Source organism: Oncorhynchus masou, chromosome 28, assembly GCF_036934945.1.
Source record: "Oncorhynchus masou masou isolate Uvic2021 chromosome 28, UVic_Omas_1.1, whole genome shotgun sequence".
Classification (NCBI taxonomy): domain Eukaryota; kingdom Metazoa; phylum Chordata; class Actinopteri; order Salmoniformes; family Salmonidae; genus Oncorhynchus; species Oncorhynchus masou.
The window spans coordinates 29,901,144-29,973,232 of record NC_088239.1 but is presented as its reverse complement, the minus strand read 5'-3'; the positions used below and the strand labels follow the sequence as shown (position 1 = coordinate 29,973,232).

General features: G+C 42.0%; 1 protein-coding gene across 2 annotated transcripts; it reads right to left on the bottom strand.

The window, feature by feature from the left end:
- Positions 1 to 20,584: 20,584 nt before the first annotated feature.
- Positions 20,585 to 34,609, bottom strand: LOC135517503 (uncharacterized). 2 transcript variants are annotated; one of them, XM_064941879.1, is made up of 8 exons: positions 34,412 to 34,609; positions 33,916 to 34,030; positions 33,685 to 33,829; positions 32,993 to 33,106; positions 22,820 to 22,982; positions 22,482 to 22,630; positions 22,007 to 22,140; positions 20,585 to 21,698 (listed from the first exon to the last, which is right to left on the bottom strand). In XM_064941879.1, exons 2-8 carry the CDS (start codon positions 34,019 to 34,021, stop codon positions 21,553 to 21,555), a joined length of 957 nt encoding a protein of 318 aa, XP_064797951.1. In that variant the 5' UTR covers positions 34,022 to 34,030; positions 34,412 to 34,609; the 3' UTR covers positions 20,585 to 21,552. The 2 variants fall into 2 exon arrangements, with proteins under 2 accessions (XP_064797951.1, XP_064797952.1); XM_064941880.1 differs by having other exon boundaries at positions 22,820 to 22,964.
- Between the last annotated feature and the right edge of the window lie 37,480 nt (positions 34,610 to 72,089).

Here is a 72,089-nt window from a genome sequence, read left to right as displayed (position 1 = left end):
GTTTCTGGTGGCCCACTCGGGAACGTGACGCGCGTCGATTTGTCGCCGCTTGTTCGGTCTGCGCGCAGACTAAATCTGGGAACTCTCCTCCTGCCGGCCGTCTCAGACCGCTTCCCATTCCCTCTCGACCGTGGTCTCACATCGCTTTAGATTTTATCACCGGACTGCCTTCATCAGCGGGGAAGACAGTTATTCTTACGGTTGTCGATAGATTCTCTAAGGCGGCTCATTTCATTCCTCTCGATAAGCTCCCTTCTGCTAAGGAGACGGCTCAGATCATTATCGAGAATGTTTTCCGAATTCATGGCCTTCCGTCTGACGTCGTTTCCGACAGAGGCCCGCAGTTCACGTCTCAATTTTGGAGGGAGTTTTGCCGTTTGATTGGGGCTTCCGTCAGTCTCTCGTCCGGCTTTCATCCCCAGTCTAACGGTCAAGCCGAACGGGCCAATCAGACTGTTGGTCGCATTTTACGCAGTCTTTCTTTTCGTAACCCTGCGTCTTGGTCAGAACAGCTCCCCTGGGCAGAGTACGCCCACAACTCGCTTCCCTCGTCTGCTACCGGTCTATCCCCTTTTCAGTGTAGCCTCGGGTACCAGCCTCCGCTGTTCTCATCTCAGCTCGCCGAGTCCTGCGTCCCCTCCGCTCAGGCTTTTGTCCAGCGTTGCCGCACCTGGAAGGGGGTCAGGTCGGCACTTTGCCGTAATAGGGCGCAGACTGTGAGGGCCGCTTTAGGACCAAGAGTCCTAGATATTGTTGCGGTCAGAGAGTATGGCTCTCCACTCAGAACCTTCCCTTAAGACAGCTTCTCGCAAGTTGGCCCCGCGGTTCATTGGTCCGTTCCGTATTTCTCAGGTCATTAATCCTGTCGCAGTGCGACTTCTTCTCCCGCGCTATCTTCGTCGCGTTCACCCGGTCTTCCATGTCTCCTGTGTTAAGCCCGTTCTTCGCACCCCCGCTCGTGCCCCCCCCCCCCATCCTTGTCGAGGGCGCACCCATCTACAGGGTTCGTAAGATTTTGGACATGCGCCCTCGGGGCCGTGGTCATCAGTACCTAGTGGATTGGGAGGGGTACGGTCCTGAGGAGAGGAGTTGGGTTCCCTCTCGGGACGTGCTGGACCGTTCGCTGATCGATGATTTCCTCCGTTGCCGCCAGGTTTCCTCCTCGAGTGCGCCAGGAGGCGCTCGGTGAGTGGGGGGGGGTACTGTCATGTCTTGTTATGTCTGTTCCTGTCCTTTCTCTTCACTCTGTCTCTCTCTGCTGGTCTTTTTAGGTTACCTTCTCTGTCTCTCATTCTTCAGCTGTTCTACATCTCCTCTAACTAGCTCATTCACTCTTTCACACCTGTTCTCTCTTCCCCTCTGATTAGGTCTCTATTTCTCTCTCTGTTCCTGCTACTTTCAGTGTCTGATTCTTGTTTGTGTTTTTTGATGCCAGAAGCAAGCTGTCGTCCCGTTTGCTTCCACCTTGTCCTATCCTGTCGGAGTCTGCCTGGCAGGTGCATCCTGCATTATACTACGTTCTTTTGTTCCATTGACTACGTTGGAAGAGGATTTATGCCATTCCTGTTTTTTCATTAAAGAACTCTGTTTTCTGTTAAAACCGCTTTTGGGTCTTCACTCAAGTACATAACACCAACCTATGTCCCCGATATCTCTTTCTCTTCTTGATGTGAATGACAGGGATTTGGGGCTTGTCAGGTGTCTGAACTAAATCGTTCGCATCAGACTCGTTAAAGAAAAAATCTTTGTCCAGTGCGAGGTGAGTAATCGCTGTCCTGATATCCAGAAGCTCTTTTCGGTCATAAGAGACGGTGACAGAAACATTATGTTTCTTCCGGTGCCATTCTTTTTTTCTTTCTTTTTACATAAATAGTCGCATTTGTGGTCACTTTTGATAATAGTGTTTTCCCAAGAATGGAACATTCACGTTTATAGCCTACTGTCATGTGAAGAAATAGCCTAATTATCACATGTGCTCCCACTCCGGCCTCTAGGTGACCAGGCTGCTCGTTATGGCACACAGCTGTCACCATCGTTACTTGCACCTGCGCATCATCAGACTCACCTGAACTATATCACCTCCTTGATTACCTGCCCTATATATGTCACTCCCTTTGGTTCCTTCAGAGCTGTCATTGTTTTTGTTTCATGTCTGTGTGCTGTTAGTTTTACTTGTTTTGCATTATGTTCTGTTTATTTTATTAAAACACTCACTTCCTGAACTTGCTTGCAACTATCAGCGCACATCGTTACACTAATAGTTCATTAACATTTTAAGCTAAACGTTCTGATCTGTTGCTTCACCCTCATTGCGTAAAAATGTTTTTTTTTTAATGCTAGTGGTTGTATTAATTTGGGATCTATCGCATCCCACAACTGTCCCAGACTATGTTTGGAATATTTACTTCTCACACAGAATAGGTCAACTTTTGTACTATGGGTGATAGTAAATTGGCTAGTGCTTTTGCTGTTCGTTAGGCCTACTCATCCTGTTGGCTGACAAAGTAAATGTGGACAGTTCTTCAAATATCTTCAATAGGCACCTCGGAATTGAATAGGGACGCGCGCAGTTTCGTCCCCAATGTGTCTGTCTTCACTTGTAACCTGTGAGAAATCAAGTGACAAAGAACCGTGTGAGTGAGATGAGATGTGCTTCGCAGCAGGCCGCACTCAGGGAGAAGGGCTGCAAAAGGCATGGATTCTTTTAGGGTGCATTATAGCCACCCGAAGGGGATGCCACTAGGAAATTCGAGCCATTATCAAGTGCTTGTCAAATTGTGAATGAGAGCCTGATGAAGTGTGTACAGCCAACACAAAAAAAGCAGAGCTCATGCCTTTGAAGCGATTTTTCCCAAATCATCATTAGTCACATCCTGCAGCCTTACAATGTATTAAAACTCTAAATTAAGCATACAGGAGTACCTATTTCTGCATGTGCGCACTCCCTCAAATCATTTGAAGAAAATATCCTTTCCATTTTATTCAGCTTTGTTCAATTGAATTCCTCATACTATAAAATAATTCCACGGAATTCTAAGCAAACCTTGTCTGCTAAATTAACTAGTGTAGCCCACAGCCATATGGCATAGCCAGATCAAGACCTAACATAAGGACAACTCAGAGTATTCCATTCTGTTCTTCTGAAATAGACAACATTTTCTTCATATCATGTTTCTTTAGACCGGTCTAAAATAAATTATGGATTTATTGTGAAGGTGTATGCTATATTACATGGATTTATTAGCATTTTCTAAATGTAGATGTTCCAAAGGTCTGCATCAGTGGTTCCTGGAAGCCAGGAGATGCTAAATGTGTTTATGTTAATTAATGGTCAATTACCATGAGACCGACTGTTATTTGCTTGACAATCACCAGCTAACAACATTTCGTGACCACCACAGCCCTAGCTGAGACCCCTGTCACCATTTGATACACCTAAAATGAGGCATGACCAAGAATTACCTTATATTATCATTATATTCTCCAAGAATAGAATCAATGGTTCAAAAATGTAAATGATAATTATTCCCAGACTGTAGCTTTAAGCTTAAACTGCTGAATCTACTGTCGGTCTACCCATCAATTCAAGATGAAACTTTGTATCATTCACTGAATATACTGCAAAATTCACATGAGCTCTGTAGACTGGTCTTCCCTCTCACCTTCTGATCCTGCTAAGATATGACGAGCATATGACGAGCATACAGTGTTGTGCACTGACTTCACTAGAGGGTTGCATTGCCACGGGATGCCTGCAGGACCTGCGTGTACCAGGCAGTGATCATTGCAGCATCTGCAGGCAGGAGTGTTCGGTCAGGCACACTACTTTGGGGTGAAAATATTTTTGTTGTCCCACAGATTATTTTGAAATGGTTCCCTTTGTAATTTGTATGCATTAGCCTACCTATTGTATTAGCCTACCTATTGTATTATTTTTCTCGCATTATTCACACACTCAGAATGTTCCTCTTCTCCTTCAGTAGTCTATCTCTCCTAGTTGGGTGGGAGAGTTCAAGTGCGCGCAGTATCTATGCTCTCATTGACATAGTGTAGACTGCCTACATGGGCGGAGAATCACGTGGCAGTTAACTTGAATATGAAGTTAACTTAAACGTGATTATACTGTAGTATACTACAGTGTCTGTAAATAAATAATGACAATGAACAGAAGTGGAGGGTGCTCAACCAACGTGAGTTGAAGTGCAATCAAAACATACAGTCATCATTGAAAAGGAAAAGGCACAATGTGAACATAAAAGGTAGGCTGTGGTGAGAGAGCATTGCTCCTTTTCATTTTCAATAAGTTTGCCTCTGCCTGCATATCGCCCTCCTACAATGCAGGCATTGTCCTATACGACTACTCAAAACGTAACAAGTGTCACAGCCGTCATTCTTGCGGCTTCCAGTTCGATAGCCATAACTGCATGAACAGGTGTGCGTGTGGTTTCAATATAGAGTAGGTGGGGAAGCACGGTACAGTTATCTTTCCGAGGAAATGTACCTCCTAAATAGGCTTATGGTTAAGCTATAGCTTACTAAGTTGCATAGAAATATGCATAACTATTTATTGATCACCCGTGTTTCTCCAATCTTCAACTCCTAAAAGGTAGGTTATACAATAGCTCACGAGAAAGTGCAAGTCTCTCCAACTCTGCTCTCTTCGAATTACATCTAGAATATTGGCTGATAATAGCCCAGTAATACAATGTAAGGTCGATGTAAGAATCTCTGGTAATTTAACCTATTTCTAAAGTTATTTTTGCGCATTTGATATTGACAATAGGGCGCAAAATTGCTGGGACCATGGCTGGCAAGTGAGCTGATTCACATAAGCCTAAAATGACATTCCGGTACTGCGGTTGAGTTTGGGACCAGTTCTTGCGGTAGTGGGTTGGAGTCAGACAGAAAGGAGTGGGATGAAGAAATCATTCCCATGACAGCGAAGGCTAGAAGTGATTATTACGGTGTCAGTGTGAAAAGTAGGGAATTAGCTAGGGAAACTGACAGATCAATAACATTACATTGCCATACTGAATAATACAACTCACATTGCACTGAAAAAACGTCAGAATTCAGGTCAAGTTAGATTGAGGCAAAAATAATCGCTAATGTAGGCCAACTTTTGGCCAGCTCTCTCTAACAGTACATCAAAATGGCGAAGGCTTGCCAAGTTCATGAAATTCTGAAACGGGACAAAACGAAGGCCACAAAACATTTTCATACAAACAACTGTTGTTAGATAGCGATATGATGTGGCCATTATTACTATCTGACATTTAACTAGAGGCTAGAGCAGTGGCAACTACTCACTATGCTCAACTCTCTCTCTGGTCCAGCCAGCCTTCCAGAAGCTTTGCCTTCACACAGCCTGACAGCCCGCTCTGTGGTGTCCATGCAGTCATAAATCCAGTCGGGTAAACACATACCAAACAGCCTACCCGACCTCTCAGAGGCATCCACATGGTCCTAAAGCACATATTTTCCTCTTTTGCATGTAATTCCAATGATAAAACTGTGTGGGATACAAATGCAATTTCTGAATGCGTGGGAGGGTACTTGGTATCACATCCACTGGTCAGACTTTAACAAGGCTGGAGAAATGACAGTGTACAAGGGTGATGTTTATGAGCGGAATAAAGCAGATCACATTAACTGGGATGACGTTCCCTCTCATGGGAGACCAAAAAGAGCTAGCTGAAAGCCATGCTAGCCTCAAATGAGCCATGCCTTTAATATTCTGAGGAGCTGCTGCTGCTTCAGCATGATGCCAATTAGTAAGTAATGTTGTATGTTGTAAACCGAAATGTCAGTGGAGGCACAATAGGTTACTGGCATGTATTTGCTAGTGGCAGCCTGTATGTTAATTTTACAATAACTGGGAGCCATTTGTCAGCAAGTTAAGAAAATACAAATTTACAGCACTTTCTAGCAACAAGTTGCAGCTACATTTACAAGTAATTGCACACAATAACCTCTTCACATTGCAGCTTATTAGAGACACGTGCTCTTGCAAAGTCCGCTTAACAGACAGTGTCGGAGGCGGCGCTCAACTTGCATAACCATCAAACACTTTGAGAGTGTGTTAACACGCATTCCAAGAAATGAGTATGAACCTGGTGGCACCACAGAAACATTGATGCACTAAACCAAGAGGTTCCAAGTGCAAATCCCTAAAGCATTCTTTTATATTCTGTCAAGTGTCCTTGAGCACTGCACGTTTTACATTGATGTAACGTCGGTGGTGGTAATTGGACAAATATTTACCTTATTATAGGCATCTTTTAGCAAAGTGCAGGAATGTGTCCTTGTCACTAAGTCTGTAGCCATGTCTGTTTTAGGCTCACATACTTGGTGGTGTAGTAGGACCTTTCAGGTTACTATCAACCAAGAGGTGTTAATGCTCAGTCCCACTGTGGCCACAGTACACAATATATGTTTTACGTAGTGTCAGAAATAACATCTTCAAGTTGTTGTATAAACTAAATGCAAAGTGCAAAAATGTATTCTTGGCAATATACAGTATGTATAGTTAATCTCTGTCATCTCCACAGACCTGGCGGCACAGCAGGAACTTCAGATACCTATGTAGCAACCAAGAGGTTTTGAGTTCAAATCCCAGGAGAGCTTTATGACCAAGTAATCCAGGGGACCATGACACAATGTAAAACAAATCCTTCTTGGGGATGTCCTTGGAAATAGACAAAACCTGCAGGGGACCATAATTGAAGTAATTGGCAATTATGCTTATACTATATTCTCTGTGACAATTGACACATGGGTTTTCTCGTGTGCTCAAATGTTGTCACATATATTTTCATGGTATTACATGTTTAAACTTTGCATCCCCATGTTGTCACATTTTATTTTCTACTGCAAGGTTAGTGGAATCTGTGTGGGTAGCTGGACAGGTAGGATGACTGACAGTGAAGGTGAACAGGTGGTCACGGGTCAGGTGACAGAGGAATGGATGAGACTGAGGCAGGAATTACTTTAACCATAAAGTGGTATATTTACTGGGTAGTTTGTGGTGGATTCATGGACACACAGAATGTCTGGATTAGACGGCGTTAAGGAAGAGAAAGCAGCGAGGTCGGGCGATGGCGATTTCCTTCTTTTAATGAGTTAAGATCTGTCGGACATTTCCACCTGACCTAATTAAAGCGCCCCTGGCCCAGCTGAGCAAGTGTCCATGAATTAAAGGATTCTTCCACCAACTCCATGGGCCTTTTCAACAAAGTCAAATATTCTCAGTGATATTTGACACATGGGTTTTCTCATGTGCTCAAATGTTGTCACGGATATTTTCATGGTATTGCATGTTTACATTTTTCATCCCCATGTTGTCACATTTATTTCACAAGAGATCGCATGATGAATTAATGTGCTTTTTCCGTAAGTGACCAGGCTGTGGGACAGAAACTAATTTCCTGTTATTGATCAAGCAATCAAAAGTGTATGCTTTTGTGCGCTGCTGTCTGTTCAGCACCACAATGGGATGGCTTTGTTAAATTATACCATGGACAGCGACCACCCAGCCTTATTCTTAACAAGTGTCCAATTTATGGGGATTCTGCAATCCACCTGGCAGCATGCAATCAATCACGTGCTAACACACGATGGTTGACATCGTTGTCCACTCTTAGGCCAACCTCTGAAATCCGTGCTCCCTGTTACCACCTTCACTCTCTAAATTCTACCCTACAGTATTGCATTAAACGCCTGGGCTGCTTGTATGTGTTTGTCAGACCAATAATCAGAGCCATTGCTTTTCTGAATGCAGATGTGGCAGTATTACAGTGTCCATATCAGGACAGCCTCGGCCTCAGCCTCGGCCTCAGCCCTGGTCTCAGCCCTGGTCTCAGCCCTGGTCTCAGCCTCGGTCTCAGCAGTGCTAGCAGGATCCAAACTTCTGTGGCTGTAGGTTAGGGCCAATGCCTCCATGGTGATGGTTTTTCATGAGATGGCAATCTTGTTGTGTCATTATCCCGCATAATCCTCACAGAAATAATCCCATTTGATTTGAATTATGAATCATGAAATTAAAATAAAGAGCTGAGAACTGCATCAATACAAGAACACGGGTTGGATTGAATTGAATTCAGAGTGTGGTAGTAGGTACTGTATCTATCTATTGACTCTCCGGTTAGAAAGTCAATCGTTTCAAATGACCTGTGAAAATCTTAGAAATTTCAGTGTCATGTAAGATGGTCTCATTATAATTACATACTTTGGAGTTTACGTTATACAGTGTGCATGTGCAACCTCCTGGAAGACCCAGATGTCTCCCCCTAGGAGGGCTAAAATCAGAAGATTACAGCTCGATTAAGCACCGAAGCTGGCCTTGGCAATTGAATGTTTGAAGATTCCCACATTTGTGGAAGAAAACTAAGCTATAGCCTCCAGTATCCAATTAATATTTAAAGGTGTTTGTTTTGTCAATGATGTGCCTCGTTTTTTTGTTTTTACTCCTCTCAGTGTTTTTATTCCTATGGCTTACATCTTTTGTTTAAACAACAAGTTCCTTCTTGGTTTCCGGAGGTCCTGGAAGATTATCTGTGTCAACGTTCCAAGTGTGCTAAGCATCAGGACAAGTTCTTCTAATGAATTAACCCTAACTGTAAAAATAAAATATTTATATTTTTAATTACCCTGCTGTATTCCCTCGCTCTCTCTCTATTGGCGTTGGTCCCCACATCACATCTGGACTGTTGGTTTGTAATCAATACAGTGGAATCCCAGGATTCTGGGCTAATTACTGAAGTGGTGCCATGGGATTAATTCATTCTTCTATTTGCATATGTGCTAATTGTTTTATTAAGCTAATTGGTGGGGACTAATCAAACTAGAACTGTGATGTTTGAATGTCAATGGTTTTCCCTTTGCAACACCAACGATACTGCAGGAGCCACTCAACAAATATTGACATATATTGACACCGCTATGAGGACACCCTTATCGTGATGATTTGAGCTAACTGGATGTTTCCAAGAACTAATGGTCACAGGTGTCCCTGTGCTGTTGAACAGCTTTGCTTCCTTCCTCATGACCTCACACTGGTATTCGATATTGGATCACATGTTCCCACTCTCTTGACAACACCCAGCTGAGCCACTGAAAGTCTAGCGATTCGATGGCCCAGGTGGTGGTAAATCAAGACGGCGAGTTAGTTTAACCAATTCAACTACTAACGGTGAGGACATGGGGAAAGGGTCAGGAGGCAGCATTGCTGAACAGCCACTAACCTAGAACGTCAAATTAAAGAGGAAGAGAAAGAGGAAGAGAGGAAGCACAAAATAGGAGATAAGGTTAGAAGGGATGACGTGGGAAACTGCTATTGCTACACTTCTTCACAGGCTAGCGAAATACAGAACAGGAATGCGGCAATTCGCCAGTGACCTATGTTCCTCTTGGAGCACAAAAGGCTTTTGAATAGAAAGCTCAGCTGCTGGATAAATATGATGGCTATCTTTGGAATAAGATCTATTTTTGGTATAGTGTAGTATTGATAGTGTCGGTGGGTGGTGGTGGAATAATTTGTCCTGTGAGGAAAGCCTACAGGGATGAATGGCTTTCGCTGATGTAATGATGTTCTACATCAGATACATCAACAGTAATATATAGACATATGTATCTGAGTGATTTTCATACCCCAATTAAACAGATACAATTCCAGGCTCAAGATTCATGGGGGAGCTTTGCCCTGTCTCCATGGTTTCCAGGAGATGTTTTTGATTCCTGCTACTGTTTGATCTGTTTTTCATGTTCTCTCATCACTCCTATATGTGGTATGTACCCTAGGCCTGATCCCAAAAGGATTATACCGTGTGATTTAGTTGGTGGAGCGTGGCGCTTGCAACTCCAGGGTTGTGGGTTCAATCCCCACAGGGGACCAGTAAGAAAATGTATGTACTCACTACTGTAAGTTGCTCTGGATAAGAGCATCTGCTAAATGTAAATACCTCTTTTGGCGCTCTAGAAAAAAAAAACAGTCAAGAGACTATAGATTACGCCAAGGTTGTCAATATTAGGACAGCCCGATATAAGGCTGTCCTAATATGGACACCATCCACCCCATATACAGTACCGTTCAAAGGTTTGGGGTCACTTAGAAATGTCCTTGATTTTGAAAGAAAAGCAATTGTTTTTGTCCATTAAAATAACATAAAATTGATCAGAAATGCAATGTAGACATCACTCCTGTGTTCCAATGGCATGTTGTGTTAGCTAATCCTAGTTTATCATTTTAAAAGGCTAATTGATCATTAGAAAACCCCTTTTCAATTATGTTAGCACAGATGAAAACTGTTGTTCTGATTAAGGAAGCAATACAACTCCTTCTTTAGTCTAGTTGAGTAACTGGAGCACCAGCATTTGTGGGTTCGATTACAGGCTTAAAATGGCTAGAAACAAAGAACTTTATTCTGAAACTCGCTAGTCTATTCTTGCTCTGAGAAATGAAGGCTATTCCATGTGAGAAATTGCCAAGAAACTGAAGATCTCATACAACGCTGTGTACTACTCCCTTCACAGAACAGCGCAAACGGGCCCTAACCAGAATAGAAAGAGGAGTTGGAGGCCCTGGTGCACAACTGAGCAAGAGGGCAAGTACATTAGAGTGTCTAGTTTGAGAAACAGACACCTCACAAGTCCTCAACTGGCAGCTTCATTAAATCGTACCCGCAAAACCAGTCTTAACATCAAATGTGAAGAGGCGACTCCAGGATGTTGGCCTTCAAGGCAGAGTTGCAAAGAAAAAGCCATATCTCAGACTGACGAATAAAAATAAAAGATTAAGATGGGCAAAAGAACACAGACACTGGAAAAGTGTCTGTATGCCTATGTAGGTATTCCATAAAAAAATCTGCAGTTTCCAGCTACAATAGTAATTTACAATTTACAACACTGTATTTCTGATCAATGGGACAAAAAATAGCTTTTCTTTAAAAAACAAGGAAATGTGACCCAAAACTTTTGAACGGTAGTGTACAAGTTTCCCTTAGATGCTGTCTATTCCTGGTAAATGTCATAGAAATGATGGCAGAAAGAAATTATGATTCAATCTACACACAAACTATTGGCCGTCATACCCAAACTTCTGTAAAAAAAAAGTTTTTTCCTTAGTCTCTTCTTCAAGAGTTCAACAGTTCCAACGCATCATGGCAAAACGAGTTTTATTTACTCAGCTCTGTCGTCTTGGAATTCTCTCCGGACCCGTTTGAAAGTTCAGGATCTTGTTTCTTTGGGGGAGTTTAAAAGGTTGGTTGACTAACATGTTACTAAGGAATAGGATTGTTATTAGGATTTCATGTGGTGGTACATATGATTGATTTGTATCTTTCTGTATGTAATTGAATGTATGTGTGTCTATAATTTGTTTATAGTACGTCTACGGTATGTCTGTAAATTGTTATGTCAGAGATTTGTCTGAAATTGTGTCCACCCCTGCTGCTGTCAATGAGACGAAAAACCAAAATTGTTCTCAAATCGATTACCAGCAAGGGCAAAACCCATTTATTCCTATTGTCATTTTTCTTTTGTGAATCTTCTGCTGAATCTTCTGGTTCAATACACCATTGTATCCCTGGGTAACCATCTTCTTGACTTTTGTATTATACTCCGTTTGTTTTGTGCTATATCAAATCCCATTTTCTCCTTGGTGAATGAGTGTAGCCTACTACATCTGTGGTAAACAGTTGAATGAAAAGGCGAGATTGAGGAAATAAATTCAAACCTTTTTACAAATAATTCAGTTAACCTTTTCTTTATAGGCTTCCAAAGATACAGAAAAGTGTCTTGTCTGATTTCCCAGAACTCAAACCTACTTTAGTTTGTTGTGGTGAGAATATCTTACTCTGGGGAAAGTATGTTCTTGGCTGTGGGTTGAGGTATAGGATGGCAGTCATATTTTATTTGTCAATGTTAGACAGACCACAATAATGAAAATAATGTTTGTTGCTATGAGAAACAGACCTTTATACTGTAGATATGAAAACACCCAGCACCATCTGAACAAGTATGTACATTCATTTCGAATCAAATCTGTTGTCGGCGCCTAGTTCTTGGAACATGCCCCAATTAAACGTTCATGTTTTAGTCAACGTTGAAGACTATTCATTAAAATGTTACAAGTGAAATAACTGACAGCCATCTTCAATGTTTATTCAAGCCTGCTGTCACCGCAGTCATGTACATCCAACAAGCTAATTTAGCTGTACTCTCAAGAGTAGGAGTACAGGAGTGGGAGGACAACTTGGCATTGTGTTCAACTTTTTAACTTCCAAATCTCTTTTCTCTGTATAGTTATTTTAATTACTTTAATTGAGAATGCAAATCCACATATATGCCTTCATTTCTCTCAGGTAGAAGTCTTGGGAGAATAAAAACAATCACAAGGCCTTTAGTCCGTAAAATGCTTCCATTTCTTCTTTCAATTGGTCCATATTCCCTAGTGTTTCCCATCAGATGGGATTTGGCTGTGCCAGTACAGTAGCCAGACAGATGAGTGAACAGCCATGTGCATGAGGTGCACACTTCCAATAAGATTAAGAGACCATTTAGGATGCTCTATCCCCCAGCAATAAAACACTTCATATCAACTGACATTTATCAATTGGCCAAGCACTGTGGTTGTTTTACAATAAAGTGGTTGGTAAATGGATTTTATAACCGTCGGTGTTTAACGTGAATCACAATCAAAGCAATTGAAAATAAGAGCCAGAGTCGATACAGTCAATAAATGTTTCATTTTCTACATGGTGGGCTCAACTGTGGCAGCATATGGACAGATAGAGGAGCTTTTCAAGGAGAATAGGGGAGAAAACATGGGCATATGCTCATGACCTTGCATGTAGTAATGTTGAGGTACACTATTGAATGAACTTGCAATCTCATTGTGCAGCACATACTGTATGCTATAGGCCTACAAATTACGTGATAACATTGATAGCAATCTGTCAAACCCATAGAGATAAAAACGTGTTGTCTCTATATTGACAGACCACAGTATTGAAATACATTAAGGTCACAATATTTCAACACAATTATGTTATTGTAGTGTATAAATCCATTCCAGAGAGACAGAAAGCTTATTGTAAATGTTCATATTTATTCAGTGCACGTTCCGCATAAGGTCATATTTCCACAAACAAAATACAACTGCTGACCAAAAATATTAAAATGAATGACAAAGCAAGAGAAAGTGGATTTCATTCATGTTCAACCCATTGACCAAAGCAGTAAAATATGTATCAAACATACATTGAATGGATGTGAATTGCTACAGGAGGTCACCTGTCTAGTTCTGGTGAGTAAGGTTTAAGGACAATTTAATTGTCTCTTATCTATTTATGTGTTCTCTCTACTTCAATGGGCCCCTGACGACGCATTGGCGTTTGATCGGACTCGTCTTTGGGGACATCGTGTATTGGAACTGTTAAGCGTGACGGACTAATGCTTTGGCGATGTCCTTCACCACATTATTATGCCGCAGAAGGGAGAGTGCATCGAATGACAGAGGACCTCTACGGGAGAGTGGAACAACTGAACGCTTAGCATCATAATGAGTTCACTACTCCCCCTTCTGGAGAAGCAGACTACTACTTCACCCTTTATTTTAGAGCTGAACAATATCATGGAGATGCTGGTCTCTGTTGGTGAGGACTATGAGGTGCATCATACATGTATGATCCTCGGGATGTAGCTTAAGACATCAGATTGTGATGGTATCCCGGGTCTGAAACAAAGCAATACAATTGTTTAGAAAGTTTCCTCTCAACCTGAGAGCCTGAAAAATAGAACCTGTTTTTGCTAACGTTCCACTCCAATTAATTAACAGGAACAGATTGGTACCCAGAATAAATCTGGTGTGTCTTTGGCATAACAATTTGTGTAATTGTATAACATGATACCACCGCAATATTTGAAAATACAAAGGATTTCACTCTGTGTGGTTTTGTATTGAATTTGACCCAAACCTGTAGCTTTTAATTCAGGCCAAAAAGGGACTTTTTTCTGTGTTGTCTACGTAAAGGATTTTTTTTTAAACACATGCTTTCTTCTTTTCACTTTGCCATACAGGCCAGTAAGTTGGAGTGAAGCAATGTTGTTAATTATCGATATTTTCAAGTATGTGGTGGCAGCATCAGGTATAGTTGTCACTGTCAGAATCAAAATAAATACATGAAAGGAGCAAAGCCCAGGTAAAAAGTCAGAGGAAACCCTGCATTCTTCTGAATACCTAACCCTGGGATAGAGTTGTATTGGACAATTACACACATTTTAATGCCACCGACACCAGAATGGCATTCCAAATGGTGTTGAGTGTTCAGTCTCAGTTTCAGATCAAAGACAAGGTTTGAAAATTGCTGTCCATCAATGATTCTCAACCAAATGTAGGCCTAATAAGGATGCAATGTTACATTTTAAAAAATTTGCAAAATGCAATTTGGATGGGTTGTTAATGACTACACTCTTAGAAAAAAAATGGTTCTGGGTAGAACCATATAGGGTTCTTCAGTTTGCCCCCATAGGGGAAACCTTTTTGGTGCAGGTAGAACCCTTTGCAGAGGTTTCTCCCTAGAACCCTTTATGAATGGTTCTTCATAGAACCTCCTGTATATGGTTCTACTTAGAACCCTCTATGAAGAGTTCTACCGAGAACCCGTTCATCTTTGGATGGTTCTTCCTAGTACCCTCTGAATGGTTCCACCAGCCTTATTATCCTTTAAAATCAAATAATTTATGACATATAAGGCCTTTCTTTGAGTGCCTAGTTATGCCCTAACACAGTGCTGTAAGGAAACACTTGGTTTAAAGGTCACATCAGGCCTGCAAGCCACATTGTGCTGAATTGCAAAGTGATGTTTAATTCCTATTGGAATCCAGCCAGAAATAAGATATCCAACAAGTTTTATATTTAATCAACTGCAACCTGCATTCAGAATGACTGCCAGGGTAGGGAAGATTGAATACTGAGACTAACGGGTGCAGTAAGTCCGAATACTAAGTGATTGGATTACTTTAGAAAAATGTGTATCTTTGTGTAGCATACAATTCAACCAATGTACATGCAAAAACACAGATATTAAACAGAATTCTGAAAATCACTCGGCAATAGAGCATCCTGGGAAAGAACATATATGGTTCTATATAGAACACTTCTTGCCTTCCTAATAATCATCAATGAACCCTTGTCTTCCAAAAGGTGTTCTTCAGATCAAAACGGTTCTCTGGTAGAACCCTATTCCCTCTCAAAGTACCCTTTTGCAAACCTTTCTTCTAAGAGTGTAGGATTGTGCCTTCCCACTAGGCACACACTGGTTGAGTCAACGTTGTTTCCACGTCTTTTCAATGAAATGATGTTGAACCACCGTGGAATAGCCTAAACATTGAATGGACAACAGCAGAGAAATACATGCCTCATAATATGAAGTAAAACATCCAGGTTTCAAACAATTAAGTACATGTTTTCACTGTGTTGGTTTTCACTCATATTTAAATTGTTCAAGATCTCCATCTACTGAATGGTTTGCAGTTTTATGGTGTACTCATCCATGTGATCATTTAACGATTTGCAGAGTAGCATATTGGACACTCTTTTCAGCATTTAAAAGACATCGTGAACCACCTCGCCACTGGCATTCTAGGCTAAGCTAAAAGTAACTTTGTGGCTGTGATTGGGCAGCATTTGAATGCCGTACCAGATACAGTGCCTTCAGAAAATATTAACACAGCCTGAATTTATGATGGTTTAAATGTATACGTTTTTGTCACTGGCCTACACACAATACCCCAAAATGTCAAAGTGGAATTATGATTTAATTAATTAATTTTAAAAATGAATTGTCTCATTTAGGCGTGTCATGGCAAGCCTAAATAATTTTAGGAGTAAAACGTTGCTTAACAATTCACATAATAAATTGCATGGACCCATTCTGTGTGTAATAGTGTTTAACATGATTTTTGAATGACTACCTCATCTCTGTACCCCACAAATACAATTATCTGTAAGGTCCCTCAGTCGAGCAGTGAATTTCAAACCCAGATTCTATCACACAGACGAGAAATGTTTTCCAATGCCTCACAAAGAAGGGCACCTATTGGTAGATTGGTAAAAAAGAAAGAAAAACAGACATAGAATCTCCCTTGGAGCATGGTGAAGTTCTTAATTACAGCCAGTCACTACAAAGATACAAGCGTCCTTCCTAACTCAGTTGCCGGAGAGAAAGGAAACCGCTCAAGGATTTCACTGAGGCCAATAGGGACTTTAAAACACTTACAGAGTTCAATGGCTGTGATAGGATGGACAAACATTGTAGTTACTCCACAATACTAACCTAATTGCCAGAGTGAAAAGAAGGAAGCCTGTATAAAATAAAAAATATTCCAAAACATAGATCCTGTTTGCAACAAGGCACTTAAGCAATACTGCAAGAAATGTGGCAAAGCAATCACTTTTTGTCCTGAATACAAAGTGCTATGTTTGGGGAGAATCCAATACAACACATTACTGAATACCACTCTCCATATTTTCAAGCATATTTTCAAGCATAGTCATGGCTAAATCATGTTATGGGTATGCTTGTAATTTCAGGATAAAAAAATAAATGGAATAGAGCTAAGTACAAGCAAAGTCCTAGGGGAAAACCTGGTTTGGTGTGCTTTCCACCAGACACTGGGAGATTAATTCACTTTTCAGCAGGACAATAACCTAAAGCACAAGGCCAAATCTACACTGCAGTTGCTTACCAAGGAGACTGTTAATGTTCCTGAGTCGCCGTGTTACAGTTTTGACTTAAATCTGCTTGAAAATCTATGGCAAGACTTATATTTTTTACTAGGATTAAATGTCAAGAATTGTGAAAAACTGAGTTGAAATGTAGTTGGCGAAGGTGTATGTAAACTTCCGACTTCAACTGTATGTGACCAATGTCTCAGATTTTTTTGTCACTGAGCAAATTTCAGGTCTGCGTGGTCCCATGGTGTTTATACTTGCGTACTATTGTTTGTACAGATGAATGTGGTACCTTCAGGCATTTGGAAATTGCTCCCAAGGATGAACCAGACTTGTGGAGGTCTACAATTTTTGTTCTGAGGTCTTGGCTGATTTCTTCGGATTTTCCCATGATGTCAAGCAAAGAGGCACTGAGCTTGAAGGTAGGCCTTGAAATACATCCACAGGTACACCTCCAATTGACTCAAATGATGTCAATTAGCCTATCAGAAGCTTCTAAAGCCATGACATAATTTTCTGGAATGTTCCAAGCTGTTTAAAGGCACAGTCAACTTAGTGTATGTAAACTTCTGACCCACTGGAATTGAGATATAGTGAATGATGAGTGAAATAATCTGTCTGTAATTGTAACAATTGTTGGAAAAATGACTTGTGTCATGCACAAAGTAGATGTCCTAACTGACTTGCCAAAACTAGTTTTTGTTAACAAGAAATGTGTGGAGTGGTTGAAAAAAATAGTTTTAATGACTCCAACCTAAGTGTATGTAAATTTACAACTTCAATTGTAGATTATATCTTGAATTCACTAGATAGCAGGTCCACCAGGGTTCTTTAGGGTTGTTGATGGCCAGCATGGTGCTGTGGCAGTGCAGGTTTCGAAAGAAGACATACAACATTTGGAATCTGTGAACTGGCATATCCCATTTAAAAAGCAGGGATGGTAGAAGGTCAAGGTTAAAACAAAAAGGATGATCCATCATATTTATATTGGCTTACTTGGTTTTGCACAAAAGCCCTCCGCATTTCTTTCGTCATATTTTTAAATCCCAAAACGTGTATCTTGAAGGGGTAGATTAATATTTGAAAACGATGTTAGATGGTTCCTCAATCTGAAAGTTCTCTATTTTGCCAACAGAAACTATAATCCACGGTTCGGTTTTCTTTAAACAGCAACTATCAAAGCTGGCTGAAGTTTGATTTGTCTGTTTAAATAACACTGAACCATGGATTTGAGTTTCTCCTGGCCCACAGACTACGTTCAGGATGAGGAACCATCAAACATTACGTTTTACAATACTGAACTTCCCATTTAAATGTAAAAAAAACACCAAATCACTTACTGCCTGTCTGAGAGAAACAGCCAAGTGATCTTTGCTATGTTGATCAGCGTCCAGATCAGATAGAATGACAGATGTTGCATTTCAGGGTTGGAGGAGACTGGACCAATCACATTCCTTCATGCGGAGACAACATCAATCACAACTGAGCGATATAAATCACACATCATGTACAGTCTCATCATTTCATTTTCATCACTTAGGCATTCATGTGTGCAGGGCTGCATGAGTAACCAAACATATTTGGCATTTCTATTATTCCCCCTCCTCTCCACATACTAAAACTGTGACAGATGGGAATTGCCCCTGAAGATAGATAGATGGATGTGTTAGACTACATCTGGAAAACAGTTTAGAGTGTGTGTGTGTGAGAGAGAGAGAGAGAGAGAGAGAGAGAGAGAGAGAGAGAGAGAGAGAGAGAGAGAGAGAGAGAGAGAGAGAGAGAGAGAGAGAGAGAGAGAGAGAGAGAGAGAGAGAGATACCTCTAGAACACAGTAAAGAGAGAGTGCATGAGCCAGTGTTCCACATCCGGAGCATGGTACAGGTGTGGTCTGCCCAGCAGTACATGGTCACCTTCAGAGGAAAGGACTCATTTACCCAACATAAGACATTACCCAACGTGGTCCTTAACAGATCTCGGGAGTATAATCCACATACTACAGTGTCCACATTAGCACAGCCACCTGCTGACACTGAGATTGTACTAACATGGACACCGTAGTATAATGTTCATATTAGGACAGCCTCAGACCGAAACAACTCCTAAAGTTGTCCTAATTTGGACACTGTATATCAGTAAGATGGGAAATACATCAGTATGAGCATTAACATCACTTCCAGTTTTCAAAGTTTCTGGAAAGTGCTTTTATCAACTCATCTGCTTATTTAATGTAGTTGGTGATATGCAGATAAGGAGATCAAAATACAATCATTGGTGTTCTATCCAGAGCTGGGCTGATAACATACGGCATTTGAAACGAGTGGTAGAGGTCAAAGGTCTATCATTGCATAAAGCCATACCACAATTCTTGATACACACGGTAAAACTGTTGAGAGTGAAAAACCGAGCAGCGTTTCAATTCTTGACACACTCAAAGCCTGGCACCTAATACCATACCCCGTTCAAAGGCACCATAAATCTTTTGTCTTGCCTATTCACCCACTGAATGGCACACATAAACAATCCATGTCTTAATTGAAAAATAATAATTGAACCTGTCTCCTCCCTTTCATCTACACCGATTGAAGGGGATTTAACAGGTGACATCAATCAATAAGTGTTCATAGCCTTCACCTGCTTTCAGCTGGTCAGTCTATGTCTTGGAAAGATCAGGTATTCCTAATGTTTTGTACACCCGGTGTAAAACAAGTTGTTACACTTGGTGTATAACAAGTTGTTAGAAAAACTTCTCATCAAAGGGATCCTTTTAGTGACATACTGTACAGTATGTATTTAAAACGTCCCCGTAGGAGACATCATTTACCAGTAAGGTCATATTGGGTAAAATAGTCATTAGTGTAATGATATGATTAAACTGTCATCTGGCGAAACAGGAAGGTGATGGTTAAGAATAATAAAGATGGCTGAATGGATGCACACGCTTGATTATTGTGGAACATCTCTTGGGCGCATGGTTACTAGCAAATACCCCTCACAGATGAATCATGACACCTCACCACCTTCAACACACCATTCAGAAGGTACAGATATCTTTCCTTTTCATTTGGAATAAACAGGGGCCGAGAGGTTTTCCACAAGTATCAGGCGTGTGTGTCTAGTCAGCCATCTTTATTACTTTGAACCATCAACTTCCTGTTCCACCAGGTGGCAGTATAATCATATCATTACATCCAGTAGCCATACCATTACCGAACCATACTGTACTTGTTTATCCAGATCGCCTGCTAACTGGCATACATAGACACACGGGACCGGTAGATGCTCACTGTCAAGCCATCAGCTATAACTCCCCTTATACAGCACACTCTTTTATAACCGCACACACACACACACACACACACACACACACACACACACACACACACACACACACACACACACACACACACACACACACACACACACACACACACACACACACACACACACACACACACACACAAAATCTGGGATCTGATGCTTTGGACTTTTGATAATGGCACTGTTTGTCAGATTATCATGGTTTACTGCAGTATAATAGGTTTATTGTGTGCGTGTACCCTCGGATGCCTTTACTGAAACTGAGTAGAAAGCCTGTGACAGACACACACACACACTCCTATTCCATCCATAATGAGCTCAGCCTATCCAAGAGCCAACTGGCAGCCTCACAGATCACCGCTATAGAATTGCCAGAGCAATATGACACTCGCTAGGGCACTACTATATGTGGGTGTGTGGCTGCAATTTCCCAAAAGTGTCTAACCACTAAGTTACACTACTATTGCACAGTGGTAAACTGTTGTTTTTGGCATCATTAAATCACAATACTATTTACAGATGAGTTCATTAATAATAAGTATAAAAAAAACTTTATTTGTTTATGCCCATACACAAGCTCAGTCCAACGTGCTTTACAATATAGCACAGCTTTGATTCCAACGGTCACCCCAGCGTGATTTAGTGCTTCCAACCCCTCTTAAATATTGTGTGTGTTTGAGCTACAGACTTCTGGAGTTTTGCATTGGATTTGTCTATTTCTTCTGCATCGGTGACACCAACCATTAGCCTGATTGACGGGGTTGAACTAAAGCAGTGTTTGTGAGACAAGGGCGGATCCAGAAAATGACCCTTCTCACAAAAATGTCTGTAAAGTCCGAATGAGCTACAATCTATTAAGACCCCACTATAACGCGCATATCCGTTTTGCTCTATGCCACTTACAAGCTACACAAGAGTCGTTAGAAGGTAAGGGATTAGTCTACATAGAGGATCATAGGAAATCCCAGGACATAGTGCCTGCGATACTGCAATAAGCTCACATAGTTATTCCAAACTCCACACAGTTGTCACTGACTAGTTGGATATTCATTTCCCACTGAGCAAACCATTTCTGTTGAAGGAATGTAGTGAATTTCAGCTTTTTCACTGTGGGAATCCCTAGGACCATAGAAGTTCAAAGAGAAGGTAGAAACACAAAAGGTAGACAAGAATAGGGTATAAAAACAATGTGGTGGTACTAAAAGATGGACAAAACAATAAAAACATGATCATATTAATGTTGCTTTAGTGTTGACAGCATGAGAGCATTTCTGTTCATTGTTTTGACACACAGTAATTGATATGATTTCATTAGTTGAGAAAGACATTGGCATTGGCTGGTGCAGAGGCCCCACCCATCACGTGGAAAGCCAGTAACGAAGTACCAAATCTCCATTGACATGTGCTGTGGACATAGGGAGGATTTGGTCACATCGGTCTCAGCCATTAAATGTTAAGGAAAACAACAGGGGCATACATATATCCACAGCAGCTGTCTCCCCTCACATGAAGATGAGCTTCTGTGTCCTGGCAATGTCCACCGGTGACCTGAGCTCCTCTTCTCCGTAAAGTGGTTGATGCTTGTGCTTCCATAACACCATGATGATGCGTACAATAAATATGACACTGGTTATGGCCAAGATGACGGCTGGAAAAGAGATGATGCGTCAGGTATGGTAGACATAAGAATCATGGAAAAGTCACCTCAGTGACTGCCGATAGTGATACACACATAACAGTGACACTGGTGAAGATAGTGTAAACATTGCCAATAGCATAGACTATAACCCATTCTCATTATACTTACACATAGTAAATATAACAGCTTCTCAGTTGCAGTTAAGGATGATGTGTTTGTACAAGACCCATGGGAATCTACTAATAGTATAAACGCCCTACAGGTGTTCTCTTCCCTGTAGGTGTAATTTTAGGAGTCATTCAGGACATAGGGCCTACCAGACATGATGTCTATGTGGGTACCGGGCGTGGCTGGATTGGCCACACTCGCTGCCAACACCAGGATCACCACAGGGTACACTGTGAGGATGTAGCGCACGTGCTTATCCAGGTACCAGTTCTCTATGACAAACCTGAGAGAGTTATAAGGAGGAAGAAAATCTTCTTTTTTTTTAAGTCTCATGCTTACAACAAGTGGATAGAAGGAAAGGGTTCTGGTGATTGTACGGTGTCCCTAAGTGGCAAATTAGCTTTTAAATTTGCCCCTTAGGGCCATTGTATCATTGTCATGCCAATGTCATAGTTTATATACGTTGTATATATATATATATATCAAGCAAATGTACTGTTCGTCAATTTGCAACGGAAATATTACTGGCAAAGCAGAAATGATTTATTAAGCCATGTGGTTTATTGATTCAATACCACTTTGGTGAATTGAGAGGTTAGATACAAGTTAGGAACAAACTCTCACCATCCTATGAGTCCCAATTGGAGCAGCACTAGTACCATTATGGCAGCATCTGTCTTGGGTATTGGGGTTTGATGGTCTAAAACAACGGTCAAGTGTAAAAAGGTAGCCACAGCCCACCATGTTGCATACAAAGCCACTCCGTTTTGCACCTGTAATAGAGTTAACAGATATGGTGTCCGTATTAGGACAGCTTCAGTCCTTCTGAAACTGAGGTTGTCCTAATATGGACACCATAAACTAATGGCACATGTCTGTAACAAAAAGCACACTTGTGGAAGGTTTCTGTAAGCAATGCAATGGTCTTGGAGAATCATAGAAAAAAGTTGAAATGATTGTACCAATATTCGAATGAGCCAGAGATCATTGTTGTGATATTTGTGGAGCCACGCTCCATAGACGACCAGTCCGCAGCAGGAGAACATGATAATCACGCAATTTGAGATGGCCTGTAATGCTGTGATCAGCAGCGTTGGCACCATCTTTCTATGACACACACAGAAGCTAGAAAACGTAATTTGTCTTGAAGTATATAAGTTAGTTCCTTATATTCAATGTAGAAACTCAAAACATCAAAACCTAAGGTTACTTACGTAACCCTGGTTCTATGAGAATATGAGATATACGGGATATGCCTGGGCGTGTCCAAAAGCTCAAACAAAAAACGCACAGCGTCTGTTGGAGACAGACAGGTCAAGTAGCAAATGAGGTGAGCCCCTCTCCTCCATAAAGGAACCAACTCGTCCGCCAATTGGTCATTCTCAAGCAAGCAGGGAAAATTGGTGAGACATCTCCCTCATATTCTCACAGAACCGAGGTTACGCAAGTAACCTTAAGTTCTATTTCAAATGCTTGTTTGGGTGTCTCACTTTGGGATTTGGCCAACTCCAGTCACGCAGACATGCTCTCCAAAGCCAGGGTAGTGCTAACATGACCCCTCAGAGGCTCCGACACTGAAGAAAGTATGCACCAATGAAGGTGCAGTGACGTCCAGTCGGCTAAAAACCTCATACAAATATGAAGGGTGGCCCAACATTCCACCGAGCAAATCTCTTTTAAAGAGATGCATTTGAACAGTGCCCAAGAGGTAGCCAAGCCTCTGGTGGAATGACCGCTCAGGCCATCAAGGGGCTGTTAACCCTTACTATTATATGTTAATATACGGTGCCCTTCTTCTGTGGAATTGAAGGGTGCTGGGTGGAAAGTCATAAGCTCCAAGGCGAGACAATTGTAATTGCCACTGACCTTAGGCATGAAGTCGGGGTTACCTTGGAAAACCTTTGGGTCAATCTGTAGGCACAAAGGATGGACTGACATCATGACGACATCGAGCTTGCTACTCTTCAAATTGGTTGTTTGTTTTGGTTGTGTTTCAGATTATTTTGTGCCCAATATAAACGGTAAATAATGTATTGTGTCATTTTAGAGTCACTTTTATTGTAAATAAGAATATAATATGTTTTGAAACACTTCTACATTAAAGTGGATGCTACCATGAGTACAGATCATCCTGAATGAATCGTGAATAATGATGAGTGAGAAGGTTACAGACGCACACATATCATACCCTGCCAGAAAAGCTAACCTCCCCTGTTATTGTAATGGTGAGAGGTTAGCATGTCTTGGGGGTATGATATTTGCTCTAGTTGATAGACTGTTTTTTGGTTTGGGGACAGTGCTCGGTAGTGACTGACAAGTTGACTTCCTGCCTCGGTTGCTTGTGAGAGCGCGGAGGGGAGAGCAGTGGCACGGGGGGGGGGACTCGCCTTCCCTGTAAGCGGATGCATAGAAAGGAGCAGCTGCATGAGAGGTATGGTTCTAGGAGCACAGATGGGCCTCTCCCCCATTTTTATGGGGGGTAAAGTCTGTACTCCACCGAGAAGAGGCAGGGCAGGACACGGAGTGAATTGTTGGCTGCCCATCCTGGGGAGTCATGTTGGCGGGACCTGTCAGGGACCTATCTGGGACCTGTCCTAACTGTCTGCCTCAGTTAGGAGAGCCGAACTGTGGGTTTGCAGCCAGCTGCATTGCTGGGGGCTTTGCGTTACGAAAAACCCTGGTGACAGCAAGTTGCCTTCTCATTCACATGAATGTACGATGGTGCGAAAAGTACAAATCAATCACAGAATAACAGCCAAGGACTTTGTGAAGATGCTGGAGGAAACGGGTACAAAAGTATCTATATCCACAGTAAAACGAGTCCTATATCGCATAACCTGAAACTGCACATAGGGACAAAGATCGTACAGTACTTTTTGGAGAAATATCCTCTGGTCTGATGAAACAAAAATATAACTGTTTGGCCATAATGACCATCGTTATGTTTGGAGGAAAAACAGGGATGCTTGCAAGCTGAAGAACACCATCCCAACCGTGAAGCACGGGGGTGGCATCATCATGTTGTGGGGGTGGCATCATCATGTTGTGGGGGTGCTTTGCTGCAGGAGGGATTGGTGCACTTCACAAAATAGATGGCATGATGAGGTAAGAAAATGATGTGTATATATTGAAGCAACATCTCAAGACATCAGTCACGAAGTTAAAATGGGTCTTCCAAATGGACAAGGACCCCAAGCATACTTCCAAAGTTGTGGCAAAATGGCTTAAGGACAACAAAGTCCAGGTATTGGAGTGGCCATCACAAAGCCCTGACCTCAATCCTATAGAAAATTTGTGGGCAGAACTGAAAAAGCTTGTGCGATCAAGGAGGCCTACAACCTGACTCGGTTACACCAGCCCTGTCAGGGGGAATCTGTGGGAAGCTTGTGGAAGGCTACCCAAAACGTTTGACCCAAGTTAAACAATTTAAAGACAATGCTACCAAATACTAATTGAATGTACTGTATGTAAACTTCTGACCCACTGGGAATGTGATGACAGAAATAAAAGCTGAAATAAATCATTCTCTCTACAATTATTCTGACATTTCACATTCTTAAAATAAAGTGGTGATCCTAACTGACCTAAGACAGGGAAATTGTACTAGGATTAAATGTCAGGAATTGTAAAAAACTGATTTAAATGTATTTGACGACAGTGTATGTAATCTTCCAACTTCAACTGTATATTATATATAAAAATATACACACAGTGCATTAGTAAAGTATTTAGACCCCTGGACTTTTCCCATATTTTTGTTAAGTTACAGCCTTATTCTAAAATGGTTTAAATTGTTTTAAGTAAAAACAGGTTTTTCGAAATGTTTTCAAATGTATTAAAAAAACTACTGAAATATCACATTTACAAAAGTATTCAAACCCTTTACTCAGTGCTTTGTTGAAGTACTATTGGCAGCAATTACCGGCTTGAGTCTTCTTGGGTGTGATGCTCCAAGATCGGGAACACCTGTATTTGGTGAGTTTCTTCCAAGCTTCTCTGCAGATCCTCTCAAGCTCAGTCAGGTTGGATGGGTAGCGTTGCAGCACAGGGTTCAAGTCCTGGCTGTGGCTGGGCCACTCAAGGACATTCAGAAACTTATCCCGGAGCCACTGTCTTTGCTGTGTGCTCAGGGTTGTTGTCCTGTCGGAAGGTAAACCTTAGCCCCATTCTGATGTCCTGAGCGCTCTGGAGCAGGTTTTCATCAAGGATCTCTCTGTACTTTGCTCTGTTTATCTTTCCCTCGATCCTGACTAGTCTCCCAGTCCCTTGCTGCTGAAAAACATCCCCACAGCATGATATTTCCAACACCATGCTTCACTGTAGGGATGGTGCCAGGTTTCCTCCAGACGTGACGCTTGGCATTCAGTCCAAAGAGTTCAATCTTGGTTTAACCACAGAGAATCTTCTTTCTCATGGTTTGAGAGTCTTTAGGTGCCTTTTGGCTAACACCAAGTGAGCTGTCATGTGCCTTTTACTGAGGAGTGGCTTCCGTCTGGCCACTCTACCATAAAGGCTACATTGGTTGAGTGCTGCAGAGATGGTTGTCCTTCTGGAAGGTTCTCTTCCTCTGGAGTTCTGTCTGAGTGAATTTAAGGTTCTTGGTCACCACCCTGACCAGGACCCTTCTCCCCCGATTGCTCAGTTTGGTCGGGCTGCCAGCTCTAGGAAGTGTCTTGGTGGTTCCAAATTTATCCCATTCAAGAATGGAGACAACTGTGTTCTTGGGGACCTTCAATGCTGCAGACAATTTTTGGTACCCTTCCCCAGATCTGTGCCTCAACACAATCCTGTCTCGCAGCTCTACAGACAATTCCTTCGAACTCATGACTTGGTCTTTGCTTTGACATGCACTGTCAACTGTGGGGCCTGCTATAGACAGGTGTGTGACTTTCCAAATCATGTCCAATCAATTGAACTTACCACAGGTGGACTTCAATCAAGTTGTTGAAACATCTCAAGGATTATCAATGGAAACAATGGACAATCTGAGCTCAATTTCTAGTAGCAAAGGGTCATAGCAAAGGGTCTGAATACATACAGTGCCTTGCGAAAGTATTCGGCCCCCTTGAACTTTGCGACCTTTTGCCACATTTCAGGCTTCAAACATAAAGATATAAAACTGTGTTTTTTTGTGAAGAATCAACAAAAGTGGGACACAATCATGAAGTGGAACGACATTTATTGGATATTTCAAACTTTTTAACAAGTCAAAAACTGAAAAACTGGGCGTGCAAAATTATTCAGCCCCTTTACTTTCAGTGCAGCAAACTCTCTCCAGAAGTTCAGTGAGGATCTCTGAATGATCCAATGTTGACCTAAATGACTAATGATGATAAATACAGTCCACCTGTGTGTAATCAAGTCTCCGTATAAATGCACCTGCACTGTGATAGTCTCAGAGGTCCGTTAAAAGCGCAGAGAGCATCATGAAAAACAAGGAACACACCAGGCAGGTCCGAGATACTGTTGTGAAGAAGATTAAAGCCGGATTTGGATAGAAAAAGATTTCCCAAGCTTTAAACATCCCAAGGAGCACTGTGCAAGCGATAATATTGAAATGGAAGGAGTATCAGACCACTGCAAATCTACCATGACCTTTTGTCCCTCTAAACTTTCAGGTCATACAAGGAGAAGACTGATCAGAGATGCAGCCAAGAGGCCCATGATCACTCTGGATGAACTGCAGAGATCTACAGCTGAGGTGGGAGACTCTGTCCATAGGACAACAATCAGTCGTATATTGCACAAATCTGGCCTTTATGGAAGAGTGGCAAGAAGAAAGCCATTTCTTAAAGATATCCATAAAAAGTGTTGTTTAAAGTTTGCCACAAGCCACCTGGGAGACACACCAAACATGCGGAAGAAGGTGCTCTGGTCAGATGAAACCAAAATTGAACTTTTTGGCAACAATGCAAAACGTTATGTTTGGCGTAAAAGCAACACAGCTCATCACCCTGACCACACCATACCCACTGTCAAACATGGTGGTGGCAGCATCATGGTTTGGGCCTGCTTTTCTTCAGCAGGGACAGGGAAGATGGTTAAAATTGATGGGAAGATGGATGGAGCCAAATACAGGACCATTCTGGAAGAAAACCTGATGGAGTCTGCAAAAGACCTGAGACTGGGACGGAGATTTGTCTTCCAACAAGACAATGATCCAAAACATAAAGCAAAATCTACAATGGAATGGTTCAAAAATAAACATATCCAGGTGTTAGAATGGCCAAGTCAAAGTCCAGACCTGAATCCAATCGAGAATCTGTGGAAAGAACTGAAAACTGCTGTTCACAAATGCTCTCCATCCAACCTCACTGAGCTCGAGCTGTTTTGCAAGGAGGAATGGGAAAACATTTCAGTCTCTCGATGTGCAAAACTGATAGAGACATACCCCAAGCGACTTACAGCTGTAATCGCAGCAAAAGGTGGCGCTACAAAGTATTAACTTAAGGGGGCTGAATAATTTTGCACGCCCAATTTTTCAGTTTTTGATTTGTTAAAAAAGTTTGAAATATCCAATAAATGTCGTTCCACTTCATGATTGTGTCCCACTTGTTGTTGATTCTTCACAAAAAATACAGTTTTATATCTTTATGTTTGAAGCCTGAAATGTGGCAAAAGTTCGCAAAGTTCAAGGGGGCCGAATACTTTCGCAAGGCACTGTATATACACACACAAAATATACACGAAATACCCCATAATGACAAAGTGAAAACAGGTTATTAGAAATGTTTGATGTGTGTGTGTGTGTGTATGAGAGAGGCCTGTAATTTTCATCATAGGTACACTTCAACTATGACAGACAAAATGAGAAAAAATATCCAGAAAATCACATTGTAGGATTTTTAATGAATTTATTTGCAAATTATGGTGGAAAATAAGTATTTGGTCACCTACAAACAAGCAAGATTTCTGGCTCTCACAGACCTGTAACAACTTCTTTAAGAGGCTCCTCTGTCCTCCACTCGTTATCTGTATTAATGGCACCTGTTTGAACTTGTTGTCAGTATAAAAGACACCTGTCCACAACCTCAAACAGTCACACTCCAAACTCCACTATGGCCAAGACCAAAGAGCTGTCAAAGGACACCAGAAACAAAATTGTAGACCTGCACCAGGCTGGGAAGACTGAATCTGCAACAGGTAAGCAGCTTGGTTTGAAGAAATCAACTGTGGGAGCAATTATTAGGAAATGGAAGACATACAAGACCACTGATAATCTCCCTCGATCTGGGGCTCCACGCAAGATCTCACCCCGTGGGGTCAAAATGATCACAAGAACGGTGAGCAAAAATACCAGAACCACATGGGGGGACCTAGTGAATGACCTGCAGAGAGCTGGGACCAAAGTAACAAAGCCTACCATCAGTAACACACTATGCCGCCAGGGACTCAAATCCTGCAGTGCCAGACGTGTCCCCCTGCTTAAGCCAGTACATGTCCAGGCCCGTCTGAAGTTTGCTAGAGAGCATTTGGATGATCCAGAAGGAGATTGGGAGAATGTCATATGGTCAGATGAAACCAAAATAGACATTTTTGGTAAAAACTCAACTCGTCCTGTTTGGAGGACAAAGAATGCTGAGTTGCATCCAAAGAACACCATACCTACTGTGAAGCATGGGGGTGAAAACATCATGCTTTGGGGCTGTTCTTCTGCAAAGGGACCAGGACGACTGATCCGTGTAAAGGAAAGAATGAATGGGGCCATGTATCGTGAGATTTTGAGTGAAAACCTCCTTCCATCAGCAAGGGCATTGAAGATGAAACGTGGCTGGGTCTTTCAGCATGACAATGATCCCAAACACACCGCCCGGGCAACGAAGGAGTGGCTTCGTAAGAAGCATTTCAAGGTCCTGGAGTGGCCTAGCCAGTCTCCAGATTTCGACCCCATAGAAAATCTTTGGAGGGAGTCGAAAGTCCGTGTTGCCCAGCAACAGCCCCAAAACATCATTGCTCTAGAGGAGATCTGCATGGAGGAATTGGCCAAAATACCAGCAACAGTGTGTGAAAACCTTGTGAAGACTTACAGAAAACGTTTGACCTCTGTCATTGCCAACAAAGGGTATATAACAAAGTATTGAGTTAAACTTTTGTTATTGACCAAATACTTATTGTCCACCATAATTTGCAAATAAATTCATTAAAAATCATACAATGTGATTTTCTGGATATTTTTTTCTCATTTTGTCTGTCATAGTTGAAGTGTACCTATGATGAAAATTACAGGCCTCTCTCATCTTTTTAAGTGGGAGAACTTGCACAATTGGTGGCTGACTAAATACTTTCTTGCCCCACTGTATATTTATATAGAGTACCAGTCAAAAGTTTAAACAACTACTCATTCAAGGGTTTACCTTTATTTTTACTATTTTCTAGGTTGTAGAATAATAGTGAAGACATCAAAACTATGAATTAACATATATGGAATCATGTAGTAACCAAAAAAAGTGTTAAACAAATCAAAAAATATTTCATATTTGAGATTTTCCAAAGTAGCTACCCTTTGCCTTGATGACAGCTTTGCACACTCTTGGCATTCTCTCAACCAGCTTCATGAGGTAGTCACCTGGAATGCATTTCAATTAACAGTGTGCTTTGTTAAGAGTTAATTCATGGAATGTATTTCATTCTTAATGTGTTTCAGCCAATCAGTTGTGACAAGGTAGGGGTGGTATACAGAAGATAGTCATATTTGGTAAAATACCAAGTCCATATGATGGCAAGAACAGCTCAAATAAGCAAAGAGAAACGACAGTCCATCATTACTTTAAGACATGAAGGTCAGTCAATCTGGAGAATTTCAAGAACTTTGAGTTTCTTCAAGTGCAGTCGCAAAAACCCTATGATGCAGTTGCACTATGATGAAACTGGCTCTCACGAGGACAGCCACAGGAAAGGAAGACATAGAGTTAGCTCTGCTGCAGAGGATATGTTCATTCGATTTACCAGCTTCAGAAATTGCAGCCCAAATAAATGCTGCAAAGAAACCATTACTAAAGGACACCAATTAGAAGAGACTTGCTTGGGCCAAGAAACACGAGCAATCTCTGCATGTGTGGTTCCCACCATGAAGCATGGAGGAGGAGGTGTGATGGTGCTTTGCTGGTGACACCGTCAGTGATTCATTTAGAATTCAAGGCACACTTAACCTATCACTGCTCAGGAGAAGACCCAATTCCTGACATTTAATCCTAGTAAAAAATCCCTGTTTTAGGTCAGTTAGAATCACCACTTTATTTTAAGAATGTGAAATGTCAGAATAAGAGTAGAGAGAATGATTTATTTCAGCTTTTATTTCTTTCATCACATTCCCAGTGGGTCAAAAGTTTACATACACTCAATTAGTATTAATGGTAGCATTAATACAATGGTAGCATTGTCTTCAAATTGTTTAACTTGGGTCAAACATTTTGGGTAGCCTTCCACAAGCTTCACACAATACGTTGGGTGAATTTAGGCCCATTCCTCCTGACAGAGCTGGTGTAACTGAGTCAGGTTTGTAGGCCTCCTTGCTCGCACATGCTGTTTCAGTTCTGCCCACACATTTTCTATAGTATTGAGGTCAGGGCTTTGTGATGGCCACTCTAATACCTTGACTTTGTTGTCCTTAAGCCATTTTGCCTCAACTTTGGAAGTATGCTTGGGGTCCTTGTCCATTTGGAAGACACATTTGCGACCAAGCTTTAACTTCCTGATGTCTTGAGATGTTGTTTCAATATATGCACATAATTTTTCTACCTCATGTTGCCATCTATTTTGTGAAGTGCACCAGTCCCTCCTGCAGCAAAGCACCCCCATAACATGATGCTGCCACCCCTGTGCTTCATGGTTGGGATGGTGTTCTTCAGCTTACAAACCTCCCCCGTTTTCCTCTAAACATATTGATGGCCATTATGGCCAAACAGTTATATTTTTGTTTCATCAGACCAGAGGACATTTCTCCAAAATGTACGATCTTTGTCCCCATGTGCAGTTGCCACCAATAGTCTGGCTTTTTTTATTGCGGTTTTGAAGCAGTGGCTTCTTCCTTGCTGAGCGGCCTTTCAGGTTCTGTGTATATAGGACTTGTTTTACTATGGATTTCGATACTTTTGTACCTGTTTCCTCCAGCATCTTCACAAGGTCCTTTGCTGTTGTTCTGGGATTGTTTTGCACTTTTCGCACCAAAGTACATTCATCTCTAGGAGACAGAACTTATCTCCTTCCTGAGCGGTATGATGGCTGCGTTGTCCCCTGGTGCTTTTACCTGTGTAGTACTGTTTATACATATGAATGTGGTACCTTCAGGCATTTAGAAATTGCTTACAAGGATGAACCAGACTGAGCTCTTGGCTGATTTATTTTGATTGTCTCATGATGTCAAGCAAAGAGGCACTGAGTTTGAAGATAGGCCTTGAAATGACATCATGACATCATTTTCTGGAATTTTCCAAGCTGTTTAAAGGCACAACTTAGTGTATGTAAAATTCTGACCCACTGGAATTGTGACACAGTGATTTATAAGTGAAATAATCTGTAAATAATTGTTGGGAAAATGACTTGTGTCATGCACAAAGTAGATGTCTGAACCAACTTGCCAATACTGTAGTTTGTTTACAAGAAATTTGTGGAGTGGTTGAAAAATGAGTTTTAATGGCTCCAACCTAAGTGTATGTAAAAGAAAATAAAGAAACAGTGGCGGGGACCATGATTTGTAATAGTTTCAACTGCAGATTGCAGCTAGTGAGAGATGTTAGCTAAAGCCTTGTGTCGATGGCTAAACAAATCTCGATAGCTAGCCGTGTGATGCTAGCTAAACGGAGACTGACAAGAAAAAAAAATTCTACTCAAAGCAAAACCTTTTCGTTCAGTACGCAACACTATTGTCAGAATCTGAAGTCCTATGTTCAGCAGTGTTAACCTCATAGTTCGCCTGACAACGGTTTGCTAGGAAACCAGAAATCTAGTCTTGACGAGGAGAACTTTTTGAAGATTCCACAAGAAGGAGAGGTGAGAAAGACCAGTTGGCGGTTACTTCGAGCTTGTGGACACACCCAGGCATATCCCATAGTGAGACATCGAAACGAGTATTTGAAATAGGACCAAATGTTTTATATTATCGTACAGTAAATACACCTAAATATATAAACACTTACTCTTTGTCGTACAGAAATAACCATGCCATATTCAACATGCTATTTACGATCCAGGACAAGTAGAATCCATAGGGCAGGACAGCAGGAGAGGTGTACATCCATGTATAAGCTTCCCTAAGGAACAAGACCATCATCATCATCATAATTAATAACATCCTCATCATCATAATTAATAACAGCATCATCATCATCAGGGCCAGGAGTAGGGTTGCAAAATTCCACTAACTTTTCCTAAGTGTCCTGGTTTTCCAGAAACCCCGGTTGGAAGATTCATGTAATTGGGAGGGAATAAGCACACATTCTGGAAAACCAGGGAATTTGGAGAAATTCTGCAACCCTAGCCAGGACAATCACACTTTCTGAACTTTAAAAATACACTTTTGTTTTGTCTCACAATAAATACAGACCAGTGATTTATTTTCTTATTCCACGTCAGTTAGCCTGAATGCCAGTCTGTTTTTACTCTCTTGCCAACTCCTTATAGAATTGTCATTTTTGGCTTGACAATGAGTGACAAGGATTATAGCAAGATAGCAGGAACAGATCTGGGACCAGGCTAATATCCAGTGCAAAGTTGATTGAATTCCAGCCAGGTTTTGGGAAGGCAAATGACCAAAATGTCAGAAGGACCCATGTTTAAATGAGTTGTTTTGGTGTCAACGAGAGTTTAGCTTTAATGTACAGTATCTTACCTTCTACGGAGATTGTGTATCAGATAGATGAACATGCCGATCAACCAGATGTTAAGGACATCCCATAGAAAGAGTACCCATCTATCTGGGGTTAGGTGCGTTGTGGACTTGCTCAGTACATACTGTGTGGTTTGCATGAAAGCACCTGCATGTTCAAACACACTGGTTACAAAATATTACAGTATATTTCAAACAGATGTCATTGACTTGAAGTGGACTGTAAGAATTCACCTGTCCAGGGCCCAAATAGAGCCAATATGTTGAATGTCAGTGCAATTAGATAGCTGACTAGGGCCAGAAGCATTAGCAGAGCACGGACTGAGATGCAATCTCCCATGGTCAGTATCTACGGACAGAAGTACAGAAGTCATTTCAGTCATTTCAGTACAGAAGTCATTTCAGTACAGAAGTCATTTCAATAAATGTCCGTGCCTTCATTTCAGAAGTCATATTAGTCAGAAGCCGCTCTTCATTTCGCTACATCAATAACATCTTGATTATTATTGACACCTTATACATCAACCAATTAAATAGTTTAGATGTCTGTGCTTTACCCCGCTGCACCACATTAGGCAGTTTGTTTTGTTTCAGAATGTCTCTCAGACATCCCTATTCCACATTGTTACCCTGCAACAGTGCATGGACTGTTCCCAGTACAATTAAGTGGATTGTTCCGAAATTAGGCTGATGAAGGCTGATGAACATGTGTGAAATAAAAATATCTTACCTTACTGTGGTGGCCCTGAAATATGGTTAATCCCGTCTAGGATACACCTTCCAGAATGTTCTGTGGAAAAAGTTTTCAACAGATTGTCCCCAGTTGCTCCCACACAGGAGAGTAGGTGGACGCAGCACGCATTAGGTTCACAGTATTCAGGACAGTCCGTGCTACTCGTGCTATCTCCACAAATCATAGATAGATCGGGCCCCGTGGCTGGAGAGAGATATGAGTGAAAGTAGGAGAGACTCCTCCTCTTTCTCCATTCACAAGCCCACATGAAGTCATAATTGAAGGACAATCCGCGCCGTTGTGTCGGGGACAAGCCGTGTCATTGTTGTGATAATGTCAACCCTTACCCAACGGTGAATAGGTCACATGGCTTAGGAACATTGTGGAAAACAAAACAAACTGCCGTATGCTGTCTAGTGACATAGATCACCTCAATGTCATGTCATTGAATAATAGAAGAGCCTGTACCTCACTCAGATATCTTAACAATCGAACTGGCTGATGTATTCTATGGGGCCACAAGGTGTCAGAGCTGCTGTAGGTTTTATAACCGTGTTGTAACAGCATGGGATATACAGCCTTATACCACACAGTGTTGCTCGCCATTACATTAGATCACACCAGTAGACATACAGTGCATTTAGTATACTACCATGGGAGTAGTTTCTGCCGTCAGTTCATTGTTCCGCCAGACAGCATGACCTGCAGCTCAATTCCTGTTTACGTGTGTATTGCTTTTGAAACACATCACTGAGCTATTAACAAAAAGATCCTACCAAGCCCTATGTCAACACTGGCACTAACTGGGCAAGGTTTCTTCATCTCAAGCATAATGTTTCTAATAGATTTACTGAAGAACTAACAGAGTTGCAGTGATTTTTCACTACTGTCCGGGCAGCGTAGAGTAACTACAGTACATTGTGTACTGAAGGGTAATTGAGACCATGTTCTTGTTCACCATTTGATTATATTTTTTCTGCTCTGGCGGGGAGGAGGCGGGCACTGTGGCACTGGTCGGTTGGCGTTCCACCTCCCGACGGAGTCCTCGACCCAGAGAACCTGCTCTGTCCATGCATTGACGGCTCACGCGTCCTGCGCCAGATGTTGCCCCATGGTGCAGGGCGCTTTAAACGCTCTGCATAATTAATGAAGCACTCCCCAGGGACGCCCGGGATTAAGCGCTTATGAGCTCTCATGCACACTCTCTTTCTCTCTCACACACACACACACACACACACACACACACACACACACACACACACACACACACACACACACACACACACACACACACACACACACACACACACACACACACACACACACACACACACACACACACACACGCCTGCAGGAACGCACGGCATCCATGCACAGGCAGGCAACCAGGCAGGCACACACACACACACAAGTAAGCACTCACACGCATGTGTTGTTTGTCCTTTTGAAGATAATTATTTTCCTTAAATCACCCTGTGTTTTCCAGAAATCCTGGTTGGAAGATTCTGGATATCCTGTTTATTCCCTCCTATTTACAGAGGTTTTCCAACATGGATTTCTGGAAAACTTGGTAATTTGGGGAAAGTATTTTTGCAACCCTATGCAGATGATAGATATCCCTCCTATCGCTTTTCCCACATCAGAAGTTTATGACCTAAAGAATCCTAGCAGAGATCAAGGCACAATTTATCAGTTGCTCTTAACTAATTCATGTCCAATTACATACACGCCATCTTTCATCATTCATATGATGGATACTGCTCGCGACAATTCTATCAATATCTGTCACGGACTGATCTGTGATTCAAGCACTATTAACTAAGAATTTAAGTTACAGAAGGCAAACGCCACTGAAGTAGTCTAAATCATGAACCAAAACATCTGCACAATCTAAGATTGGAATGTTTATTGACAGAGACCATCAAAACGTATTGGTACGCTGTCCATATTAGGACAGCTTCAGTCTCAGAAGTAGTTGTTGAGACTGAGGCTGTCCTAATACGGACACTGTGGACACCGTATATTCGTCTATTAGTTCATCAAATAATATCCCCAATTCTCGATTCCTGCACCATGAAATGCCAAATGAAACATTCCTCTGTTGTTAAATGCCAGACCCTGGACAGGGCAGACAGAATCTATGAAGAATGGTTTCCGCAATGGCTACAACACTGATGCCTTACAGCTACTATCTGGATGTTCAATCAATACAACTATTGTGACTATATGACCATTAATAATGATTTTTAGCGGCATTTGATTTCATACGAATTAATTCCACAGGTACTTATGAATCATTTCCAGGGGCACTTGCCAATTCCATCTGGCCCTAATAAGGTCCCATTGTTTCCATGGCTACAGCGATGATGCCCCACAGTGCTCTCTGTCTGACATCCTCATGCTGGCACCTGCAGTCATAGATCAGCATCACACACTAGACCCGGTTTCAACCTAACCTGCTGGTGACCAGGCAAGTTTGGTTGAGGTGTTTTGTACGCAATAAATACATAATACTGAAGCTAGAAACAACATTACATATAGTGATGTAGTGGTAAAACAAAAATTGGTGGGTAAACGCTGATCGCCATTGGCGATCCCTATACGTTCAATGCTCCTTCTACCCCCCCTCTCTCTCATGGCTCAATGGCTGCAAAGACCTCTCTCTCTCTCTTTAGGAGATTGGACCATTGAGACAGACAAAGTTAAGCCAGTGTCCTGTTTGACTCCTACATGTACAGTTTAATAATTGAAGGGCCGTGACTAACGCGCTGTGTGTTTTCACACTCTTGTTTACCCTCTATCTCTCACTGCAGACCGGGCGGGAGACTTTCATGCTAAATCTGTGTCAGACATTTGCTTTCCCTCTGGAATTAACACAGCACCCAGTGCCACAATTAAGTACTGGTGACCAATAGTGTGGCCTTGGCAGAGATGATGATGATGGAAAACTACAGCGAAACGATGCTATTTTCCTGAAATTCCCTCTCCTGTTAGAGGGAAACACGCATACACACCAGTTCCAATGTGTTACAAACCGGCTCGTAGCCGCAACAAAGAGGGAGACAACGTGGAGATAAAGAAATAACAAACATATTATTAAATAAAGTAAACTATATCCGAGTAACAATGGCGTGTGTCGTCAGTAGTGTATGTGAGTGGACGCATGCATAGATGGTGATAATAAGGGGTGTTGAGAGGTTACAAAACAAATGACACAAAGAAGCCTCAAAATGCCACAGCCAAAACAACAGTATGTTTGCGTGGAGAGAGTCTCTTCAATGTATGGGGGAACCCCGAGCCCGGGTGTACACCATTTCGCTGACAACCCTCACAGCTCCGCCCACCGACATCCTATTAAGGAAAAACCAGAGCAGAGAGAAAGAATTCGAATTCGGCAGACAGAGTGGGACGGTCGTCATCCCTCCCAATCAAGGACCCGGGAACACCAACCAACAAAATACTGCCCTGGTTAAAGCTGCCCCACTGCCCCAACCAACCTCGTCCTCCCCAGACCTCTGCAACCTTTGCGCACAGGAAGCAACCTTTAAGTGGAAAGAATAAAAAAGAGGACAGCAGGGAACAGATGACAGGAGCAACCGAACAACAGGACAAGACAAAACAACACAAAAATAAACAGTGACTGGTCAAGGGGGCGAAACGCAACAGTCACAACACTCGGGGACAACGCACATGAGAAAACGCATGTCCACCTGATCAATAGGACCAGACAACTTAGTTTTTATGAAGAAACTCTATAGAACCGCTGACGGAACGGGTCAGCATCCCCAAAGTCAATATCGTGTTCTATTAAGTTTGTACTGTGTAGGCGTATCCGAAAACAAAACGGGGAAACTCAGAATCAGATCGACCAACTCGTCTCACCTATCAGCAGGTAGATGAGCGAGAAGGCTATCCAAAACATCCAGTGACTCTTCATTTTTCAATCTACCTTGCAGGACGCAATCGCCGGGACCAGGGATATCCTCCGCACCATGCACGGACATAGCATGACAAAAAGAAGAACCCAGTGATGTAACAGTGATGGACAAAATAAACAGGTTTACCCTTTGCGGACTCCCACTGTTTGGCCCCAGAGAAACATGCCTAATAGGGTTTTAGCAGATTTACATGGCACAGTTGGTGCTTTTTCCTCGGTTTAGGAGTGGCAACTAGATAGTCTTGCTCAGTGCACTGGCGCACAACCGTATATGGACTTTGAAACCTGGCTTGAAAACAGAGAACCAACAATTGGCAGCAGAGCACGAACATGGTCACCTGGGCTAAAGTGAAAAGGCTCAGCTCGCCGATCAAATATTCCTTTCATCCTCCCCTGTGAAGATGACCGCTTCTCTTTAACCATCTCACCAGCGGTGTACAGGACTCACTGGAAATCACACACACGTAAGATAACAGGGACTGAGGTGGCTTAGGAGACTTCCAGTCATCCTGGAGCACTGCTAGAAGTCCATGCACACTATGTCCGAACACTAGGTCATTTAGACTGAAACCTGTGCTCTCCTGTGAAACCTCCCTGGTGGCTAAGAGTAACCATAGCAACCCTTCCTCCCAATACTTATCCATCTTCGCACAATATGTTCTCAACAAAGACTTAAGTGTTTGATGAAAACGTTTCAGAGCTCCTTGACTCTGCACAAGATAGGCGCGAGCCATTTTGTGTTTAATATGGAGCCGTTGGAGAACCTGACCAAACAGATTAGAGGTGAAATTAGAACCTTGGTCACTCTGAATAAACTTAATAACCTTAGGGAATCCAAACAGTGAGAAACTGAGACAAAACCTTTAGGCAGCAAGAAACTTAGTGGTCTGACACATCACAGTGAACAGGGAACTACTACCATTCTTAGAGCAAGGCAGAGGGCCAACACAGTCAACAATAAAATATTTAAAAGGCTGGCTGACTACGGGAATAGGAAACAGCAGTACCGGCTTAATAGCTTGATTAGGTTTACCTGTTAATTGACAGGTGTGACAGGTTTTGATGAACGCAGAAACATCTCTCTTTAATCTCTTTAACCTAGGCCAAAATAAATATCTCAGTACGCAAGGTTTTCCTCACGCCCAGAAGTTTTCAGCACCAATTCACAAAACTTAACTGGTACAACAACCTGACCAATAGCCTCTCCCACAAAACGACTTCTGTGAGGCACCCACTTTCTCATCCTGGACATCATCCTGGAGAAAATAGCCATGGGCGACATCTACAAACTGTTCCACAGGCACAATTTGGTCACACAACTCTTCTAATTTGGGGTCAGGCCGTTGCTTCTTGATTAGATCGGAGCGGGCACAGATAAGGAATCACAGGGAAAGTAGTGACAGATTTCTTTGTAACATCATCATTAGTGACAGAAACGAACGGATGTGGGACCGGAGCCGCTAACGCCGTAGGCTTATGTTTAACTTTGGCGTGAGTACTAAATTTAACCTTAGCCCTGACAACAGGACATTCCTTTTTCTCTAATGACCTGAACCCTGACAATAGTGACACTCTTGACAGAAGTCAGCTTTCCCACAGGAGCCAGGCTCAACCCTAGACGAATGACCCTCTGCCTGTGAACCAGAGTATCTCGGTGGGCAAGGCCCACATTTCTCAGAACGTCCCCACACCACTTTTTTGTGAATCAAAACATACTCAGTACTCATCCGCCAAAACCGCAGCTTCAGAGACTGTCTTCGCTTGTCGTTCGTTACTGTACTGGATTGTGTCCTTAAATTGCTCTGGCGTAATCAGATCACACAGCCCCTGCAAAGTCGTAACCGTAGAGGCAGAACACCAACGATTAAACTGTGAAGGTAACTCTTGCGCAAACTCAACATGAGTCTGTTTATCAGCCCTTTTTAAAGTTCTAAATCATTGACGGTAAGCCTCAGGAATCAATTTGTGACTCTGTAACACAGCCGTTTTAACTTTAGCAGAGCTGACACTGTCGGCTACACCAAGAGCTTAATATGCTTCCTGAGCTTTACCAGTCAACACACACTGCAACATTAAGGTGCGATCAGAGTCAGGCCAAATCCTAGTGTCAGAACAACGCTCAAACGCTGAAAATAAAGTCTCAGGGTCCTTCTCATTATATTTTGGTAAGTTTCCAACAATATCAAATATGTCCGGGGCAAAACCGAGAGAGGGGCGACCCCTAGGCAAATCAGGGTCACTTTCCCAAAGCAAACTCTCCCCCGAGAGCTTTCCTTTGCTAACCAATTCTAGCCACTCGTTGCAACTTGATTTTAGCACGCTCCAAATCCTTTTTGAATTCCAATTCCTTTTCATTCTTAACATCAGATCAACCTAACATCATTTTTGTTAGATGTTTACCACTCATTTCAACCAGGTGGTGTTCAGCGATCTTCAACAGCTGTTCTTTAATACACAATTCTAACAGTTCCTCTGATGAACTTGTCTACAAGTAACTGCTTAATTAATTAATTTTGAATTTTACCCCTTTTTCTCCCCAATTTCGTGGTATCCAATTGTTTTAGTAGCTACTATCTTGTCTCATCGCTACAACTCCCGTATGGGCTCGGGAGAGACGAAGGTTAAAAGTCATGCGTCCTCCGATACACAACCCAACCAAGCCGCACTGCTTCTTAACACAGCGCGCATCCAACCCAGAAGCCAGCCGCACCAATGTGTCGGAGGAAACACCGTGCACCTGGCAACCTTGGTTAGCGCGCACTGCGCCCAGCCCGCCACAGGAGTCGCTGGTGCACGATGAGACAAGGATAACCCAACCGGCCAAATCCTCCCTAACATGGACGACGCTAGGCCAATTGTGCGTCACCCCACGGACCTCCCGGTCACGGCCGGTTACGACAGAGCCTGGGCGCGAACCCAGAGTCTCTGGTGGCACAGCTGGCGCTGCAGTACAGCGCCCTTAATACTTAATTTATTTTTGCTCTGCACCTCTGCTGAGCACATCAGAACGGACCATGACAAGAGAAGCGCCAATCACATTGGGCACCACAGGAGAGAGATGATATATATAAAGGAGCTTCCCCAAATCCTACAATAACTCAACCCTAGTCTTTGTGAAGATTTTCTGTGGGTAATTACTCACTGTAACCCGCTGGCATGTAAAAACCCCTCAAGCCACAGATGTGCCCCAGAGACAACTTGCTCCAACCACGAACACCACACAAAAACAACAAACAAAATAACCATGCCCAATGTATTCCAAAAAGGAACACATTTCTAAGCCTAACAGGGGAAAAGAAAGGCTATAGCTCCGTGTAGCAAATGGCACTACCCTGCCCAAATCTCCCAGTATTTGATGTTCGACCAGGTCAACCAGGATATCGGGACATGTCTTGAATACCGGCCACTAGGGGCAACGGTGAGGGTTATTGCTATCAACTATCAACTAAGCCTGCGGCTTGTTAGGCTGTCGTGGGTGGCAGATTGGGGTAAACTGCAAGATCCTGCTCCTGCTTGTTTCAAATGTTTTTGTTTTAACCCTATCCCAAACCTTAAAAGGTCCAATGCAGCCATTTTCATCCAAATATCAAATTATTTCTGGGTAACAATTATATACCTTCCTGTGATTGTTTTCAATTAAAATGGTCAGAAATGAAAGAAAAACGGATTCTTAGCAACAAACAATTTCTCAAGCAGGAATTTTGCTAGGACTGTCTGGGAGTGGTCCAAGTGGGGGAAACTGTTATTGGCAGAGAGGTTTGGAACGTTCGTTATTATTGGTCTATAAATGCATTTTACCGCACAGTGATGTCACAAGGCAGGCAAAACTCCATCTCCACCAATACAGGCTGAAATGTATTTTCAAACTGCTTTTACACTAAAAGGGCATTATCATCATTTTCAGAGTATTATTCCAACCTCATTGTGTGGAAATATATGTAAAACACAGGAAGAACTTCATGAAAAGAGACATTTATCCCCCCTTGGACAAATGTTGAATACTGAAGTCAGACCGTGAGATCTTGTTGCACACATACACATACACACACAGTTGATCTGTTGGTAGGCAACCTTGGTGTAAAAGCTAAAAATGCAGTAGCTACAATAGTGAAAGAGGGCAGTAAGATCTCAAGAGTCCAGCAGACTAGTCTGTCAGATCTGTTCAACAGACAAGTGGTGAGTACGGCAGAATCCATACAGTCTGACTGTGCTCCCAGTTTAGATTCCCCACTGTTAAGACAAACAGGTACAAGCATTCCTTTACCCCTATGGTAATTGCCCTTTAGAGTACAGGGAAGAGAAGGAGATACACACATATAAACAAATGTTTATATATGGTGCCAAATAAGGGCTATTTGGCTGGAAACCATAGCAGAATCATTTTTGGATGCTATATGGAAGTTGTTTTTGAAGGTTCTAACCTGTATGGTGCTATAAAAGCATTTCCCAAGGTTCTATAAAGAACCATTAACAAAAGGTTATATATAGCACCGAAAATTGTTCTGCTTTTGTTACAACCCTTTTTGGGGCTATATGGAAGCCTTTTTAATGATTCTTTATAGAAACTTTCTACGTTCTATAAAAAAAACATTCTCAATCTCAAAGGTTCTTTGTAGAACCATACAGTTTAAAAAAAATCTGGTTTAATAGCCATATTATATTGTTAAAATTGCTTAGGTTTTATTAATGTGTTTATTAACAAGTTGAATCAGATGTTCTAGCTCTGGAATTTGCTCGAAGCACCTCTGCAATGCAAAATATTTTACCATGAACACTGTATGTCAAGTTTCCCCTGGAAGCTGTGAAGCATGGGGAAGCTGTCATTCCAGCTGTAGCCTATTGTGTGATCATATTTATGAGTCTGTTATTAAATGTGTATGTTTACTGCCATTTATTAAATAGAGTTTGGCTACAAATATGCATTGTTCATGTGGGCAGAATATTGTATATACACAGTATAACCAGAAGAAATTTGTTCAGTTTTGGCCTAAAGTAAATGTGTTTATATGGGCAGAATTGTGTAGCCTAGGCCTATGTAAATGCATTCATATGGGCAGAATACTGGATATAAATTCATTAATATGGGGTCCATGAGGAGAAAATTGAGAACAACTAGTCAACCGTTCTCAGTTAACACGAGGTAGTACATAAGTCTTTCACATGACGTCGTCATATACTGTATAATATGAAATAGCATAACACAATAGATTATATAAACTGGAATGCCACTCACTCACTATAAACTGGAATGACACTCACGTTTGCACAAAAAGAGCTATGAACAAACCAGGCCCCAAAATATTTGCATGAGCCGCCTCCCCTACCTTTGAATAATCACTAAAAGAAGAAATAACACATTACCATTGGAGAGCTCTAAGGGTTCTTTGAGTCATTATGGTTACACATAGAATCGTAACCCTTCCAAAAGAACCCTTGAGGAAGCACAATGTTTTTAATGTGCAGTCTAGGGATGATGATGATGTTGTGGATGACTATGGTAATATGTTGTTGATGATGATGAAGGTGATGTTGACGTTGCTGATGTTTTCTTGGTCAGCATATTGATGATATTGTTGTTGACGAGATAATTTAAGATGCACAGAGCACTTTACTTATTAGGCAACTTTGGCTTGCTGTACTTTTGTGCTACTGCTAATGTCAATCACTAGTACTGTATCAGAGGAGGCTGGTGGGATGAGCTAACGGAGGAGGGCTCATTGTAATGGCTGGCATTGACTAAATGGAATGGTATTAAACACAAACATATGAAAACCGCATTTGACTCCATTACATGAATTGCATTCCAGCCATTACAATGAGCCTGTCCTCCTTTAGAACCTCCCATTGCTCACCCCATTAAAAATCCATATGTATAATTCTTGTGCAATTTATATCTATAGGCTACATTGAGGTTGTAGGCTATTTGTCATTAGTGCGTAAGCCTATAAGTTTTAGGGCCTAACTGTACGCGTGCCAAATAGCCATGCTTTGGCAACAGGTAGTAAAAGTTAATGTCGATCTACTGCGGCAAAAAGGACAATGTCAGGGTTTAATTCAATAAGAGAAAAGCTGCAAAATTGAGAGTTGAAAACAAAGAGAAGGGAGGACCAGAAAACTAATGTTTGGGAAAGATTAGTGATAGCATTGCTGGCTTTTACATTTTTTTACCTTTATTTAACTAGGCAAGTCAGTTAAGAACAAATTCTTATTTTCAATGACGGCCTAGGAAGAGTGGGTTAACTGCCTGTTCAGGGACAGAACGACAGATTTGTACCTTGTCAGCTCAGGGATTTGAACTTGAAACCTTCCGGTTACTAGTCCAATGCTCTAACCACTAGAATACCCTGCCGCCCCTATGTTATGTGTGATGTTTGTGAGGCGCTTTACAAAGGTTTAGGCTACATGGTACTCAAATTTCCATACAACCTCGCCTATGAATGAAAGTTTACAACGTAGGTGTACAGGTCAAGATCATTTTTAGTAATCAATGTGACACATTTAATACCGCCTTAAACACTCTTCCCTGCATCTAGCTGATGTAGGTCGTAATCATTAGTCCAACAATTGGAAACGAGAGGTATGTTATCCCCGTGTAAGAAAAGTTTTTCAACAGAATTAGCAGAATGAATACACTCCTGATCACACAAACACAGATCACTTTCATAGCAGCCACATACAAACAGCATGATCAATTTGCTCATAATTCCTTTTCGGTTCTACGCGGTCTCCTTCTCTCGCACCTTTTCCCTTCGCTTGTGGACTTCAGTGCACAACACATTAGCTATCTGTGACCAGGCGAAAAAACCTTTCCAAGCCAAACCTTCATATCATAAAAGCTATCCGCTACACACAGCCTACATCGTTGTCACCATATTATCTAATGTCTACATGGCTAATATAATTACGCATTAGTAAACCCGCTACAATCATGCAGTATAGTGTACGGTCAGCAAGCAGTTTAATCAGCGGCCCACGGTGGCAATAAATTTATAAAACCAAAAGCTTTCCTTGACTTGGAATAATTCCAGTGTTGGATAGCCATAGCCAGCTAGCTAACATAGCATCTCTCTCTGTTTGAGCCGGGTGTTTGAGTAGGCTAAACTAGCTAGCTAGCTAATCAAGTTGGAAAAAAATACTACGAAATATAGCTAGCTCTCTCTCTCCTCCTCTCTCACTTGCTTATCCTTCATTTTTAAAGAAATTAACCTGTTCAGAGCTGTTCAACTATTGTCTTTCTCTCTCTTTGAGTTAGCTACTCACCAAATGTTATGCACTGCAGTGCTAGTTAGTGGTAGCTTATGCTTTCAGTACTAGATTCAGTCTCTGATCCTTTGGTTGGGTGGACAAAATGTCAGTTCATGCTGCAAGAGCTCTAATAGGTTGGAGGACATCCTCCGGAAGTTGGCATAATTACTGTGTAAGTCTATGGAAGGGGGTGAGAACCATGAGCCTCCTGGGTTTTGTATTGAAGTCAATGTACCCAGAGAAGGATAGAAACTAGCTGACCTCCGGTTACACCATGGTGCTTCACTTACAGAGTGCTGTTGAGTCTACTGTAGACCTTCATTGCAAAACAGTGTCTTTTACTAAAACATTTGTTGACATGTGAATATATTGAGTATAGTTTTATCTAAATATGATAGCTTTTTTAATGTTTCACTATTTTTATGAAATTGACTGAGGATGGTCCTCTCATATCAAGCCACACGCGGCCATGATTACAGATACCTGTGTGCGTCCTTTGACACTATATAAAATAGTGACCCTCAGTGTTTGTCATTATACGCTGATGAAGACAGCATGACTGTCGAAATGTTGGTTATTAAATTATTTCATCTGAGCTCCTAGAGTGTGCTACTCCACTAGCCAGCACCTCACTTAAACAAGTGTGCATTTCTTTCCCCTACAGATTGATCCGCGCACCACTAAAACACACACATGCACACGATAATAGAGAATCCACATTTCAGCTATAATGGAACTTCTAACAAAACTCCCATTCCTCTTCCCATCTCCCTTGTCTGAAACCATCACATGAGATAAATCTCCAGACATTAAACCACTTTGGTCTGTTAGAAACTGTCAAAATACTCTCATCCTTTAAAAGATCCTGGACGGCTGGTGCCAGTGATCTCTGTCGGCTTCACCACTGTGCTGCTGAGGAAAAACTAACCTTCACTTCTGAGCAGTAGCAGTGCGTGGGTAAAACCACAGGGGAAGCCAATCCAGGCTGGGAAAAAGCCATATTACAACTAATGTGTTGTAATAATTGCGTTGTTTGCTCTACAACCTGCTAGTTCATATGTCATGACAAGGTGATATATAGGCCTAAGGCCAAGATAATAATAATAATAATAATAATAATAATAATAAGACACAGTGGCAGAATAAATTTAACAAAACCTATGTTTAATCACTAAACCGGAGAGCTACATCTGTCTGGTGAAAAAGACAGCGGTTGGAACCAAAAATCTCAAATTTGGACTCATCAGACCAAAGGACAGATTTCCACCGGTCTGATGTCCATTGCTGGTGTTACTTGGCTCAAGCAAGTCTCTTCTTCTTATTGATGTCCTTTAGTAGTGGTTTCTTTGCAGCACTTCGACCATGAAGGCCTGATTCACTCAGTCTCCTCTGAACAGTTGATTTTGAGATGTCTGTTACTTGAACTCTGTGAGGCATTTATTTGGGATGCAATTGCTGAGGCTGGTAACTCTAATGAACTTATCCTCTGCAGCAGAGGTAACTCTGGGTCTTCCTTTCCTGTGGCGGTCCTCATGAGAGCCAGTTGCATCATAGCGCTTGATGTTTTTTTGTGACTGCACTTGAAGAAACTTTCAAAGTTGTTGACATTTTCCAGATTGACTGACCTTCATGTCTTCATGTAATAATGGACTGTCATTTCTCTTTGCTTATTTGAGCTGTTCTTACCATAATATGGTCTTTTTTTAAATTTGGTCTTTTACCAAATAGGGCTATCTTCTGAATATCACCCCTACCTTGTCGCAACACAACTGATTGGCTCAAACGCATTAAGAAGGAAAGATATTCCACAAATTAACTTTCAACAAGTCACTCCTGTTACTTGAAATGCATTCCAGGTGACTACCTCATAAATAGAACCTTATGAATAATAACGTCAGCTAGGGAGCCAGCCAGCTAAGGTTAGCTAGCTAGCTAACAGTACACTTTAGCTTGAAATGAAAACACTTTCTGTCAAAATTAGAAATGTGTAATATCTGAAAATGTAGCTAGCTAAAGCGAGACTATCTTACCTGTATACATTATCATGCATGATGGATGATGGATTACCATGCATTATCATGCTCTTTATCCATTTATCATCCTTGAGATGTTTCTACAACTTGGAGTCCTGTGGTAAATTCAATTGATTGAACATGATTTGGAAAGGCACATACCTGTCTATATAAGGTCACACAGTTAGCAATGCATGTCAGAGCAAATACCAAGCCATGAGGTCAAAGGAATTGTTTGTAGACCTCAGAGACAGGATTGTGTCGAGGCACAGAATACAGTGGCCTCCATCACTCTTAAATGGAAGACGTTTGGAATCACCAAGACTCTTCCTAGAGCTGGCCGCCTGGCCAAACTGAGCAATCGGGGGAGAAGGGCCTTCATCAGGGAGGTGACCAAGAACCCAATGCTCACTCTGATAGAGATCCAGAGTTTCTCTGAGGAGATGGGAAAACCTTCCGTAAGGACAACCATCTCTGCAGCACTCTGCCAATCAGGCATTTACGGTAAGTGGCCAGACGGAAGCCTCTCCTCAGTAAAAGGCACATGACAGACCGCTTGGAGTTTACCAAAAGGCACCTAAAGTACTCAGACCATGAGAAACAAGATTCTCTGGTCTGATGAAACCAGATTGAACTCTTTGGCCTGAATGCCATGCGTCACACCTGGAGGAAACCTGGCACCGTCCCTACGGTGAAGCATAGAGTTGGCAGCATCATGCTGTGGGGATGTTTTTCAGCTGCAGGCATTCGGAGACTAGTAAGGATCAAGGGAAAGATGAACGGAGCAAAGTACAGAGAGATCTTTGATGAAAACCTGCTCCAGAGCGCTCATGACCTCAGACTTGGGCGAAGGTTCACCTTCCAACAGGACAATGACGATAAGCACCCAGCCAAGACAACGCAGGAGTGGCTTCTGGACACGTCTCCGAATGTCCTTGAGTGGCCCAGCCAGAGCCCTGACTTGAACCCGACAAAACATCTCCTGAGAGACCTGAAAATATATGTGCAGCGACGCTCCCCATCCAACCTGACAGAGCTTGAGAGGATCTACAAAGAAGAATAGGAGAAACTCCCCAAATACAGGTGTGCCAAGCTTGTAGCATCATACCCAAGAAGACTCGAGGCTGTAATCGATGCCAAAGGTGCTTCAACAAAGTAGTGAGTAAAGGATCTGAATAATCCTGTAAATGTATTATTTGCTAAAATGTCAAAAAAACTGTTTTTGCTTTGTCATTATGGGGTATTCTGTGTAGATTGATGAGAGAAAAAAAATGCATTTAATCAATTTTAGATAAGGCTGTAATGTAACAATTTGAAAAAGTCAAGGGGTTTGAATACTTTCCGAATACACAGAATGAAACAATTTTCTTTTATAAGGGAATTAGTGTTATTTCCACAGGTGTAAATGTTCACTTGAACAAACACACACAGGGCCTGCATGAAGACAAACGGGTTAGGACACTAGTGGTATAGCCCAAACAGAACCCATATTCATAGTTTTATTGCCCATAATGGGTGACACTATACAGTTGCGGCCAGTGCTTCATTTGTAAATTGGGAGGTGCCGATCAAAAAGTGAGCCCGAGAGGGGGATGACCCGATGTGCTCTTAGGTATCATAACGCATAAAACATATATATATATTTTTTAATATAATAAAGCATTGCATGCATTATCATTGCTTTTGCATACTGGCGTGAATCAGTAAAGTAGGGGCGCTTGCAGAAGTTGCACACATTGGGAAAAGGTTTTGTAACCTAGGGTTCGGGAAAAATGTGGCCCTTATAAATGCTTTTCAGCAATTCTACATCATTTTAGAGGACTGGAGACTAGCAGAATATATTTTGATACCTTACAAATTATCGAAATGAGAGGCTACTTTGACACTGACAAACTGAGAATCTGAGATCAATAAAGACGACATTGTCTACAATCCATCAATAGCCGAGACCTACTGCAGATGTGTGGAGACAGACATATTGTACAGTATAAGGAGGAAATTATAGTCCTAAAAAAGCTTTCCAGTTTCACTGACTCATCCAATGATGCTCAGTCACCGACGATGGCCGAGGACCTCGTGCCAAAAGCCAATCTCTCTCTATTTAATGGGTCAAATAATGCTGTTCACTCAATAGGCTTATTTTGAAGTTGATAAATTGGTAGCCTACAGGCAGATTAGTCTTCCCTTTCAGGTGAATCCATTTGCTTTCAACCTGTATTTTCCCACGACTGTATTTATAATATTGTGAAAGTGTCACACCCTGATCTGTTTCACCTGTCTTCACCCTCCTCCACGTGTCCCCCGTGTCCTCCATCTTCCCCATTAGCCCCAGTGTGTTTATACCTGTATTCTGTTTGTCTGTTGCCAGTTTGTCTTGTCTAGTCAAGCCTACCAGAGTTTATAAAACAATTCTCTAGTCTCCATTTTCTAGTTTTCCCGGTTTTGACCATTCTGCCTGCCCTGACCCTGAGCCTGTCTGCCGTTCTGTACCTTTCGGACTCTGCTCTGGATTACTGACCTCTGCCTGCCCTTGACCTGTCGTTTGTCTGCCCCCTGTTTTTGTAAAACACTTTTGTTACTTCAAACTGTCTGCATCTGGGTGTTCTCCTGAGCCGTGATAGAAAACGTGTTTTGGCAGCATGCTGATCAGACAGATTTGCCACGCTTTCCCGATTTACACACAATCCACAGCTAGGCCATTTAAAAATAAATAAACTATTGATCATCTGTGGCTAAAATAGGGGCCTACTCCTGGTATAGTATTCAGAATTATTTAATTTCTTTCTGAGCAGACAGCAGTAATTCTAGAACTTTGTGAAATGTATTTCAATTTATCATGGGTGCTGCTGCTGTGGCACCTCCATAAACCTTCCTGCAGCTATTTTTATTTATTTATTTTATTTTACTAGGCAAGTCAGTTAAGAACAAATTCTTATTTTCAATGACGGCCTAGGAACAGTGGGTTAACTGCCTGTTCGGGGGCAGAACGACAGATTTGTACCTTGTCAGCTCGGGGATTTGAATTTACAACCTTGCGGTTACTAGTCCAACGCTCTAACCACTAGGCTGCCCTGCCGCCCTGGCAGGAAATCAATGATGAAGTGCAGTGCTGGAGTGATGAGAGTTGCAGGCACATGTCTACATTTTCCCCAATTTATTTTCAGCGACAGATGGCAACTGATACGTTCATGTCATTCCATGGCATTGGCTTGGCCGGACAAAACAGTCGCGCCTGGCTGGTTTGAAGGTAAAATATTTTAAACTTCTTCTGATTAAAAACGTAAGAAATGCAGATGGCCGTGTTCTGTTAAATCTAGGCTTGCTCGCCATTCAAGTTATCTGTGCGTTCTTACATAAACAGGTAATACATACATGCAGTGTCTGTGTACCTACCGTTAGACATGCAGTGTCTGTGTACCTACCGTTAGACATGCAGTGTCTGTGTACCTAACGTTAGACATGCAGTGTCTGTGTACCTAACGTTAGACATGCAGTGTCTGTGTACCTACCGTTAGACATGCAGTGTCTGTGTACCTAACGTTAGACATGCAGTGTCTGTGTACCTACCGTTAGACATGCAGTGTCTGTGTACCTACCGTTAGACATGCAGTGTCTGTGTACCTAACGTTAGACATGCAGTGTCTGTGTACCTAACGTTAGACATGCAGTGTCTGTGTACCTACCGTTAGACATGCAGTGTCTGTGTACCTAACGTTAGACATGCAGTGTCTGTGTACCTACCGTTAGACATGCAGTGTCTGTGTACCCACCGTTAGACATGCAGTGTCTGTGTACCTAACGTTAGACATGCAGTGTCTGTGTACCTACCGTTAGACATGCAGTGTCTGTGTACCTAACGTTAGCTAACTTTCTTATTTTCCACTCTTTTGTTCCACCATTGCACATGAAGAAAAATGTTCTCTATTATGAAGCCTCTGGAGTAGGAGGTCCATAGTGTAGTAGTTGGGGAGTTGCAACCCCTGTGTTGTATTTGGCTGTGGTCCCCTGTCAACTGCAGAGGCGTGGAGAGCAAACATTTGTTCAAGGTTAATTCGCCTCTTCAGTAATAGCTAAGCCTTTGAGGTTCTCTGGAAATCTCACAACGTATGCCGTTTTTATGCCAAGCGCATACACATGCCAAACATCCCTCTCTCTACCAGAACTTATGTAGTGCTCTTGTTATTCCCCCCTACAGCAAAATATGTTTGAGTCGTGTGTTAAAAGCAACACATCACTAAATAATTAAATGCAGAACATCTCTTAACACAGAATATTAATGGTCACATTAAAAATGTGTGCTTCTATCATTGGACCGGATTTGTTACATTTCGGAGGTGCATTGCGATGCTCCCATTCTATATGACATTTAAGAACAATCATTCCTAGCTTCCTTTGTGTCTGAAAGATGAGCGAGTGTAGGGAGAAGAGTCGATGGATGTGGCAGGTGCAGAACTCTGTGGCAAGGTCAAAGTCTTCAGTCAATATGAGTGGTCCCCCCCTCTGGCAATTGTCACTTCAGGTGGGACAGGGTAACCTCTCAGAGAGATTGTGTGTGTGAGAGAGCGTTAAAGCGAGGATAATGTAGTCACTCGGGCCAGAGCATTCAGCTACATCTTCTACCTGTGAGTGACTCGCTCGAAGAACCTGCTACTGTCTGTCTCTATCAAAAGGGTATTACGTCCAAATGTCTTAAGGAATGCTCCCTGCAACAATTGAGCACTCTTACTTCACTACTATTACGCTTTGGAATCAGCAATAGAGTTCTATTTTGTTGTAGACCTTATCTGAATATAATTTTTTTACAGAAAATGTACAGGGCCCCAAACTGTATTGGTGTACCAAGTTTCATGCTTATATGAAAAAGTAAAAAATTCATCCCTGTCACGTTCTGACCTTTATTTCCTGTGTTTTGTCTTTATTTAGTATGGTCAGGGCGTGAGTTGAGGTGGGCAGTCTATGTTTGTTTTTCTATGTTTGGTTTCTGTTTCGGCCAAGTATGGTTCTCAATCAGAGGCAGGTGTCGTTAGTTGTCGCTGATTGAGAATCCCTACTTTGGTAGCCTGGGTTTCACTGTTGGTTTGTGGGTGTTTGTTTTCCGAGTCAGTGTTCGTCACCACACGGAACTGTTTCGTTGATGCATGTTATTTTTGTTTTGTTCGAGTGTTCAGTTGTTTTTGTAATAAATCATTAAGGACACTTACCACGCTGCGTTTTGGTCCGATCCCTGTTACTCCTCTTCAGACGAAGAGGAGATCTGTCGTTACAATCCCAAAATGTGCCCATATTGCCTGAACTAATACAAAACATACAATATTGGGGAAAACTATTTTCTTGTGGCGGTTGTCAGGGTAACATACAGAAACTGCTGTACCTTCTCTTGATCTCAGCCTTCCAAATCTTAACCATCTCATTAAAGTAAAGTGATACGTTGGCAGATCTGGCCTCTAACTTTAGATTGGATTTAAGACGATAACGAATTCTCAACTCTTCCCATCTCACATCTCAGCCGCCCTCATTCCTGACCCTTATAACTGCCTCGATCGTGCTCTTCAATATTTCATATTTCAGTATGAATTATTTCCGTGAAGTTTAAGGGAGGTGTGAGGGAGGTGTGAGCACCAGGTCAATGGAGGGGATGAGGAAAGGAAAGGGGAGGAAGGCAAGTACAATGCTTTTTCAGATGCACATGCGGCCGGTTGCAACTTAATTTGGGAGGACCAGCTCATAGAAAGGCCGGAACGGAATTAATGGAATGGTATCGAACACATCAACACATGGTTTCCATGTGTTTGACACCATTCCATTCACTCCATTCCAGCCATTATGAGCCAACCTCCCCTCAGCAGCCTCCTGTGGTCAGATGGTAGTAAAACTCAGTGTCACCTGGAGATAAAGTATTGGATCCTCTTACTGAGTCACAAGGGGCGAATGTGTGCTGCTGGCTCTTTTCTCTGGAATTACTGAAACATTACTGAAACATAACTGTTGTAATCTGACAAGGAATGTCCACTTGAGTTTCACAGTTTACTCGCCTTTACTTTCAAACTAGTAAACAAATGGTGTACAAACGATAAGCGACAGAGAAGAGCATCCATAGCCAACTCAACTTGGTAGTGCAGCCAAGCCCGGTCCTGGTCTTTCTGTCACCTGACTGAGTTAGGAAGGACGCCTGTATCTTTGTTGTGACTAGGTGTATTGATACACCATCCAAAGTGTAATTAATAACTTCACCATGTTCAAAGGGATATTCAGTGTCTGTTTTTTTTTACCCATCTACCAATAGGTTCCCTTCTTTGCGAGGCATTGGAGAACCCCCTGGTCTTTGTGGTCGAATCTGTGCTTGAATTTCACTGTTCGACTGAGGGACCTTACAGTTAATGGTATGTGTGGGGCACAGGAGGTTGGTGGCACCTTAATTAGGGAGAACAGGCTTGTGGTAATGGCTGGAGCGGAAAAGGTGGAATGGTATCAAATACATCAAAGACATGGTTTCTATGTGTTTGATTCCATTTGCTCTGTTCCAGCCATTATTATGAGTCATCCTCCCCTCAGCAGCCTCCACTGCTGAGGGGTAGAGATGAGGTCGCCAGTCAAAAATCATGTTAAACACTATTATAGCATACATAGTGAGTCCATGCAACTTATTATGTGACTTGTTAAACAAATCTTTACTCCTGAACTTATTTATGTTTGCCATAACAAAGGGGTTGAATACGTATTGACTCAAGACATTTCAAGACATTATGGGTTATTGTGTGAAGGACAGTATGAAAAAAATCTACATTTTAAATTCAGGCTGTAACGCAACAAAGTGTGGAAAAAGTCAAGGGGGTGTAAATACATTCTGAAGGCACTGTACAGAGCTGTATCCTGATATTATTATTATTGTAAACATGACTGCCATGCAATTCATTATTTTATTGGGTTTATCACAACATTTTAGTCCCTAGTTCATTTCTCCATCAAAGTTTTGGGCTCGTAGGAAAAGTCTTCATGTGAGAATTGCATATACTTTTCAAGGAGAGTTGGGTTGAAGCATTAGAATGAGACAAATCTATTGGTTTTCCACCCAAAGCTGCAAAGGAAATGGTGTGATCTGTTTAATAAACACAAGTGACCAGCAAAATGGATAAGAGTGTGGCGGTATCGCAGGAACAGCAACATCTAGTTGTCAAACCCAGGTACTTTCACAATACTTTATGGTAAATATGCAAAGTAACTTCAATTACAAATTTATCTGAACAGGGGGAAAAGGATTCACAGGGAAACATGCAACACATCAAGCCACAGCCTCATATTACTTGCCAAACATAGAGAACTGATACTGGTGGTTGGGGTGGGATTGGCATGGAGTGGGAGGGATCCGTAGGTGGCTTTCCTAATTTTTCCTCATGTCTGCCTCATTGGTAGTAAGAAATTGGTCCAAATCGCATGTGTCACGTTCTGACCTTAGTTCCTTTGATTTGCCTTTGTTTTAGTATTGTCAGGGCGTGAGTTGGGTGGGTTGTCTATGTTCCGTTTTCTATGTTGTGTTTGGCCTGGTATGGTTCTCAATCAGAGGCAGGTGTCGTTACTTGTCTCTGATTGAGAATCATACTTAGGTAGCCTTTTCCCACTTGTGTTTCGTGGGTGTTTATTTTCTGTGTCTGTGTGTTCCACATGAAACTGTTTCGGTTTTGGGTATTTCACGTGTCGTTTATTGTTTTGTTTCGGTGTTCGCTTGGTTTAATAAAGAGCATCCTGCGCTGCGCATTGGTCCTCCGATCCTTACTACTGTAACGGTTTTCTGTAGGCGAAGGAGAGTCGGACCAAAATGCAGCGTGTAGATTGCGATCCATGTTTAATGAAAACGTAAAACACGAATCAATACAAATACTACAAAACAAAAAGAACGTAACGAAAACCGAAACAGCCTATACTAGTGTAAACTAACACAGAGACAGGAACAAGGACACTAAGGACAATCACCCACGAAACACACAAAGAATATGGCTACCTAAATATGGTTCCCAATCAGAGACAACGATAATCACCTGACTCTGATTGAGAACCGCCTCAGGCAGCCAATGACTATGCTATACACCCCCACACAACCCCAAGACGAAACACACCACAAATAAACCCATGTCACACCCTGGCCTGACCCAATAAATGAAGTTAAACATAATAAATATAGACCAGGGCGTGACAACTACTCCTCCTCGTCAGAGGATCTGTTACTAACTACAGAAACAATTTCAGAAAAATCTCAGCTGGTGAGTATCAATCCTCTTTCATGTTCTTTTTGCGGTGGAACAACCCTGTTTTCTTTTCTTCACAACACTTTAGAACTAGAACGAGAGCTAGTGTTGCTGCAAATTTAGAGTTTCTTTCCAAAACGCTATATATCAATTTTCAGAAATGTTGGTAATTTGGCTTTTATTGTTTCCAAGAACTTATGAAAGAGATTGGTGTGTTTTTTTCACTATCTAATCATGGCATGGGGTTGTTCAATGACAGGCATGTATTTGTTTGAAATCTATCACTTGATGGTTTCATTTCAGAGAGACAAATGATCCAAATTGGTGGATACAGCGTTTTGGAAATGAACACTTCAAATGTAAACCATTTAGTCCTTTTCTTTTTCAACTAGGTCTGCTGTTCATACACTAACACCATGAGTCTCTCAGTCTCCACTATAAAGTTAGTCTTTCAGGAGCCTTGTGACTAGGCTGTGACCTGCTCAGTACTCCTGGTGTGCCACTACACACAGGTGAGGCATACCTCAGTGGAGCTGGGTCTGAGGGCACTGGAGTGGGTTGGGTGTTTGTGAGAGAATCAGAGAAAGTTCATCACCCTCTCCTGGAGCCACAGAGTCCCCCGTTCCTCAATCACCATGTACTGTGGTGTGGGCACCTGTGTCCTACCTACAACTGTGTTTTTGGAAAACACTGTCTTTTCTTTGTCTTAGCACAGGCAGATGTGGTTCTGGTGTCTGTGCATGACTCGACCATCCGTAAGTTTGACCACAAAAGAGACTGGACCACTGACTCAGAATGTTACCTGGCAACCAGTCTCGGCTGCTTGTGAAGCTACGGATATAGAAAGGTTTGAACTGTCATTCCCTTGAGTGATCGTCATGTCTCTTGTTTCTCCTGCTTCCATGCCACTCCCATGCCACTAATGCTTTGATGTCCGGATGCAGTAAGTCCAGGTGAGCTTTTGGGCGTCTGGTCCATCAGCATCTCAGCTGGAGCCTGTCCTGTTTTTGGCATGATGCGGTACTGGAACAAGAACCGAGAGCTTAGTTGTGATGGTTCCCCCCAGTCATCCCTTTGAGCTTCTCTTTCAGTGTCACCTATGCCGGGTGAAACGGAGCGCTCCAGACATGGCAAATCCATTTTCTGTGCATTAGTTCTTGGATCAAGTCACAGGTGAAGGTTGTCGGACACGAGTGTCAGGTAGGTAGAACATGGTCTGCAAACCCCTGCCAAAGTTTTTCAATGGTTGTTGTTGCTGTGATGTTGCTCATGATATGAGCCTCCAGCCACTATGAGCCTCTAACCACCATGACAAGGAACATGTGACCCATGAAGGGGCCTGCAAAAGTGCTTCCTGGACCATGGGTGGTCAATTCCCTCCCACAAATGTAGTGGGACGGGCGGAGCCACAAACTTTATTTGTCACATGCATTGAATACAAGAGGTGTCGACCTTACCGTGAAATGCTTACTTACAAGCCCTTAACCAACAATGCAGATGAATAAAGACTTTAAAATATTGACCAAATAAACTAAAATCATAAAAAGTAAGACAATAAAATAACAATAACGAGGCTATATACATGGGGTACCGGTACCGAGTCAATGTGCAGGGTTACAGGTTATTCGAGGTAATTTGTTCATATAGGTAGGGGTAAAGTGACAATGCATGTATAATAAACAGCGAGTAACAGCAGTGTAAAAACAAAAGGGGCGGGGGGTGTCAATGTAAATAGTCTGGGTGACCATTTGATTAATTGTTTAGCAGTCTTATGGCTTGGAGCTAGAAGCTGTTAAGGGGCCTTTTGGTCCTAGACTTTGGGCTCCTGTACCGCTTGCCGTGCAGTAGCAGAGAACCGTCTATGACTTGGGTGACTGGAGTCTTTGACAATGTTTTTGGGGCTTTCCTCTGACACTGCCAAATGTATATAGGTCCTGGATGGCAGGAAGCTTGGCCCCAGTGATGTACTGGGTCGTTCACACTACCCTCTGTAGCGCCTTATGGTCAAATGCCGAGCAGTTGCCATACTAGGTGGTGATGCAACCGGTCAGGATGCTCTCGAGGGTGCAGCTGTAGAACATTTTGAGGCTCTGGGGACCATGCCACAAAAATAATTCAGTTTCCTGAGGGGGAAATGGTGTTGTCGTGCACTCTTCACGACTGTCTTGGTGTGTTTGGACCATGATAGTTTGTTGGTGATGTGGCACCAAGGAACTTGAAACTCTCAACCCGTTTTCTAAGTCCTGATCTGTTAGTCCACCAGATGTAAGAACTGGCCAAACTTTTCATCCGGGAGGCCCCCGGGTGAGCCTCATGGACATCGTCCATGACTTGTGAACCATCAGGAGGCAGGATGACCACTCTGAAACCCTTGAGTATGCAGCCATTCTGCGCACTCAGCTCAGTTTTGCACTTTGCATAAGATCTCAGAACTAAATGGGAGTAATGATGTTTGTTTCCTGCAGCCGCTACAACTTGTCTTCCATTTTTGTTCCTGGCGTAGGGCACTATCCAGGGCTTGAAAAGCGAGGCTCGGGCCTGAGGTTTTGAATGACATCCTCAGTCACTCGTGTGTTTTCTCACCCCAGTTGAGTATTTTGTTGAGAAAGTCGCACCCTAGTAAACTAGGCCCATTCCCTTTCACCACTAGGGGCTGTGCTCTCGCGTCCAGCAATAGTATGGTCTCTCCGGTGTACATACACAGTCTGATCCCTGCCAGTGATAGGCGGGAGCCTGTTTTGAGGACCAAGTGATTCGGTAGGTCTTCTCACTGATGACCGACGCAGTGGTCCCCATGTCAACCATAGAAATAGAATGAATAGAACGGGCTTGGAATCTCTAACCCTGGCAATTTGGCTAGTAAACTCACGGGTACACTCCTAATGGCTGCCAGGTATTGTGATGCAATCATTTCCATGATAATGTAGAATGTTCATTCAAATGATGTTAACTGATGTGGCTCATGCAATGGAATGTATTTATTTATGTCAATTGAGTTCAATCAACAAATCAGAGCACATATTCTAGCACATTTTACATTTTACTTCCTGCTTTACTCCTATGGGTACACTGGCAATGGTCCACCCATTATGGCAACATTGACTTGAATGGGGACGCCCGCTCTATTCATTCTATGTTATGGTGTCAACCTCATCTCTTTTCCATCTACCTCCACTATAGCAGGTAGCCTAGCTATTAAGAGCTTTGTTGGGCCAGTAACCGAAAAGTTTATGTAAAAAAAAAAAGTAGCATAGACAGGCTCAAGGTGCGGCTCACTCCCAGAAACATGTTATATGAACAATCCTCTCCCTCTGTGCTCTCTAAGTAGTGTGCTGACAGCGGCTTCTTTGATTCGAACTTTCCCTAACCAGTCTGCCCACCCTCTGGCTTGCTCTTTGTACCCCTGAACGTTTGAGCTAAATGCAGTGCTTAATTTGTAAGTTAGGTGGTGCCGGAACAAAAAGTGAGCCCGAGAGGGGGGTTTACCTGGGGGCTCTGAGGTACTGGAATGTATGGGGGGGAAAGTATCTTTATTATAAAGCATGCATTATCATCGCTTTTGCCTACTGTCGTAGAGCAGTAGAGTAGAGGCGCTTGCAGAAGTTGTACACATGGGGATCCTTTTTTGTAGCCTAGGGTCTGGGAATAATTTGACCTTTTTATACATTTTGGGGTGTTTTCACACTTGGTCCCTTTCAGAAAATGTTGGGGAACTCAGTGCAGTTCTCTGACATTTTTGTGCAGTGTGAAGGTTTCAAAGGAAATCCGAACCCTCAAAGCAAACTGAACTTGAGAGGTGGTCTGAGTTCAGTTTACTTGAAGTCTTAGGTTCAGTTCCATTTTATTGTGGAATGTGAAGACAAAGCTCTCCAGGTTCACTTATAATTATTTCCACACCAAGCACTAAATGCTACAACACTATAAGCTACTACTACAAGCTACTACATGGCCAAGGCCCCTCACATTAGTGCCACAAATAAACAAAAAACATGATGAACAGGTTGGCGCTACAATTTTGAGTAACATTTTCAATTAAAGCATTATTTAATCTGTAATTATTCTTCTGCCATTTATCCTGTTACTTGTATTTTTTTACATGTAAATATTATATTTTGATTATGTACAGTTGAAGTCGGAAGTTTACATACACCTTAGCCAAATACATTTAAACTCAGTTTTTCACAATTCCTGACATTTAATCCAAGTAAAAATTCCATGTCTTAGATCAGTTAGGATCACCATTTTATTTTAAGAATGTGAAATGTCAGAATAATAGTAGAGAGAACGATTTCAGCTTTTATTTATTTCATCACATTCCCAGTGGGTCAGAGGTTTACATACACTCAATTAGTATTTGGTAGCATTGTCTTTAAATTGTTTAACTTGGGTCAAACGTTTCGGTTAGCCTTCCGCAAACTTCCCACAATAAGTTGGGTGAATTTTGGGCCATTCCTCCTGACAGAGCTGGTGTAACTGAATCAGGTTTGTAGGCCTCCTTGCTCGCACACGCTTTTCAGATCTGCCCACAAATGTTCTATAAGATTGAGGTCAGGGATTTGTGATGGCCACTCCAGTACCTTGACTTTGTTGTCCTTAAGCCATTTTGCCACAACTTTGGAAGTATACTTGAGGTCATTGTCCATTTGGAAGACCCATTTGCGAGCAAGCTGTAACTGTCTTGAGATATTTAAACATATCCACATAATTTTCCTACCTCATGTTGCCACCTATTTTGTGAAGTGCACCAGTCCCCCCTGCAGCAAAGCACCCAGAAAACATGATGCTGCCATCTCGTGCTTCATGGTTGGGATGGTGTTCTTCGACTTGCAAGCCTCCCCCTTTTTCATCCAAACATAACGGTGGTCATTATGGCCAAACAGTTCTATTTTTGTTTCATCAGACCAGAGGACATTTCTCCAAGAAGTACAGCCTTTGTCACCATGTGCAGTTGCAAACTGTAGTTTAGCTTTTTTTATGGCGGTTTTGAAGCGGTGGCTTCTTCCTTGCTGAGCGGCCTTTCAGGTTATGTCGATATAAGACTCGTTGTACTGTGGATATAGATACTTTTGTACCTGTTTCCTCTAGAATCTTCAGAAGGTCCTTAGCTGTTCTGGGATTGATTTGCACTTTCCGCACCAAAGTACGTTCATCTCTAGGAGACAGAACACATCTCCTTCCTGAGCGGTATGATGGCTGCGTGGTCCCATAGTGTCTATACTTGTGTACTATTTGTTTGTACAGATGAACGTGGTACCTTCAGGTGTTTGAAAATTGCTCCCAAGGATGAACCAGACTTGTGGAGGTCTACAATTATTTTTCTGAGGTTGGTTGATTTCCCCATTATGTTAACTAAAGAGGCACTGAGTTTGAAGGTAGGCCTTGAAATACATCCACAGGTACACCTCCAATTGACTCAAATTATGTCAATTATCAGAAGCTTCTAAAGCCATGACACCATTTTCTGAATTTTCCAAGCTGTTTAAATACACTAAGTTGACTGTGCATGTAAACTTCTGACCTACTGGAATTGTGATACAGTGAAATAATCTGTAAACAATTGTTGGAAAAATGACTTGTGTCATGCACAAACGAGATGTCCTAACCGACTTGCCAGAACTATTGTTTGTTCACAAGAAATTTGTGGAGTGGTTGAAAATCAAGTTTTAATGACTCCAACCTAAGTGTATGTAAAAATCAGACTTCAACTGTTTGTCTTCTTTTCTAACTACATCAAACTATTAGCTTCCAAAATGTTTGTTGGGACATCTCTGGTTGTCCAATACCAGGTTCTGATGGTATGGCTTGTCGTCCACTGTGTATTTACCCAGAGTGCATTGAGTAAATGTTGGAAAAAGATCTTGGTTCTTTTTTAAACATTGCAATGTGAATACAATGAGGACTCAGGCCATAAACTGTTTTAAATGAACTTATAAGAGAGCTGAGTCCTCAATCAAAGGCAAGGACAGTGTGAATACAAAGAGAATCGAGTTCATTTTATTTTTTACCCCTTATTTTTAAAGAGGCCTTGATATTAGTTATTTTAAAGAGGTCTATATGTGATAACGCCCTTAAATGACTGGAGACGTCAGCAGAATATTTTTTAATACATCACAAATGATCGAAATGACTACTTTGACACTGACAAACTGAGAAATTTAGATCAATAAAAACGAGCTTGTCTTGAATCCATCAATAGCCTAGGCCTAGGTGTGTGGAGACCAATATTGTAGTAAGAAATTATAGTCCTAAAAAAAAGCTTTCCAGCTACACTGACTCACCCAATGATGCGCATCTCACTCACCAGCGATGGCAGATGCGCTTCTGCCAAAAGCTTCTCTTGTTTAACTTTGTAAAACAATACTGTTCGCTCAATAGGCTTATTTGGAAGTTGATAACTTCATAGACAGATTAGTATTTTCTTTATAGCTACATGTATTTGCTTTCCAACCTGCATTTTTCAGCGATTGTGTTTGAAATATTGCGAAAGGCCTATTTTGGCTGCATGCTGTTCACTGACAGATTTGCATATTGTGATTGGGCGACACACAATTCATAGTGTTGGAGAGTTAGTATGGTTATGCCATCAAACTTCAAATTATTAGAATAGTACACAACGCAGAACAGAACACCCAAATTATAGGTCAGTGGCCCAAGCCCGCGAACAGGAATGACAGAAATGGGAATCAGATCACTATGATCGGCAAGAACTTTACTTTGGTTTATATTTTCATTTTTTGCGCTACCAGTACTGCCTGTTCATGTTAAGGAGGCAGCTACATTAGCTGGATGGTATTAACATCTTCTGTTTTAATTTCATAAAATAAAATGCATTTAATCTGTGTGCTTACATCACCCACTAACACCCTGGTACTACCCATAGCTCCCGTTCTCTTCAGTCCGAAAAACCCAAAGTTATGTGTCCGTGATTACTCCTGTGTAGAAGTCCAATGTCCAGTCTCTCGACAACAAGGTAGACTAAATTCGAGCAAGGGTTGCCTTCCAGAGAGACAGCGATTGTAACATTCTGTTTTACATGGCTCTCTCTGGATATGTTGTCGGAATCGGTTCAGCCAAAGGGCTTCTCCATGTGTCGTGCCGACAGACATAAACACCTCTCTGGGAAGTGGATGGGCGGTGGTGTATGCTTCATGATTAACGGCTCATGGTGTAATCATAACAACTTACAGGATCTCAAGTCCATCTGCTCACCCACCCTAGAATTCCTTACAATCAAATGCCGGCCATATTACCTCCCAAGAGAATTCTTGTCAGTTATTGTCACATCTACACTTCAAGATTCTTTTGATCACACGGACTAGGATATGTTCCGGTCAGCCTCAGATAAAAAACATTGATCTATACGCTGACTCAGTGACTGAGTTTATAAAGAAGTCCGTTGGAGATGTTGTACCCACTGTGACTATTAAAACCTACCCTAACCAGAACCGTGGATGGATGGCGGCATTTGCGCAAAACTGAAACTGCGAACCATTTAACCATGGAAAGAGGTCTGGGAATACGGCTGAATATAAACAGTGTAGTTATTCCCTCCGCAAGGCAATAAAACAAGCGAAATGCCAGTAGAAGAACAAAGTGGAGTCACAATTCAACGGCTCAGACACGAGACGTATGTGGCAGGGTCTATAGGAAATCTCGGACTACAAAAAGAGAACCAGCCACGTCACGGACACCGATGTCACGCTTCCAGACAAACTAAACACCTTCTTTGCCCGCTTTGAGGATAATACAGGGCCACCGTCGCAGCCCGCTAACAAGGACTGCACCCCCGCCCCCGCCTTCTCTGTGGCCAACGTGAGAAACATTTAAACAGGTTAACCCGTCGCAAGACTGCTGGCCCAGACGGCATCCCTAGCTGCATCCTCAGAGCATGCGCAGACCAGCTGGCTGGTGTGTTTATGAACATATTCAATCGCTCCCTATCTCAGTCTGCTGTCCCCACACGCTTCAAGATGGCCACCATTTTTCCTGTACCCAAGATGGCAAAGATAACTGAACTAAATTACTACCGCCCCGTAGCACTCACTTCTGTCATCATGAGGTGCTTTGAGACACGAGACAAGGATCATATCACCTCCACCTTACTGGCCACCCTAGACCCACTTCAGTTTCCATACCGCCCCAACAGGTCCACAGTTGATGCAATCGCCATCACACTGCCCTATCCCACTGCCCTATGGAATAAAAATAAATAAAAAAACTTTAAGCACAGGCCATTGTTTCGTTTAGTTCGTATTGCTATTAAGTCAGCAAAATATCAACAAGTGACTCAATGTTTGAAAATGATATATGACGTCAAGATAATTATGCCTTAATCAATTGACTTGATGGATCAGCTTCTCACATAAGCTTTTATCGACAGATTATATACAAAAAAATATTTCTTTGATTCTGTTGGTCAATTACTTTATGTCAAGCCATAGACATGTGATATGCATGAGTTTGCCGTTTATGAAGAGACTAAAGATGTTTATGTTATCAAGACACAATGACTGAGCATGACAAGGACAGCTGGAGGGCTAAGCATGAATTGGTAGGGCTAAGCATGAATTGGTAGGGCTAAGCATGAATTGGTAGGGCTAAGAATGAATTGGTAGGGCTAAGAATGAATTGGTAGGGCTAAGAATGAATTGGTAGGGCTAAGCATGAATTGGTAGGGCTAAGCATGAATTGTCATTGAAAATTGTGAGAAACATCTACTACATTCCCATTCAAGTGAGATGAGAAAATGATGGTCAATATATGTGATCCCTTTCAGTTGGATTAATATTGCAAGGCAAAAATTGTGGTTGGGGAACATTTTTTTTCTTATTTAATCAGGCAAGTCATTTAAGAACAAATTATTATTTACAATGATGGCCTACCAGGGAACAGTGGGTTAACTGCCTTGTTCAGAGGGAGAGCAACAGATTTTTATCCTTGTCAGCTCAGGGATTTGATCCAGCAACCTTTTGTTCATTGGCCCAATGCTCTAACCACTAGGCTACCTGCCACCCCATTGCATTGTTGACGCATGATTCATGTTCATAAATTACGAACCTATAGCATGAATTATTCTGCTCGAAACAAACATGAAATTATGGCTGATCGTACATTTGTTGAAAGCAATGAGCATTACAAACCAGAAACATGGAGAAAAGACAAATACTGTGCACTTCTCATCAGCTGTCCCAAGCCTGTGTTACTTTTGTACCTGGTGGCGGGGCGGGAGTAACGTTATTATTCTGTCAAATAACTTTAATAAATGCCATTTGAACTAGTACAATCTATTTTGTTACTATCTACTATAAGTGATTCATTACGGCATGCCACATGAGATAGTATTGTGTATGAAATATAGCAGTCAGATAAAGGGATCAGTAACATTTGAATATTAAAGGTCATTTGGTGAAAGCCGATAAAACAACCTATCGATGACAATACAGATCACTGCACATAATGTATAATACACAGTGTAGACAAAGCATTCACACAATTCACATCAATAAAAGGCCAAATATACAATACAATAGACAGGTATGATGGTGCTGTTATGTACAGTAGTAGCCTACAGTGAATGGATTTTTTTTTTAATGCTACAGGTGCAGAGTGATAATGACCAGAGGCAAAATATTCTGTTACTGTCTCAGCAGGCCAGCTGTGTCAACACTTGCACACAGCCTATCCTTGCACACACCATCACTCACAGTGGATGAGTGAAGTTCATAGTCCCGAGAAAACAGTTCCAAAAATAAATAATTTTCTAAATATTATGATTATGATTTCATATCTATACTTAGTGCTAACCACCCAGCCTTTGAGTAGAAAGAAGGTGTATTTCCATGCATTTGAAAGGAGCGGGCTAGTAGATACTCATAGACTTCCAGCGATTGTGCTAAGCTAACGATATGCTACCTTCAACCTCCTTCAAACTGTACGCAGAAACATAAAAATGGTATCCATGATTTTGTCTGACTCTGGGTAAATAGGAAATTATTATCCCAAAATACCAAAGTATCCCTTTAAGGGTTGGCTCTCCCATGGCTCCAGTGCGACAGCAGCTGGGTCTGGTCTGCAAAGTTCATTGGCCTTTTATCAATTAGATTTCCTCACCACCTGCGTCCTCTCTCCTCTCTCGCCTCCTTTTGAAAAAGGTCAACGGTGATCGAGGAGCGCTGGCGAGGAGAGTGAAATGCGCTTGCTTGAAATGAGACGGTCCTTCTCCACTCGCGCGCCATTAGGCAAATTACGTTTACAGGGGTGGATAAAATAAATGAAGTTGTTCAATACATGTTATAGATAAAAGGAAAAGTTGCGTATTGTTTTTGAAATATGTGCATGCTTTTCTCCTCCGACAATACAACGGATTCACCGGGGTTGTGGCAGATATCAAACCTCTTCCGCAATAGGATACACTTGTGCTTTCTCACCAAAAGGATCCTATTTTTTTAACCTTTATTTAACTAGGCAAGTCAGTTAAGAACAAATTCTTATTTGTTATTTCTTACTAATGAATTGATAGAGCATGTTCAACATTGCAATCTACAGTGCAGGTGACTGCTCTACAAATCATCTTGCATCATAAATAATGACTCTTTATTATCAGTTACATTACCAGCAACATTTTTTAAATTGGATCACATATACCTTTGAAAAACTAGGTTTACTTCATGGATTACTTTTAAATTCAGAAAGGATGTTTGCGAAAATATACATTATGTTTTATCAATGACTTTCAGTTCAGTATGGAAAAAAAGGTGCACATTTCTGAGGCGACTATGATGACACAACAAATGCGTTTGATGGATCTTTTTTGTCTTCTTCAAATGGCGCTTCAGGGGAAAGTAATCCAAAAGTAACTGAAAGTAATCTGAACTTTTGTATTACCCAAACACAGAAAGGTAATGTTACTGATTAACATTTTTTTACAGGTAACTATAGTAGTTATTGTAACTGATTACATTTAGAAAGTAACCTACCCAACCCTACTAATCAGTCATACATTTCTAAATACCATAGGATACAACTAGAAATTGTTTGTGACCTTAGTGCAACAGTGTGATTTGTTTATTCTTCTCTGAATTGTCATTTGGTCCTTCTACAACCACCTTGCAAACACACATGTGTATACACACACACACACACACACACACACACTGCTCACTGAGTGCTGTATGCTGAGGTGATCATCTGAAGGCCTGTTTTTTTTTTAAAGCCACATGGGGGAAAACCCCCTGTGTGTAAATTATTCAGCCTCACTGCCGGTGCTATTCTTAGGGTAGACTTTTCTGATGTTTGATGACATTTTCATACAACGGTCTGTTTTATATACTTCTTGAAATGTTTAAAGGCTCAGTGCAGTCAAATGTGAGTTTGTCTATATATTTCCACACTATGAGGTTGGAAAAATACAGGGAAATTGTGAAAAGGATGATGCCCTTTTAATCTAAGAGCTGTTTGGCCTGTCTGATGACCACACCGGCCAGTAAATTAGTTAATAAACCAATAAGAAAGAGTTTGAAACTTCTCTGCCAATAACAGCTATTTTTCAGTTTTCCCCTCCACACTTTGACCTCTCCCAGACAATCCTAGCTAATTTCATGTTTGAGAAATTGCTCTTCGCTAAGAAGCTATTCATTTACTTTTTGGACCATTTTATTTGAAAACAATCACAGTAAGGTACTTAATTGTTACCCAGAAATTATTTGATATTGAGATAAAAACAGCTGCAATGGACCTTTAATCAGTATGTGCTATCCACCACCTAAATGGAATATTGTGGAATATTGCACAATATAAGCCACTGCACCTGTTATTCTCCTCCATCTCTCATTTGCATACTTTCATGTGAACTCAAGTGACTTTATCAGCTATGTCACAGTTTGGCTCCAACCAAACTTCAGTACAGTGTCTTCGGAAAGTATTCAGACCCCTTGACTTTTCCCACATTTTGTTATGTTACAACCTTATTCTAAAATTGGATTAATAAAAAAAGTCCTCAGCAATCTACACACAATGCCCCATAATGATGAAACAAAAATTGTTTTTTTAGCCATTTTTGCAAAAGTATTCATAAGTATTCAGACCCTTTGCTATGAGACTCGAAATGTAGCTCAGGTGCATCCTGTTTGCATTGATCATCCTTGAGATGTTTCTACAACTTGATTGGAGTCCATCTGTGGTTAATTCAATTGATTGGGCATGATTTGGAAAGGCACACACCTGTCTATATAAGGTTGACAGTTGACAGTGCATGTCAGAGCAAAGACCAAGACAAAAAGCTTATTTCTCTCAAATGTTGTGCACACATTTGTTTACATCCCTGTTAATGAACATTTTAGCTTTTCTCAATATAATCTATCCAGCTGACAGATGTGGCATAACAAGAAGCTGATTAAATAGCATGATCATTACACAGGTGCACCTTGTACTCGGGGCAATAAAAGGCTACTCGAAAATGTGCAGTTTTGAAGGCACAACACAATGCCATATGTCTCAAGTTTTGAGGGAGTGTGCAATTGTCATGATGACTGCAGTAATGTCCACCATAGCTGTTGCCAGATAATTCAATGTTCATTTCTCTACCATAAGTCACCTGCAACGTCATTTTAGAGAATTTGGCAGTACATCCAACTGGCCTCACAATCACAAAACACGTGTACCCACATCCGGCGTCTTCACCTGCGGGATCGTCTGAAGAGTGGGAGGGGGGTGGGTGATGAGAAGAATTTCTGTGTGTAATAAAGCCCTTTTGAGGGGAAAAAACAAATTCTGATAGGCTGGTCTTGGCTCCCCATTGGGAGAGCCTGGCTCTAAAGTGGGTGGGCCTATGATAGAGGGTGGGCCTAAACCTCTAGGTTGCCTACGTGGACCTTTCTCCATGCAGTGGATGACGGTGGCATCAGGCAAGTCCAAAGGGAGGTGGGTGTGCCTCTTCAGAAACAACAACTGGTGCATTGCTTCAAGTGTGAAAGAAATCTCAATCTTTTGCTCACCTGATACATAATGCCTCATGGTAAGCAGCAGACATTTTTATCTACCAAGAGAGTTCTCATCCATAATTATCATAACCGGCTACATCCTGTACACCCAGAGGCAGCGTTTCTGGTGGGGGGTGGGGGGGAGACTTAAAACTGTTCTACCTCACTTCGACCAACACGTCTCCTCCGCCACTAGGGGCGCTACAACTCTAGACAACTTTTATTCTACCCACAGAATTGCATACAAGGCCCTCCCTCTTCCCCCATTTGGCAAATCAGACAAACAAAAGCTCAAACAGGAGGTACCAGTGAAGCGCTCGTTATGGAAGTGGTCCAATGAAGCAGACGCGAGGCTACAATACAATTTTGCTAGTACAGGCTGGGTTATGTTCTGGGATTCATCCAATAGCATTGAGGAGTTTATCACATCAGTCATGGGCTTCATCAGTAAGCTCATAGATGACGTCGTCGCCACAGTAACTAAATGAACGTATCCAAATCAAAAACCATTGATTAGAGGCAATATCTGTGCCGGGCTAGAGCTGAGAGCTTACAAGGAAAAGGGACACGGACATAGATGCATACAATAAAGGCCGCTAAGAACTCCTACGAGACATCAAACATGAAAAAGGACAATATATGAGGAAGGTGGAATCCTATTAGACTGGCTCCGGCACTCGACGGATGTGAGGGGCCTTGCAGACAATAACGGATTAACAAAGCGCAACCCAGCAGTGAGATGACCAGTGACACAGAACTTCCAAACAAGTTCAATATCTTTTGTGCTCACTTTGAGGAAAACAACACACATTCTTACATGAAAGCCCCTTATGTTCCGGATGACTGTGTAATCTTGTTCTCCGTGGCCAATGTAAAAATATATATATATATATATATTTGTAAACAACCTTTAAACAGATTAACACAGATGGAACACCAGGGCACATTCTCAGAACATGTGCAGTGTGCAGACCAGCTGACAAGTGTTTTCAATTAGATTTTGAATCTCTTCTCGTCCTAGTTTGTAATCCCAACATCAAATGTATTTGTCACATACACATGGTCAGCAGATGTTAATGTGAGTGTAGCTAAATGCTTGTGCTTCTAGTTCCGACAATGCAGTAATAACCTAACAATTCCAAAACCAATCTGACAATTCCAAAACTACTACCTTATACACACAAGTGTATAATGGGATAAAGAATATGTACATAAAGATACATGAATTAGTGATGGTACAGAGCGGCATAGGCAAGATGGAGTAGATGGTATATAGTACAGTATATACATATGACATGAGTAATGTAGGGTATGTAAACAAAGTGGCATATTTTAGTGGCTAGTGATACATGTATTACATAAAGATGCAGTAGATGATATAGAGTACAGTATATACATATACATATGAGATGAGTAATGTAGGGTATGTAAACATTATTAAGTAGCATTGTTTAAAGTGGCTAGTGATATATTATTTAATTTCCATTATTAAAGTGGCTGGAGTTGAGTCAGTGTGTTGGCAGCAGCCACTCAATGTTAGTGGTGGCTGTTTAACAGTCTGATGGCCTTGAGATAGAAGCTGTTTTTCAGTCTCTCGGTCCTGCTTTGATGGTGCTTTGATGCACCTGTACTGACCTCACCTTCTGGATGATAGAGGGGTGAACAGGCAGTGGCTCGGGTGGTTGTTGTCCTTGATGATCTTCATGGCCTTCCTGTGACATCGGGTGGTGTAGGTGTCCTGGAGGGCAGGTAGTTTGCCCCCGGTGACGCGTTGTGCAGGCCTCACTACCCTCTGGAGAGCCTTCCAGTTGTGGGCGGAGCAGTTGCCGTACCAGGCGGTGACACAGCCCGACAGGATGCTCTCGATTGTGCATCTGTAAAAGTTTGAGTGCTTTTGGTGACAAGCCAAATTTCTTCATCCTCCTCCTTCTTCATGACGCTGTCTGTGTGGGTGGACCAATTCAGTTTGTCTGTGATGTGTACGCCGAAGAACTTAACTTACTACCCTCTCCACTACTGTCCTGTCGATGTGGATAGGGGGGTGCTCCCTCTGCTGTTTCCTGAAGTCCACAATCATCTCCTTTGTTTTGTTGACGTTGAGTGTGAGGTTATTTTCCTGACACCACACTCCGAGGGCCCTCACCTCCTCCCTGTAGGCCGTCACGTCGTTGTTGGTAATCAAGCTACCACTGTAGTGTCGTCCGCAAACTTGATGATTGAGTTGGAGGCGTGCATGGCCACGCAGTCGTGGCCATGGTATCAGCCCAACAGATCAACTTCACCCTTTCCCACCTGGACAAGAGGGTAAATAACTATCTATAGACTACAGCTCAGCTTTCAAGGCCATAGTACCCTCCAAACTCATCACCAAACTCTGGACCTTGGGACTGAACACTTCACTCTGCAACTGGATCCTGGACTTCCTGATGGGTTGGCCCCAGGTTGTGAGAGTAGGCAACACCTCCACCATGCTGACCCTCAACACGGGTGCCCCTCAATGGTGTGTGCTTAGTCCCCTCCTGCACTCCCTGTTCACCCACGACTGCATGGCCATGCACAACTCTAACACCATAAACAAGTTTGCTGATGACATGACGGTGGTTGGCCTCATCACAGATGGCAACTCCTCCAGGTAGGAGGTCATAGACGTGGCAGTGTGGTGCCAGGACAATAGCTTCTCCCACAGCATTAGTAAGACCAAGTAGATGGTCATAGACTACAGGGCTGTAGTGGAGTGTTTTGGGAGCTTTTACGTTCCTTGGTGTCATCATCACTAAGGACTTAACAGGGGCCACACACACCTGCACAGTCGTGAAGAGGGCACGATAGCACCACTGCCTCGGCAGGAAGCTGAAAAGACTTGGCATGGGCCCTCAGATCCTCAAGTTCTACAGCTGCACCACCGAGAGCATCTTGACTGGCTGCATCACCGCTTGGTATGGCAAATGCACCTCCCTCCACCACAAAGCACTACATAGGGTGGTGCGAACGGCAAAGTACATCACTGGGGCCGAGCTCCCTGCCATCGTATCTTCAACCCCGAAGCACACACACTTACACACACACACACCAACTGATTCCTGGTTTGATTTTTCCCTTGCTTTGTTTGCTCTTTTCATAATGATGACCGTCTCTGATAAGCTACCCAGGAAAGGGCTGAAAATAGCCCACATTAATATATGTAGCTTTAGAAATAAGGTTAATGAAATCAATAACTTGCTACCATCAGATAACATTCATATATTAGCCATTTCTGAGATGCAC

What these genes read in the sequence shown, in the direction of transcription:
- LOC135517503 (XM_064941879.1), bottom strand. Translation starts at nt 34,021, where the DNA reads ATGGGAGATTGCATCTCAGTCCGTGCTCTGCTAATGCTTCTGGCCCTA. An exon ending in CAATTGGGACTCATAGGATG is followed by an intron (nt 22,141 to 22,481) that starts GTGAGAGTTTGT and finishes TAACTCTCTCAG; the next exon opens with GTTTGTCATAGAGAACTGGT. An exon ending in CCACATAGACATCATGTCTG is followed by an intron (nt 21,699 to 22,006) that starts GTAGGCCCTATG and finishes TCTCTTTTCCAG; the next exon opens with CCGTCATCTTGGCCATAACC.